This window comes from Phocoena phocoena, chromosome 10, assembly GCF_963924675.1.
Source record: "Phocoena phocoena chromosome 10, mPhoPho1.1, whole genome shotgun sequence".
Taxonomy (NCBI): Eukaryota; Metazoa; Chordata; class Mammalia; order Artiodactyla; family Phocoenidae; genus Phocoena; species Phocoena phocoena.
In genome coordinates, this window is record NC_089228.1 from 28,550,727 (window position 1) to 28,622,815 (window position 72,089).

Genomic DNA, 72,089 nt, shown 5'->3' on the forward strand with positions numbered 1-72,089 from the left:
GTAGCAAAAAGGGCACCTCTGATTAATACTGACTTTGCCCTGTAAGCCAGGTAGAGAGCAGATGAGGCCTTTGTTTCTTCAGTACTGTCTGGGGTAAGAAGAGGTTAGAGGGTCATCTACTTGCAGCTCCTGGAAGAAGGTTAAGTGGTACTGAGCCAAGGATGGAGGACTTTCTTGTGGTGGGCTTCCTTGTGGAATGAGATGGAAAGCTTATTAACTGGAATTCCAGGGGGCTGCTTCAGAAGAGAGAAAGACATTCAGGCCAGTCTCTGCCTTGCAGGAGTTATACCCTGAAGAGAGGGGATGGGTGTCATAAACACAATAAATGTAGTGGCAGGGAGGAAGCAGCATGGCACTGAAGGGAGCTGGGGTGGGGTGGGGTAGAATGAAGGAATGAGAGAGATGAGTTTTTTTGTTTTATTTTAAGCAGCTGCTTGAAGGAAGGGGAAATAGATGGATAAGGAAGCAATTTAGGCTGTTTTTCTGTGTAATGCTCTGGCAAATCCCTAGAATCATTCTTCACGGATATATTGTTGGGCAGAGGCAGGCTTCAAGGCAGCCTGCGTGGATTCAGGTTAGCTGGGCATAAAGTCTTGTATGCATAGGTACCAGGAGGAATGTAGGATATAGACAAAAGTCCTTGTGGAGTATGTATCCTATATGTATGTGTGACAGGTTTATAATTGTCCCAGGGTAAGGAAAAACCAAGCATATCGTTGTGTTTATGGAAATCCCAGGGGACTTCCATGGACACTTATCAGAGGGGGGATGTTTGAATGAGGCTTTCAGTTGTAAAAAGATGTTTTGTGGTCGGATAGCTACTTCTGTTCACCTCCTGACGTAGTATAGATATTGTTATAGAGAGGATGCATCCGAATCAGTGAATCCTCTGGCTGAGCTCCAGTAGATGGATGGTATAATTAGAGGATTCCTGCAGTTTTTCTGATAGTGTATGTTATATGGAGTCAAAGAAGGCTCAAGCCATCTACTACCATCTGGGCATATAACAGTTTATGCAAAACCCATCATCATGAAGCTGATTCTTAGTAAGCATGTACTACGTGCCAAATTTACTGGGATTGTCTCATCTTATTCTTCACAAGATCCCTTTTAGGCAGATACTAAGAGCATTCTAACTTAACAGGTGAGAATTGTTATAGTTCAGGCAGTCTCCAAGACTGTACAGCCAGTAAGTGACAGAGGCAGAATTCAAACTCCCACATCTGAGTTCTTAAACACTCCAAGGTACTCTTTCACATTATAATCTCTTCAGAAATTCTACTGCATCCTAGTTATTACTTTCTATCGAAAAATGTATACCCTCTAACCCAGTGGTCTTGAACCAGTTTTAGATCCTCTTCAGAGAAATATACACACACATATATAATGCTTTTAAAAAATTTCAGAAGTTTTGAGGATCCCAGTCGAGTCTGCTTGTTGATATCTTCCGTATAAGAGGAAACTAAGTCTTGCGTAGGTTAACAAAGCCTTCCAGATATTTCCAACATAGCTGAGTCAGACTTCCAATCTGGCTGTTTTTCTACCATGTAACAAGAATAGTAACCATTTCTTGTTAAGTACCTAACAATTAGGGTTGCTAGTCAGTGGAAACATATACTGGTGCAGTCCTACTGGTTATACAGTGGACATCCATTATGATTTGGTCAAGGGTAAATATCACAACTGCTCACAACCTTTTGAGGCAGGTGGTATTATGCCTGTTTTACAAATGAGAATCCCGAGGTTCTGAGCACTTCAGAGTTTATGTGTGGCAGAAGCTCAGTTAATCTAATTTTAAATCTGCTGTTCTGATCCACTCTCCTGTCTTGACACTGAATGTACCTCCCTTTGCAAATCCTTTTCATGTTCTGCATTATATCACATTGCTTCTCACTTTCTTGCTCTCTCTTGTTTCTCAGCCTCAGGATTATTGATATCTTGTTTTGGATAATTCTGTTGTGGGGGCCTGTCTTGTGCATTGTAGAATTTTTAGCTGTATCCCTGGAGTCTACACATTGGGTGCCAGAAGAAACCCCCAACCCCTCACCCCCAGGTTGTGACAGCCATAGATGTATCCAGACATTGCCAACTGTCCTCTGGGGAACAAAATCACTGTCTATTGAGAACTGTTTCTCTCTCTCTTCTCCCTCTACCCTATACATACAAATATTAACACTTATCCTTGAGAGCTTACAGTGTGCCAGGTAGAGTGTCAAGTACCTTCCATGCAGTATCTCAGTAAGTCCTCAAAACATCCCATCATGTTTTAAATTTTGTTTTATAGGTGAGCAAGGCCTAGATGCTTGGGTAGATGAGTAAATTGCCCAGAGTCGCACGGCTGCTAAGGGTGGAGCTGGGATTAGTCTCAGCTCTGTGTGTCTCCAGAGCCCTGGGCTTTGTGAGAAATGTTTTCACTAAAGTACTTAGTTGTTTGGAGCTCCAAATTAATCAGACTGAATATTTTTCTTGTTTGGGATTTGTTCAGCTAGCAAGCTGGAAGAAAATTTTAATGGAATTGTAGATCATATATTTCTTTATTCTTTATTATTATTTTTACATCACTGCTTTTTATTGTTAATCCTTTCTCACTAAAATATCATCAACAAAAAATTATCAAAACAAAATCTTGCTTCTGATCCTAATTTCTTATCATAAATCTCATCTTATTGAACATAAAAAATAAAATAATTTCTTTGTAGACGAACAACTACTTCTCTAAGTCATCCTTCAGAAAACGTTTTTCAGTGGGTGCTTTATGTGCCTCTTAACAGGGCAAATCATTGCTAAATAACTTGACCATAATAAAGGCAGTGAATTTTCTGGAAGTTTGAATAGGAAAGTTTTCAACAAAATAATCTTTTTCTGACAAGCAGTATATATATATATATATATATATATATATACACACACACACACATATGTATATATATGTGTGTGTATATATGTATGTATATATATATTTTAAAGGGGCATATGTACTTTAGTGCTCTGGGGCATTGTTATTTTTCTCAAAATGAGTTTCAACAACAACTTTAAAAATTAATAACATATTAAAAGAGGCTGGTGGGCTTCCCTGGTGGCGCAGTGGTTGAGAGTCCGCCTGCCGATGCAGGGGACACGGGTTCGTGCCCCGGTCCGGGAGGATCCCACATGCCGCGGAGCGGCTGGGCCCGTGAGCCATGGCCGCTGAGCCTGCGCGTCCGGAGCCTGTGCTCCGCAACGGGAGAGGCCACAACAGTGAGAGGCCCGCGTACCACCAAAAAAAAAAAAAAAAAAGAGGCTGGTAAAGAGAGAAGAGGGTGCGGCCTTAATTGAGCTTAATGTAGTAGGCTCTTGGGATGAGGTAGGCATTGGTATATGTTAGCTGCTGAGTATCTGTACCCTCCTTCTTTGGACTACAACATGTAGATTTTCCCTTGGGGAATAGCCTTCCCCCATGGTATGCAGTATTATTTTGGGACTGTCAGTCAAAGACCTTGCTCTCCTCTGGCCAAGGGGTGGTCATGTGATCAAGGCAGGTCTCCGGCTCACTCTCCAGGGATTCTGAATCTTGAGAGCATTGATCCCAGGATGTAAAATGGTTGCAGCTGATGCTACCTGATGGCAGTAGCCTGAAGACCTAACTGCCCATTAGTTCCTGGGGTCCTGGTTCCTGTTGCTTCTAACTTTAATTTAGCTTTACTTTGAATTTTAGGAGCAATCTGGTAAACATGGAGTAAATTTCTTTTCCATTTTGCTGAAGTTAGGCAGGGTAATTTGTGTTGCTTGTCAACAAAGAATCTTAACTAGTACTTTGATTTGATAATGATGGTGATGGTGAGGACTCTGAGTTAGCGGAGGAGGAGGGGAGTAGTAGTGTAACAGCAGCTAACATTTATTGGCTCTCTTATTTAATCTTATGAGGTAGATATTGACACCTGCCTCCATTTTACAGATGAGGAAAATGAGATTTAGAAAGGTTACATTGTCTTGCCAAAGGTTACAAAAGTGGCCTTATGTAAAGCCAGGATTTGAACCCAAGTGTGATTTGAGAATTCAGACTCCTAACCACTACAGTAACTGAAATCTAGAGAGAGTATACTGAAAGCATACATTCATTTTAGGTCCATTTTTGACTTAATAAGTTATTTTTTAATCTCAAGAGGGGACTACTTCTCGTCTCTGTGTTCCATGATGCAAAGCAAGCTGCAAAATATGAATGCTTTTTTCTTGCCTTCATGTGGCAAATTAGAATAATTAGTGTTATTTAAGGGATGTGAACGAAATGTGTTTATCAGGCAGCAAGTTAAATGGAGTTTCTGTTTTAAACCACGGAAGATAATGCTCTCTTGACAGATTGTGAGTGACAGAAAGAGAAGTGTTTTCAGCAGGATCCGAATGGAGGTGTTGCAGGAGAAAGCATAAACAGCAGAAACAGAAAGCTCTGGGGGTTTGGTATGGAGTGATGTCATCAATATATTTCTACTCTTTTGGTTCCTGACAATAAAATAACTTGGTACCTTTACATTGTGTTTTTCCTGCTGATTTAAAAAATGAGTGACCAAATAAACGGGAAAAAAAGAAATACTACCAGTGGTTGCTGGTGGCAGATACCAATAGTAATGGACTCCATATCTTATTTATTGTTTATCATTAAATGGTTCTTACATGTAATTATAAATATATATTATCCTCTTCCCTCTTATGATTGTTGGTGCCGGTATCCATTCATTCGTATTCCCTCCCACTTTATCTCTGTGTAACACACACTCATAGCCAAACATACATATATGTTCTCTCCTGAGCACACCTGCACAGTAAAATGCACTTATCCATTGGGAGGCCAATGGCATTCTCTGTCGTGAATTTGGATAGACATCTGATCACTTTGTCAGCTGCTAGTTTTGCCTAATAAAAGAACATGAACGAAAAAATTATCATTCACTATTCTTTTAGAAGAGACTAGTTATTTTAATACTAAAAGAGTCGAAGGCATAATGTGAGAATTAAAACGATCAAATGTATTGAGCTATATAAAAAGTCATAATTTTGTCTTTGTTTTTGTCATTTTGCCACCAATGCATGAATGCTTTGTTGTGGATTGTCATCAAAGTTCTAACCAGCTTTTAGGAGCAACTCTTTTACCCTCATCTGATGTTTGCTCCTCCGAAGATTTTTGGCAAAGGACTATTCCATTTATACTTAAATACTTCCAGTGAAGTGGAACTCATTATTTATAAAAACAATCCATTCTATCTTTGGACAGCACTGTTGAAAGTTCTTTTCATTGTCAAATTGAAATCACTCTACTTGTAGCTTCTTTTGCTCATTGGTAACGTGGGCATGATTTGGGGCTGAATAGAACAAGACTGGGCCTCTCAATGCACAATGTCTCTTTGAATTGACAATTGCTGTCATAGTCATCTTCTCATCTTTCCTTGCCCCAGAGCTAAAATGGTTTAAAATGGTCTAAGTGGAACTGTTCTTACTGTTTTTCTGATTATTTGCTTTAAAGTTAAAAAAAATTATTAAAAAGTTTTATTGTGGTAAAATATCTATCATATAAACTTAGCCATTTTAACCATTTTTAAGTGTACAGTTCTGTGGCGTTAAGTACATTCACGTTGTTGTGCAGCTTTCACCACCACCCATCTCCAGAACTTTATCTTCCTCATCTGAAACTCTGTATCCATTAAGCAATAACTTCCCTTTACCCCCTCCATGCAGCCCCTGCAACCACCATTCTGCTTTCTGCCTCTGTAAATTTTACTACTCTAGGAACCTCATGTAAGTGGAAACATACAATATTTGTCCTTTTGTGACTGGGTTATTTCACTTAGCACAGTGTCTCCATGGTTCATCCATGTTATTGCATGTGTCAGAATTTCCTTCCTTTTTTTTTTTTTTAAATAAATAAATTTATTTACTTACTTTTGGCTGTGTTGGGTCTTCGTTGCTGCGCATGGGCTTTCTCTAGTTGTGGCGAGCGGGGGCTACACTTCATTGTGGTGCGCGGGCTTCTCATTGCGGTGGCTTCTTTTGTTGCGGAGCACGGACTCTAGGTGCATGGGCTTCAGTAGTTGTGGCACATGGGCTCAGTAGCTGTGGCTCGCGGGCTCTAGAGCGCAGGCTCAGTAGTTGTGGCGCATGGGCTTAGCTGCTCCGCGGCATGTGGGATCTTCCTGGACCAGGGCTCGAACCTGTGTCCCCTGCATTGGCAGGTGGATTCTTAACCACTGTGCCACCAGGGAAGCCCCTCCTTCCTCTTTAAGGCTGAATAATATTCCACTGTATGTATATACCACATTTTATTTACCTATTCATCTGTTGATCAATTAATGAATGGATGTTGGGTTGCCTGATTATGGGCTTTTCAATATGCACATTCCTACCTATCAAAATCTATTTCACACTGCTGGGCTTAGAGCTATCCACACTGTTTCAAAAATGGTTGCTGACTCAAGGTAGCAAATCTTAATATCTGAATCATTCTACAGGCCTGAGTCTATTGCATATTATGTGAATAACCCCATTAGGTACTCAGAAAAAGAGAAGCATTAAAACATGTAGAAAGTAGGGAGTTCCCTGGTGGCCTAGTGGTTAGAATTCTGTGCTTTCACTGAAGTGGTTAGGGCCTGGGTTCAATCCCTGGTCAGATAACTGAGATCCTGCAAGCCACATGGCACGGCCGAAAAAAAAAAAGAAAGTAGGGAAGGTATTCCTGATGGAGGAAGTAGCATGAGCCAAAGAGCAGAGTATGAATGTGTTTCTCACTGTTGCCTTATTTATTGACTTTAGGCTGTCACATAGGGTGTTTACATGGCACTGACCCATTGCCAATTCATGGGACCTCTGGTATCTTCTGTCTGTAGCACAATGAATTGTCTTTTATTCTGAGATTATGTGCTTCTTCTCATTTTGTGGGGGGAGGGCATTCAAATGGCCTTTTCTTCCTTTAAAATGATGCAGATAATGATAGATTTTTTTTTCATACCATGATTGGTCGAATAAAAATCTGGTGACTCAGACTGCTGTATGTGGTTTTGTTTTTGTTTAATGTTTTATTTTACCAGATAATGGAAATTATATGACCATTTCTGTTTTTCTTTTTTAATTAATTAATTTATTTTTGCTGTGTTGGGTCTTCGTTTCTGTGCGAGGGCTTTCTCTAGTTGTGGCAGGCGGGTGCCGCTCTTCATCATGGTGCGCGGGCCTCTCACTATTGCAGCCTATCTTGTTGCGGAGCACAGGCTCCAGACGCGCAGGCTCAGTAGTTGTGGCTCACGGGCCTAGTTGCTCCGCGGCATGTGGGATCCTCCCAGACCAGGGCTCGAACCTGTGTCCCCTGCATTAGCAGGCAGATTCTCAACCCCTGCGCCACCAGGGAAGCCCCTGTATGTGTTTTTAATGTAGTTTTTCTGGAGTGTTAAAGACAAAACTCTAAAACTAATGAGCCTGGCAAATATCTATTAAAGAATGAAAGAAGAGGAAGAGCAATAAATATTCATAAAGTGCTTACTATGTGGCAGAAACCATGAGAAGCCTTTTACGGTTGTTGGCTCTGTTCTCTATGTCTGTGTCTTTATTCCTGCCCTACCACTAGGTTCATCAGTACTGTTTTTTTTAGATTCCATATATGTGCGTTAGCATACAGTATTTGTTTTTCTCTTTCTGACTTACTTCACTCTGTATGACAGATTCTAGGTCCATCCACCTCACTACAAATAACTCAATTTAATTCCTTTTTATGGCTGAGTAATATTCCACTATATGTATGTGCAATCTGTTGATGGACATTTAGGTTGCTTCCATGTCCTGGCTATTGTAAATAGTGCTGCATTGAACATTGTTTTACATATATCTTTTTGAATTATGGTTTTCTCAGGGTATATGCCCAGTAGTGGGATTGCTGGGTCATATGATAGTTCTATTTTTAGTTTTTTAAGGAACCTCCATACTGTTCTCCATAGTGACTGTATTAATTTACATTCCCACCAACAGTGCAGGAGGGTTCCCTTTTCTCCACGCCCTCTCCAGCATTTATTGTTTGTAGATTTTTTGATGATGGCCATTATGACCCGTGTGAGGTGATACCTTATTGTAGTTTTGATTTGCATTTCTCTAATGATTCATGATGTTGAGCATCCTTTCATGTGTTTGTTGGCAATCTGTATATCTTCTTTGGAGAAATGTCTATTTAGATCTTCTGCCCATTTTTGGATTGGGTTTTTGTTGTTTTGATATTGAGGTGCATGAGCTGCTGGTATATTTTGGAGATTAATCCTTTGTCTGTTTATTTGTTTGCAAATATTTTCTCCCATTCTGAGGGTTGTCTTTTGGTCTTGTTTATGGTTTCCTTTGCTGTGCAAAAGCTTTGACGTTTCATTAGGTCCCATTTGTTTATTTTTGTTTTTCTTTCCATTTCTCTAGGAGGCGGGTCAAAAAGGATCTTGCTGCGATTTATGTCACAGAGTGTTCTGCCTGTGTTTTCCTCTAAGAGTTTGATAGTGTCTGGCCTTACATTTAGATCTTTAATCCATTTTGAGTTTATTTTTGTGTATGGTGTCAGGGAGTGTTCTAATTTCATTCTTTTACATGTAGCTGTCCAGTTTTCCCAGCACCACTTATTGAAGAGGCTGTCTTTTCTACATTGTATATAGTCTTGCCTCCTTTATTAAAGATAATGTGACCATATGTGCTTGGGTTTATCTCTGGGCTTCCTATCCTGTTCCACTGACCTATATTTCTGTCCTTGTACCAGTACCATATTGTCTTGATTACTGTAGCTTTGTAGTATAGTCTGAAGTCCAGGAGCCTGATTTCTCCAGCTCCGTTTTTCTTTCTCAAGATTGCTTTGGCTATTCAGGGTCCTTTGTGTTTCCATACAAATTGTTCAATTTTTTGTTCTAGTTTTGTGAAAAATGCCATTGGTAGTTTGATAGGGATTGCATTGAATCTGTAGATTGCTTTGGGTAGTATAGTCATTTTCACAATGTTGATTCTTCCAATCCAGGAACGTGGTATATCTCTCCTCTGTTTGTATCATCTTTAATTTCTTTCATCATTGTCTTATATTTTTCTGCATACAGGTCTTTTGTCTCCTTAGGTAGGTTTATTCCTAGGTATTTTATTCTTTTTGTTGCAATGGTAAATGGGAGTGTTTCCTTAATTTCTCTTTCAGATTTTTCATCATTAGTGTATAGGAATGCAAGAGATTTCTGTGCATAAATTTTGTATCCTGCTACTTTACGAAATTCATTGATTAGCTGTAGTAGTTTTCTGGTAGCATGATGTTTGAGCTTGACACTTGGGAAAGAGATGATTGGTCTCAGAATAGGCATCTGACCTGGTTATGCCAATCAGATTCTTTTTTCTAAGAATTTGGAATTTTGAACTGAGAGCAAAAGATAGGTTTTGAAGCTATTTCAGTCACTTAAATGGAAGTGGGATGGAATCTTAGAGGGAGGCCTTTAAGTTCCTGCCTCCTATTTCTCTTGAGCTACCTTGATTTCTGTTCTTTGCAACTCTTGGTTGGTTGATTCTTCCTTCAATTTTTTGAGCTACTGCAGTATTTTTCCAAGAAGTTCTTCTTGTGCTTGAGTAGATTTTAAGGATGGTCTATTTTTCTTGCCACCAAAGTTAATGGCAATACAGAAATTAGAGAAACTAGCTCTTTACCACATTTGTGAATGCAGGTGATAAGGTCTGCATCTACTTGGTGGAAATTATTATAATATTTAATTGTGTGTGTGTTTGATGGAAAATTAGTATTTTACCAGATACTGTAGAGTCTTATTGTTTTCATCATCATTATCATCGTGAGTATCATTGTCATCATAACAGCTCTTGTTTATACAGAACTTTCTATGACCCAACCACCGTATTAAGCAGTTTGTGCACAAAATAACATTTATTATTTGATTACAGCAATACCATCAAATGGATACTGTCATTCTACCTGTTTTATAGTTTGGGAAGCTGAAGCAGAGAGCCTCGCTTGAAGTCATACTTTTGGAAAGTGATGTAGAAATGATTTGAATCTAGATTTGTCACACTTTGAAGAAAGATGATACTCTTATATTCTGCTTTGTAGTACAGAGATGTGATTCTGCCCCAGAGATATTGTATTCCCTGCTTTATTGTTTTCTTTATGTTGAATATGGAAATGGGATAAAATTATATTTTTGGAAATTTAATATTCTATTTTAGTTGGCTTAATTATATTATCACTTCTTTTATGTAGGTTATATTATTTGAGAAGGGTAGGGGTTAGGCAGTCAGGGTACCAAATTAGATCACTTGTCCTGAGAAGGCCTCTTTGAGGAGGTGACACTGGAACTGTGACAGAATGATAAAAATGAGGCAGCTATGCAAAGGTCAGAGACAGGGTGTTCCAGGAAAAGAGAAGAACAAGTACAAAAGTATCGATTTGGGAATGAACTTGGTGAGGTTAGAGGAACAGAAAATAGATTCACATGGCTGGAGAGGAGTGAACAAGGTAGTCAGTGATAAGAGATGATGGAGGGGAAGGCTAGAGCTGGATCATTTAGGATCTTCTGGGCCATAGTAAGGAATATGGATTTTATTATAAGCGCAATGAGGTAGTCATTAGGAAATTCAGAGGAGACGAATAATATGATTTAATATATAATATAAAAGTGGATTTCTCCCTCTGGGAATGGTAGAGGAGCCAACATCCCTCCTATAGAACATATAGAAAAGCTAGACAAAATAAAGAGAAAATATTTATTTAAAGGCATTGAACAGCTACCAAGGCAGCCAGGACTTCAGGAGCCAAAATACTGGAGAAAGGATGTATACTGAAGTGACTTCAACTGTCTCACTCTTTTTCTTTCTCTCTTTTTTAAAAAAATAAATTTATTTATTTATTTTTATCTGCTTTGGGTCTTTATTGCTGCATGCAAGCTTTCTCTAGTTGCGGTGAGTAGGGGGGCTACTCTTTGTTGAGGTGCACGGGCTTCTCATTTTGTAGGCTTGTCTTTGTTGAGGAGCATGGGCTTTAGGTGCACAGGCTTCAGTAGTTGTGGCACACAGGCTCAATAGTTGTGGCTTGTGGCCTCTAGAGCGCTGGCTCAGTAGTTGTGGCGCATGGGCTTAGTTGCTCCACAGCATATGGGATCTTCCTGGACCAGGGCTCAGTCCCGTGTCCCCTGCATTGGCAGGCGGATTCTTAACCACTGTGCCAGCAGGGAAATCCCTCTTTTTGTTTTTGAAGCATTTGTGGATTCGTAAATGATAAAACTCTGAGAGGCTAAAACACCCAATAAAAAGTCCCTGCTAAGAAGTAGGGAAGTTGAGCATAGATTTTGGCCGTCCTAAGGATGCAAAAATCCTAAACAACATAATAGAAAACTGAGCAGTATATAAAAAAGGTATTATGGTATGACCAAGTTGTATTTATTATAGGAATGAGAGGTTGGGTAACATTAAAAAATCAAATAATGTTAATAAAGAGAAACCATATGATCATCTTAATAGATACAGAAAAGTATTTGATAAAATTCAACATGTAATCTAGACAAAAACTTTTAGCAAACTAGGAATCTAAGTAAACGTCCTTAAGAAAGAATATTTAGAAAACCCACAGCAAACATCATCAAGCTTATGTGAAATATTGAGAGCCTTACCCTGTAATTAATGTATGAGTTCAGGATGACATCACCACTTCTGTTCAGCCTTCTGCTGGAGGTCCTAGTGAATGCAGTGAGGCTAGGAAAAGAAATAAACATGTAAGGATGGGAGACAAAGCAATAAAATTATATTATTTGCAGAAGATATAATTATGTAAATTTAACAAATGAATGTAGTAAGTTTGCTGGATACAAAGTCAATATAAAAAAAAGATTTATTTCTATATATCAGCAAAAAATAATTACAAAATGAAATTTTAATAAGTTACCATTTAGGGGACTTCCCTGATGGTCCAGTGATTAAGCATCCGCCTTCCAATGCAGGGGACGCATATTCAGTCCCTGGTCAGGGAACTAAGATCCCACATGCCGTGGGGCAACTGAGCCCACATGCTACAACTAGAGAGGTGGTGTGCCGCAACTACAGAGCCCACCCGCTCTGGAGCCTGTGCACCACAACTAGAGAGAAGCCTGCATGCCACAACAAAAGATCCCACATGCCTCAACTAAGACCCAATGCAGCCAAAAATAAAAAGAAATAAATAGATAAATATTTTCTAAAAATTTTAAAAAGGTACCATTTAAAATGAATCCAGCAACATATAAAAAGGATTATGAACTATGACCAAATTGTATTTCCCAGTTAATGAAGTAGAACAATTATATATCTGTATCCAAAAATTACTCTATGCTATTTATAAAATTAACTTGAAATGCATTACAGATAAAAATATAAGCACTAAAACTATAAAAAATCTAGAAGAAAACATAGAAGAAAGTTTTTATGAAATTAGGTTAGTCAGAGATTTCTTAAATATAACACTAAAACCAAGATCCCTAAAAGAAAAAAAAAGATAAATTGGGCATCATAAAATTTGAAACTTGAATGCTTTAAAATATACTATTAAAACAATGAAAAGATAAGCAACAGAATGGGATGAAATATTTGGAAATGATACCTGATAAAGCACTTATCCAGGCACGCAAAGAACTCTTATAAGTCAATAATAATAAGACAAACCACAGTATCTATATTAATGGCAAATAAGCACATGGGAAGATGCTCATCATCACTAGGGAAGTGCCAATTAAAACCACAAGGAGCTATTAATTCACACCCACTAGAATGGCTAAGATTAAAAAAGACAGATAATAAGAAGTGCTGGTGAGGATATGGGGAAATTGGAAACTTTATACATTGCTGGTGGGAATGTAAATGGTACATTGACTTTGGAAAACAGTTTGGTGGTTTTTGAAAAAGTTCAACATATGCTATATTTACCATATGACCCAGCAATTCCAGTTACAAGTATTGAAGTGAAAACTCATGGAGAAATGAAATGTATACCTGCGCCAAAACTTGTGAGTGAACATTCATAGCAATGCTATTAATTATGGCTCCAAACTAGAAACAATCCAGTTATCTATCAACTGGTAAGTGGATTAAAAAAAAGATGTATTCATACAAAAGAGTACTATTCTACAACATAAACTGATACATGAAACAACCTGGATATACTTCAAAAACATTATGCTAAGTAAAAGAATACAGATGCAAAAAATTCTATACTGTGTGATTCAAATTTTATGAAATTTCTGGAAAAGTCAAAACTATACAGATAGAAGGCAAACCAGTTGTTGCTGGTGTGGGGTTGGGAATTAACTGCAAATGAGCGTGAGGTAACATTTAGGGTTGATAGAAGTGCTCTAAAACTAGATTGTGATTATGGTTGGACAACTGTGTAGTTTACTAAAACTGATCAAATTGTACACTGAAATTGGGTAAATTTCATGGTGTGTAAATTTTACCTCAATAAAACTATTTAAAAGTTACCATTTAAAATAGGCTAAAATATTAAAAACAAGAATAAATCTAAAAAGGGAACCCTGGTGGTCCAGTGGTTAGGTCTCTGCGCTTCTACTGCAGGGGTCACAGGTTCAATCCTTGGTTGGGGAACTAAGATCCTCTAAGCTGTTTGGTGTGGCCAAAAAAAAACACCAATAAATCTAACAAAAGATGTGTTAGACCTTTACAGAGAAAAGTAGAGAATATTATTGAGAGAAATTAAAGATGACCTAAATAAATGGGAAGGCATAATGTATTTATGAATTGGGTAGCTCAGCCTGGTAAAGAGGTCGGTTCTCTCCAAACTGATCTCTAAATTCAATGCCATCCCAACTAAAATACCAGAATGCAAGGGGCCAAGAAAAGGCAAGATAATTGGAGAAGAATCAGAACAAAGTTGGAGGACTTTTAAAAAACTATTAGATACCCATATATTATAAAGCTACAATAATTAGGATAGTGTGGTATTGCACAAGGATAAACAAATAGATCAATGGAACAGAAAGGGGAATAAAGAAATAGAGCCATTCATAAAGGGATACTTGATTTTTGAGAAAGGTGACACTGCAGAGCAGTAACGAAAGGATGATCTTTTCACTAAGACAATTAGGAATTCATGTAGGCAAAAAATGAACCTAGACCTCTTCCACACATCATAAGGAAAAATAAATTTCAATTGGATTGTTGATCTGAAAGTGAGAGGTAAAACAATAAAGAATCTATAACATATACACACTACTGTATATAAAATAGATAACTAACAAGGATCTCCTGTATAGCACAGGGAACTATACTCAATATTTTGTAAAAACCTATAAGGGAAAAGAATCTGAAAAAATATATATATATATTTAACTTTGCTATACACCTGAAACTAACACAGCATTGTAAATCAGCTATACTTCAATCAAAAACAAACAAAACAATAAAGAATCTAGAAGATAACATGGTAGAATATTTTCATAATTTGGGGATAGCCAAATATTGCTTAGATAGGACACAAGAAATACTAAGCAAGCAGCATTATTTATAATAGCTCCAAAGTGGAAACAACCCAAATGCTCATCTACTGATGAATAGATAAAATGCAATATAGTCATACAGTGGAATATTATTCAGCAAGAAAAAGAAATGAAGTACTGATATGCACTACAACATGGATGAACCTTGAAAACATTATGCTAAGTCACGAAAGACCATAGATTGTATGATTTCATTCATGTGAAATGTCCAGAATAGGCAAATCCATTGAGACGGAAGTAAATTAATGTTTGCTTAGAGCTTGGTGAGGTTGTTGGGAGGAATGGGGAGTGGCAGCTAGAGGGTATGGAGTTTCTTTTGGGGGTGATTAGAATATTCTAAAATTAGATTATGGTGATTGTTGCACAACCCTGTGAATATACTAAAAAACTTTTAATTGTATACTTTAAATGAGTGAATTGGATGGTATGTGAATTACATCTCAATAAAAGTAATTAAAAAAACAGTAGCAAAAATTAAAAGATAAATAGATTAGATTACATTAAAATTAAGTCTTTGTACCAAAGATACCATTAAGGGAGAGAAAAGGAAATCCACAGAATACAAAATAATTGCAGTATATTTATCTAACAAAGGATTAGTATCCAGACTATATAAATATCCTCTACAAATCTATAAGAGAAAGAGATAACCCAATAGAAAAATGGGAAGTGGATTTAAAAAGTTTTTCACAGAATAGGATATACACATGGCTAGTCAGCATATGAAAAATTTCTTACCATAATTAGTCATCATGGAAATGCAAAATAAAGTGACAGTGAAATACCACTGCACACACATCAGAATGGCTAAAATGAAAAAGACTGATTATACCAAGTGTTGGTAAGGATATGAAGCAACTGGAATGCTCATACAATGCTGTGCTGTTGAAAATGAATACAGTCACTTTAGAAAACTGTTTGGCAACGTTTACTCAAGATCAACAATTATATGCCCTATGACTTTGCAGTGCTACTGGATATATGCCAAAACTGTGGGAATGTTTTTGGCTCCATTATTTTGAATAGCTCTCAAAGTGGAACTCAGTCTAAATGGTCATCAATAGTAGAATGAATATATGTATGGAATGGTAAATTCATACAAAGAAATATTTATTAAGCATGGAAAATGAATCGATTATTTCAACTTGCAACAAGGCTAAGTCTCATTAATATTAGAAGGAGCCAGAAAAAAAAAAGTTGTACCTACTGTAAAATACCATTCATTATAATCCCAACCATGTAAAACTAATCAATTTTAGAGGTCAGGATAATGGTTACCTTTGGGATGGAGCAGGGAGCAATAGATTGGGTGAGGGTATGAAGTGTGTTTCTAGGGTGCTGGTAATACCCTATTTCTTGATTTGGGTGGTGGTTACATAGGTATGTGTACTGTGTGAAAATTTATGCACATTTTTGTGTGTATGTTACATTCCATTAAATAAGTTTTTTGGAGAATGGATTGGAGCAGTGCAAAAATGAGGGCAGGTTTTAGGAAGTTCCAGATGAGATAATGGTCTGGGATTCGGGGTAGTGGTAGGGAGAGAAAGAAGTGGACAGATTTGAGAGGCAGTTCAGAGGTAGTCAGGACATGACTTGGTGGTAGGAGTGTATGGGTTGAATGGTGTCCCCCTAAAAGATATTTGAAATCCTAACCCCATTGCCTCAGAATATGACCTTAATGGAAACATGATCATTGCAGATGTAATCAGTTAATATATTCTACTAGAATAGGATGGGCCCTTATTAGAGTATAACTGGTGTTTTTATAAGAGAGGAGAAGAGACACAGCAACACAGACATGTTAGAGGAGAACGTGATGACAGAGGCCAAGGTTAGAGTGATGCAGCTACAAGCCAAGAAATGCCAAGGATTGATGGCCAGTACCAGAAGGTAGGAAGAGGCAGGAAGGATTCTACCCCGAGTCTCAGAGGGGGCTTCTCTGGTGGCGCAGTTGTTGAGAATCCGCCTGCCAATGCAGGGGACATAGCTTCAATCCCTGGTCTGGGAGGATCCCACATGCCGCGGAGCAGCTAAGCCCGTGCGCCACAAGTACTGAGCCTGCACTCTAGAGCCCATGAGCCACAACTACTGAGCCCACGTGCCACAGCTGCTGAAGCCCACGCACCGAGAGCCCGTGCTCTGCAACAAGAGAAGCCACCACGATGAGAAGCCCACGCACCGCAACGAAGAGTAGCCCCCGCTCGCCACAACCAGAGAAAAGCCCACGTGCAGCAATGAAGACCCAAGGCAGCCAGAAACAGTAAATAAGTAAAATAATAAAATAAATAAATTTACAGAGTCTCAGAGGGAGGCTGGCCTTATTGACACCTCAGTTTAGGACTTCTCACCTGTAGAACTGTGAGATATTACATGTCTTTCCTTTAATCCACCCAGTTTGTGGTATTTTGTTATAGCAGCCCTAGGAAACTAATATAGGGAGGATGGAAAGGACATGCGTAAGGATGACTACCTGTTTTCAACATCTGGGAGGATGGTGCACTGAGCTGACCAAATCAAACTTTACATGGACCATCAAAGCAGAATTTGAACATTTAATTATGGGTATGATGATGCTTTTAGCAGACAGTAGAACATAATGCATGAAGGATTGTGCACCTCAAGAAAGCATTTTGTTCCTCATTCTGCATTCAGCCAGGAGTTCACCTAAATCTCCTTGCCAGTCAGGAATATATCTTCTTCTTAAAGCATTTTGGAGAAGGGCTTACAACCTCCTGTAGAATTATTTGGAAGAATGGCAGCAGGAGGGGCAGGTTGGTGTGAGTAGTTAACACGTCCTTTCTTGTTTTTTCCAACTTGTGGAGCACAGCTGGAAGTGACACCCTGGAGACACAGCTTTTCTGTTTTATTATGCTTTGGAAATCTGAACAGGGAAGCAGGGTTACTGCAAATTAGCTGCATTTCCCTTTCTGCTTCTCAATTCCGAGAACAGGAGATTGGCTAGGGCCTGGATTCTTTTAATCTTCTCAGGGGCAGTGGGAGATGGCTCTCTGTCAGAGGCTTCTCTCCAGGCTGCCATGAAATGAAGAGGTAGCAAAGTGGAACTAAGTTTAGGTCTCTGCTCTTTCTTTTTACAGTGGCCCTTTGACAAGGCTGGCCTTCTCCCTGTTTTCTGCAGATTTTATCCAGTGGCCTGCATGTGAATTCGTACAAACTTTCTCACTGTTTTTCCTCCTGCTGTGACAGCTGGGAATGTTTGCTCATTGGTGGGAAATGCCCCACTAATCCATCACTTTCAAAGCTGTCAGGGCTTTCTGTTGGCTCCAAAAGAGAAATAATTGAGTCTAATCAAGCACCTTAAATATTCAGTATGATTAGAGGAAAACGAATGGATTCTGTAAACTTGTATTGATACTAAATTCTACTTGCAGTTACTCTTGGACATAAATTTCAGAAAATTATATGTAAATGTACTCATTAGTGTTCTGTAATATTGAACATCTATTTTGTCTCTGGGCAATTTTTCTTTTCTTACCACAAAAGCTATTACTACTGTTATTAAAAACAGTAATTGATTTTCCATTTTTTAAAAACTTGGGGTTTTTTTTCTCCAGCTCCATTTCATTTCTGCATTTTTGCCATGCGTTCCAATAATATTTTCCTAAGGCTTGTAAAATAATTACATTATGCTCTAATAATTCTGAGGGCAAAGGGGAGAAAGGGCAGTGTGATGTTATTGGAGAAGCTATTTTAAACTGGAGTGGACCCAGAAAACAGACCTTGGAATGACACATTGAATGGCTTCATGCCAAGGATTTGATTATATTGTCTATTGTTTCATTTGAGCATCATAGACCTTATTTTGTAATTAAATGTTTTGATAAAGCCCCAACTAAATAGTGCTAGAGTCAAAGGCTCTATTATTAAAAGGCTTTAAAACTTACCAATCAGCCATATAAGTTATTTGTAATATGAATGCTCCATGTGTTCTTACAAATGTTTGGTTTCAACTCTTGGTGTAAGTTCGTTTCGGGAAAAACATACTTTCAGGATTTTGATGATAATTTTAATTAAAAAGTTTATTTCAAGTAATTATTATTTTTACTGGTGTATAGAACATGTTCCATCTTCAGAAGTAAACTTTTTTGGGGGAAAGAAATAAAAATACTTTGTACATTTAAATTTGATTTTGCAGGGTGACTGTACAGTGTTGTTAATGTAAATACATTATTATGTATCCTGAAGGGGAAGTGAATGAATTTCTTTCTGCAATTATGTGAATCCATTTTTTAAATGTTTTCAGGGCTCAGCTGAAGACAAATTGAGTACAAAGGAATTCTGATAGTGTGGGTTTTGTGAGTGTGTGCCTGTGTGTATCTTTAATAATGTCTCTTTCTTACCATCAAATAAATCAGATAGGCACAGGAGATTTAGAAATCATATCCTGTAACAAAATGAGGAGGTTTTAGATTTTTTTGCATTATCCTCTTTTCACTGTTTATTGTGAACCTCAAATTGGCAGCCTTTCTGATTCATGATGTCCATCAGGCAAAGTTCTCTGTTGAGTGTCTTCCTCCTGCAAGTCCATATTCCATTCTGTGGCAGGTAAACAGGCTGGTATCTAAACTTATTTAAAGTTGCTTACAAAAAACCAGAAACATAGTAGTGTTCTCAATGTGAGGTTGATTGTGTAGTTTGGATTAATGGCTTTGGCAAACACATTTGGCTGCTTATACTATTATTTATTCAGTAAGCTCTCTATTCAGTCCCTGAGGCAGTATGTTGGTTAAGATTGAGTTGGCAGAACCTCAGCTATCAGCCTCAATTGAAATCTCAGCTCACCAGCTTTTGTAACTGCAAGCAACTTTTAAACCTGTGCGCCTTAGTTTCCTCATATATCACAGGGAGAAAATTTTGATACCATATGGAATTTGGAGGAGGGTTTAATGCATTTAGTATTGAGAACAGTGCCTGACACAGTGAGAACTCAATTATTAAACAATTTTTAAAAATTGATTGTGACCAACTTTTGAAAAACTCTCACCTGGTTTGTAGAGCCTGAGTTGACTTTCATATTTGGGGGAAAGGAGATGGAAGAAAATGTTTTTAAAATGATATGCATATATTAATATTACACTAAAAAATACCGACTTACAGAGGCTCATTTTAAAGAAATCAGATTACAAAACTTTTCCCAACTACTGCTGTACCACTTTGGACTTTTAACAAGGTATCTGTGTGTGAGTGAACTATGAATGTTGTTGAGATTATGTGAAAAGCTGTTGAGAGTATTTTCAGCTTTTATGAACATTATTATTTGTTTAAAGTCAGCTCTTCATGGAGTTTGCAACTTGGCTTCAAGACTTAGGTAATAAAAATATTACTGGAGAAGTGAGATGTATGTTATCACCTAAGCAATGATCAGTTTTTAAATTCACTAGAATGATGTCATTCTAATTTGTGTGGGGGGGATGGGAGTGGAAGATGAGGAGTAGAAGTAGAGGTGGGGGTTGATTACTTAATAAAAATAGTGACTATCAGGTTCCTGTACCACATTCTCCACTAATTCCTCATAGGGAGAAGAGGGTGCTGCCCCTTTCTTGTAGCAAAGAAAACGGAAACGCAGTGTTTTGATGGAAAATGCACCACAAAATACAGACGACTAATACCCTGTCTATTGTTTATCCCACTGAGATTTTCTGCCTCTCTAGTTACAGCGATGGGTGTATAAAAATTAATTAGAAGCTGGAATCTGATTTTAAGATGGGATGTCAGACACATATATCAAGTTGTTAGGTTAGCTGTAAAGCATAACCTGGGGTTTATATATTTAGAAGTCATAATAAATCTGTCTGTCATGAAAATCAGATTACGCAGTCTTGCATGCTAATGGCTCATCATACTGTGGAAGCGTGGTCTCCCCAGCAGCTGCCTGGTGGCTCTGCTTTTCTCTGATTTGCTGTCTCCCTTGACCAACTAGTGATTCCACTCTCCCCACTTAGCAAAGTGCCTACTTTAATAAATGCTTCTGAGCCTTTATAAAGAGGAGATGTTTCCCCCTGGACTACAGCAGCAACCTCCTGTGGCTCTCCTTGACTCAATATTCTCAGCAGTAATCAATCAGTCCATCAATTACTCAATTAACCAACCTAACAATTACTTCCAAGGTATTTATTGAGTACCTGTCATGTGCTGGGCTGTCTGCAAGGCACTGGGAATCTAACAAAGATAGTGCCTGCCCTCACAGAGGGCAGTGATGGAGGAGAGAGATAAGAAAACTCAGAATACATTTTGAGATGGACAAAGTGTAAGATATAAGGTACCCAGATTTAGGGGCATTGAGGAAGGATTCCCAGAGGCCAGTACTTCTGAGTTGAGACTTCTGAGCTAAGTAGTGGGAGTTAGCCAACCTGAAGGAGGTGAGGACTGATGGACAGTCTTCCAGGTCAAAGGAACACCTCATGCAAAGGCCAGGAGGATAACGATTAAGGTCCACTCTAGAGTTGTAATGGTGACAGTTGCTCAAAGTGATGAGGCTGGAGAGTTTCACAAGGCCTTGCAAACTGGGTTAAACAGTTAGGATTAGTCTAAAGGGCAGTGGGGAGCCACTGACTGATTTAAGTGGGGGAGATATCTTCCTACTGTTGCCCAAAGTTGACATACTACTACTTTTCCGCCTAAGGTGGCTGCCCGTGTTTCTTACCATGGGCTTATAGGCTCTGTGCGAAGTGGTATCGTATGACCCTTTCTGACCTTAGTCCTCATTCTTATTCCTCATCTTTCCTGTGCTCTAGGCATGTTTGAACTCCATTACCCAAATGTTCCATGGACTTCTATGCTTCTGTACCTGTGTTCACCCTGAGTCATCAACCTTCAGCTCCTGTCATCTCATTTCTCACCTGTCCATACCTCATCATTCTTACAGGCCCAATTCAGTGTCATCTCTCCGGGAGGCTTTCTTTGCTTTACCCCAGTCAGAGTTAATCCTGCCTTAAGTTTGTACTTTGTTAAGTGTGGCTGTCTTCATTTATTCTTCCATTAAACAAATGTTTGTTAGTTTTAGACTGTGTTCCAGGTGTGTGACAGTGAACAACAAACCAAAGTGCCTGCCTTCATGGAGTTTATTTAGATAATAAACACATTTAACCTCCTTTGTCCTGCCCAGAAGTGTGTTTAGGTATTTACACATCTGTCTCCTTGATTTACTTGTCAGATGATGAGGATAAGTACTATGTTCCTTGTATGTGCAGAATAAATTGGTTTTGAATGAATAAAGAATAAAAACAATCATGGTGAATACTTGCAGAGAGACTTGGCCTGTTACTTTGTGCTTTGGTATTAGGGAGAAAGTTTTGATTTTGGAGTTGCATTGTTCCAAGTTCAAATCATGCCTCTACTATTTACGACCTTTGTGGCTGTGGATAAATCACTTGACCTCTCTAAGCTCAGTGTTCTTTTCCATAGGGTGCTTTCACATGGTGCTGTGGGGATTAGAAACTATATACACAAGGTGCCTGTTGGTTCATCCCAGGTTCCTTTACCAGCCGTTTGTATCTCTGACATTCACACCTTGAACTAAGCCATTTTGAAAGCCAATTATATATTTTGCCTCTTGGGGCTGATGAATTCTGGAAGCTTACTCTCTGTATGGGAAAGTGCTTTGTAAATTAGGAAGCATATAAGGGCCTTCCACTGTGCTTCTCCTATCCTTGGCATATCTCTGTTGTTGCTGGTATTGGGTTGATGTGACAGATAATCTGTTGATCTAGTGTGGAAAGCAGGCAGTGTTCAAGTCTCATATTTTCCACTTGTTAGCTGTATAACCTTAGGCAAGTTACTTAGTCTCTCCATGGCTCACTTCTTCTCTGTAAAATGAAGATGATATTAGTACCTCAGTCATAGGACACTTATGAGGGATTAAATGAAAAGTAATGTAAATTGCTCAGTGCACTTCCTATCACATACTGAGCACATAATGAAAGACAGTCATTATTAACTCCTTGTGTCTTGCTATCACATTTATAACAATTATTATTTTCATCAGAGTCTATCTCCCTGTTAAATTCAAACTTGACAACAGGAAAACCATGTCTTTAATTTTCTATATCCCTAGAGGTGCCTGACACATAGAAGGAAGTGAATAAATACTTATTTAATGAATGTATGAACAACAAAAAGTATTATTTATTATCAAAATGTGTTAAAATGTTTCTACAGTGCTTGGTACATAGTAGGAAATTCATATACAGTTGTTCCTTACTCTGCTCTTTGTTTAACTTTTCCAGTTATATTCAACAGATTTCCTTGGGTTTTTTGCTGTGGGATTTGGTGAAAAAGACTGTGTGTTCTGCTCACTTCTTCTGGCACTCTGAAGAGTTTTATCTTTTTTAGTTTGTTTCTATGCAGTCGTCTTCCTAACCTTACATCATTTCGGATTTGTGGGGTCCTAACACTTTTAGTTCTTCTAGATACCAGAAAACTATTTCTCTGTGAAATCCCCAGTGGGTGTGGGATGCCATCAAATATTATTTTCTGAGTATGTGTGTGCATGTTTGTTTATTTTTTTATTAAAAACAAACATCCCTTATAGCGCTACCCTGCTCCTTGCAGGAGGCGAGAGAGATTATAAAACCACATGGGCAGTGAGGGTTAATAGTTCTAGACCAGACAGGAAGTGATGCAGCAGCTCACACCAAGAATGTCTAGATGACTTCAGAGAGTGAAGGCAGCTTCTTGTCGTGCCTAACTTACTCTGAAAGGACCTTGGTCAGGGGCTAAGACATTTTTGGTAGAACATTGGGCCCTGCTTTATCCTTCCTAGTCCTCAATACCACGCTTGCTTTTTGCTCAGTTTTTCTTACAAGTGGAGCACTTGCTTTTCCCTTCTTGGTTTGACAGCTTTTGTCTGAGACTGAACTTAGCCTGGCTTTTCCATGTGTCTGGCATCCTTTCCACAGAACTTCAAGCTTGACGCTTTTCACAAGAGGTCACCCATTCAAATGCCCTTAGAGGCCAGCTGGGGAGATTCTGTTATTAAGGAAAGGAGGTTAGGTAAGGAATTCTGTACTTCTGTAATGAACTATAGTCTCTTCATTTTTCTGGAAACACTCAGTCCTCTTAACCCATCTTTTGTTTTCCCACTTGTGATCAAGACACACCAGCATGAAATATTTGCTTAGATCTTTACCATAAGAAAACTAACACTACAAATAAGAAGAAGGGAGGTAATTGACATTTGGCCTCAGTGACAGGAGACTATAGTGGATGATGCCATTGAGACAAACTGCAGAGTGCATTCCCCACTCCAATAGAGCAACCTCAACGCAGCCCCAGAGGTTTATCGTCATATTAGGAGTGTGACGGCTGTGGGGTCAGAGCTTCCAGCCTTTTTTTTTTCCTAGAGATTTGTAAAATCTCTAGATTTTACAAATGTTGAAAAGAATTTTAAAATGTTAATACACTGTCAGCCATTACTGTATGGTTTAAGTGAAACAGAGCAATGGATTGTATTTGGCTTGTGCGTCACCAGTGTTCACCTCTGCTGTAATATGGTAGATGCACAATTAGTGATTTCAGACACTCTTTCATGCTGTTCCAGTTCTGAACAAAAACAAGATTACGGTTAGAGCTGTCTCGTTTCCAAAAATCACTAACATACCCTTTCGAAAATAGAAGACTCTGGTATGCTCTTCTGTGTTTATAGCAAATGCCTAAAGGATTCTATAGGATAAATGGGTTAGTTGTTTTTCACTCAGTTTTGAAGGCTTAAGGGGTTTTGTGTATTCTTCCTCTTGTTTTCCATTTGGTATGCACTACTTACGCTTAAAAAAAATTAAACTGACAAGCAGTGAGAAAAAGTTACTGGAGCCTGAAAGTTGGTTAATATCAATTACATTCTCATGTCTAATAACCCATGCCTGGGAAATGCAACTTGTTTGTTATAAATACCCAATGCCAAATCAAGAGTAAACAGCTGCTTTGTTTTAGTTGCTATTTACAGCATCGCTTTAACTACTTTGACCCTATTCGAGCAGGGAATGAAGAGCTGGGTGCCAGTGATGTTGATAAACTGTGGCAATTTCTGCATTGTGTCCTTAGAGGTGCCTCTGCTTCAGCCTCCATTATTTAAATTGCTAGTCATTACAGTCATGCCATTAACTGGAAATGCAGCAAGATGACACATGAGAACAGGGCCAGCAAGACACTGTTAGCCCTTCTTATTGAGTGCCATATTCTGGGCTGGGTAGCAATAGTCCTAAAAAGGAAACACACACCAACCTCCAAAGGCTTGAACACTCATGAATTCTTTGCATTGCTGGTAGGGTGATTTTGAGTTCCTAGTTGTACATACTTTTTGGACATTAGATCCAAATCACAGATAATGTTCCAGACTTTAAAAAAAATAATATTTTATTTTTCACTACAATAGAAAATATCTAAACATATCTCAGGCTGGTTTATTCTTCCTCATGAGGATCAGATGCAAAAGGATATGGGAAAAGGAGGTTGTTCTGTTTGGGATCCGGAACTAAATAGCGTAATGTCCAGTTGCTTGACTCTTAGCAATGTCATTTTTAGAAAAGTGCATATTTTGTTATTATACAGCCCCATAGGCCAAGGCGCCTGTCAGTCTTCATTACTTCATTAAGACTCACAGTTAAGGTAGCCCCTGCATATTCAAGTAGGAAGTGCTTTCTTTTGATCTAATAGCATCTACTCCATCCATCTGGATCTATCTAGGGAACCTCTTACAAAAGCATGGCCTCTGGCCAATGGTTCAAGACCTACAGGGAGCATCTACAGTTCTTACTTACCTGAACTGATTATCTGTCTAGAGTAGTGTGTGCACGTAGGTTTGACCGAAGCTTGGTTCTTCCAGCATCTGCATTTTGAAGAGGACTTTGTTCATACTTCAACATTTACCACATCACTTACTGAACATCTACCACGTGTGGGACATTGTGCTAAATTCTGGGGATACAGGGAGATTATAGTCATCTGGGTTGGTAATGATGGTAGAAAAGGATGATAGTGTTGAGTGTGGAGTTGTACTCCCCTCTATGTCAGGCCTTTTCTTTCAATCCTCAAAATCACTCCTTTAATTTGGTTGGGCGGGAATTAAAATACACAGAGCAATAGCAGGTTTTCTCACTGTCGTTAGAAACTGAGCACTCTTAGGGACTCAGGAGAACAGGGTTATCACCTACCATCTTGGTTCTTAATTATGGCTGCCCACTGGAATCACCTGGAAGACAGTCATGATGTCCATGCCATGCTCCGGACCAGTTATATCAGGATCTTTATGGTGTGTGACCTAGGCGCCTAGGTTTTTTTTTTTAAGGTCCTGAGATGATTGCAGTATGCAGCCAAAGTTGAGAAGCACCAACCTAGAAAGTGAAAGTGTATTGAGTTACCAACCTTTCACCCCAGAGCAACCTTTACCACTGCGTTTTCTAGAGAGCCCAATTCCATGATGTGTGCCATGAAGAGAATGGTCGGTGCCAGATAGTTTTGAGAAACTCTGTCCTCCTCCTTGGATGATTACAGAATATACTGGTGCTTTAAGGGCCATGAGAAGTCTTGTCATAAAGAAGCCTATTAAATTTTAGTGGAGTTGACTATTGTTTTTGATCCAGGATTAGCTTGCTTACATCCTCTCTCTTTCTCTTAATTAAGAATTTCACTGAATTTTGAGAAATGGCTAGATTATGTTAAGAGCTGATTATCTAGTCTGGATGATTTTGGTTCCTTGTTTCTCTGTTCTTGGGTCCCCTTTGTGCCCCTTTTCTCATTGCTTTTTGAGTAGGCATGAGGCCCAGTGAAGAGGTAAAACTGCAGTCAATCCATTTGTTACAAGCTTTTATTCATGCTTTCAAACAAAGTAAAATCAGCTGTGCTGTGGAAGAGACTGGTAGTTCTCCCCTTTCTTATAGTGGTGCTTCTCAAAGTGTGGTCCCAGAATTAGCAGTATCAGAATGAACTAGTGTAGAAGGCAGAGTTATCACCTCCTCAACAATGTCTACACCCTAATCTCCAGATCCCTTAGGTATGTTATCTTACACAGCAAAAGAGACTTTGCATACATAATTAAGATTATAGACTATGAGATGGGGGATCATCCTGGGCCCATTCTAATCATGTGAGCTCTTAAAGCTGGAGGACCTTTCTGGGTTGCAGTCAGAGAGAGTTGATGATAGAAGAAAAGGCAGGAGAGATTCAAAGCATGAAAAGAACCCAAATCCTCATTGCTGACTTGATGATGGAGGTGAAGATCCACATGCCAAGAAATGTGGATGGCCTCTGATGTTGAGGATGTCCATCAGCTCACAGCCAATAAGGAGATAGGAACATCAGAACTGAATTCTGTCAACAACCTGAGTGAACAAGAAAACAAGAGTCCCCCCTAGAGGCTCCAGAAAGGAAAGGAGAAAAGGAACAGAGCCTGCCCACAACTTGATTTTAGCCTGGTGAGACCTGTGTCAGACTTCTGACCTGATCTGAACAGTAAGATAGTGAATTTGTGTTGTTTTAAGCCCTAAGGTTGTGCTAATTTGTTCTGCCAGCAAGAGAAAACGAGTACATCTGAAAACTTGTTAAAATGCAAATTCTCAGTGCTCACCACTGACCTACTGAACTTGCTGGATTAGAAAGAAGCCGGGGGTGAGGTAGGGGGTGCAGCTGCAGTCTGTTTTAACGAGTTCTCCATGTGATTCTGACATGCTAAAGTTTGAGAACTGCTGTTGTACAGTAAGAGAAATCCCAAGTGTTAAGTAGACACGTGGATGCCTACAACAAAGACTGCACATCCTACTTCATTGCAGGTAGGTATGGTCATTGAACTAAGTTCTCACCAAACAAGTCGTGCAGTAAAGGGTTAACTAATTTACCTTGCAGTGTTAAAACTCTGCACATTCCAAATTAAAAACTAGCTTTAATGGATTCTGGGAGATAACCTCTGAGCCCTTGAAATATCCTGCAGGATTAGAGTGTCTTTGTGTACCACACCAAATAGTTTATACAACTAATGTGATTTATGGTGAATGCCTGTTTTTGTTCACCTGAGGCCTTGGGTCATGCTATGTCAGTTTGACCTCTGGAGGGCCTGGAGAAGTTGGTAGATAACCACCCCAGCCTCTGTCAGTTAGATGAACAGTTGTGAGATAGGTTTTACACAGTATCTCATGTGGTCCCCAGAAGCCCACAGATGTAACTTCAGTTGCCCATAGACAAAACCAACTTGATAACACAAGCTTTATTAGTGTTCTCCTTCCTTTCCAGTTTACTTCTCTCTCATTTCAGTTTCCTAGAATCACTTTCCAAATAAGTTACCTGAACATAAGCCCTTGGTCCTTGTGTTAGGCTCTGCTTTCAGGGGGAACCCAAACTACGAGCATCCTTAAAGAGACAGTGTCGAAGCTTCCTTTTTGCTGCTGACTGGGATGTAGAAATAATGGCTCATCTGCTGCTTTTGACGATGTTAAGGAAGGCCATTCTCCAGGAATGGAGAAGTGGTAAGTTAGAAGGCATCTGCGTCTGTAATTTATCTGCAGAACTGCCATACCAGCCCTGGACTGCTGACCTCCAAACTTCTTAGATGAGAGATTAAAAGCTTCTGTGTTTATGCCACTTTTAATTTAGGGGCAGGAGGGTGGGTAAAGGGGTGGCCTACATACAACTTAACCTCATTCTGACCAACATAGCAACTAATGGATAAATGGAGACTTTGGTTTGTCATCAGGTTGAAATTGAACTCTCCCTGACCATTATCACCACCATGATTAAGGGTTGATTGCATGAGGGACAAGCACATTATTTTTGGGAAAGAGCATGAGACCAGGAGTCAGGCAACTTGGGTTCTGTGTTGACTCCTAAGAAGATGTATGTTCATCTTACATTCTCTTGGATTGGACTGCTTGATCTCAGGGTTTCTCTTGATTTTTATGTACTATGATCCTATGAATTTAAAGTATTCAAAACTTCACTTGCAAAAACAAAGCATTTGGATCATTATGAAATGTAAATATGGGACATCATCTGTATTTGCATTTTGAAATTTCCTTACTAATAGAATGGTAAGTACATCTTAGCCTGAGTGTGGTTTTTTTTAAATGGCTCATAAGTTAGAAGGCCCTTGAGGCATTATTAAAGTTCATCATATCAGTCACTGTGAAAACTCAAACTTTTCCTTGAATGTTGGAAGATGTTTACAAAACTCTGTTCGCCTGACTGATTCTTCAGGCTGATAAGAACCTTCACATGTTCTTTTCCTTTGCCTGGATGGTACCCAATCAGTCTGTATAATAAGACAGGCCAAAGGACAGAGAATTATGCCACAGGACAGCCTTCACTTTGTCGTTTGGCTTTGCATGCAGAAACCACAATTTATGATGTGATCAAGAATGATATAAGTTGGCAGTATAATGAGCTTTGGATTGTTGGATAGCCCAGATGTACACCATGACCTTTGCTGGATGTAAAGTGTCAGACTTGGGCACATGCATATTAGTTGTGGAGAAAGACCCTCCTCTGGGGAGTCAAGGGTCATGAATTTTGTTTCTAGGCAGCATATATGCAGTTGCCTGGCAACCATGAGAGCAGTTAAGTTCTTGCTGTATGATACTGTATGTATTCATCCATCTTGAAAAGCTAACAGCATAATTTAAATTTTGAAGCAGAGTGTGGGTGTTCTCAAGTAGCAGAGCCTTATCTCACATCTAGTTGCAGACTCTAACTGCATAAACTTGATGTTGCTGAAGTTTTTCTGCATTAGGGATGTTGTAAACAAAAGGGTAGAACTCTGAATTGAGACTGAGACATCCTTCATTAGAATGTATTTAGTACCAACTAACAACAGAAAACCCAACTAACAGTGTCCAAAAATACAAGGACATTTAATGTTTTCTGAATAAGAAGCCTTGTTTTAGCTGCTCAACAAGGGCCCAAGCCCCTTCCATGCTTCTATTACACCATCATTGGTGTGCTAGCTTTCATCCTCAGGATTGTTGCCTCATGCTCACAAGAAGGCTGCCAGAGCTTTCAACACTGCAGTGTCCCAGATTAGCATCCAAATCAGGATAGGAGAGGAAGAGGCAAAAAAGGCCTTCTTGTGGTGGGTGTTTCTTATTTATTAATTTATTTTCAGAGGAGGAAGTTTTTTCTTAAAGACTCTTAGCAGGTATCTCTTCATTTTTCTTTACCCAGAACTGAGTCACATATGTATCCCCTCCTAGACTAGTCATTGGCAGAGGAGAATTCAGTTACCTTCACTGGCTTAGGCTAATCATGATTTAGCCTTTTGGGCTGGGGGCAGGGCCTGTCTTCACTGAGCACATTACCACCTTCCAGATTCTTGAGAAAGATCAGAGTTTGTTATGTTAGCAAGGATGAGGGCCAGATGATTGCTAGGAAAGTGTCTCATGGTGCTGCTACAACTCCTTCCATGTTATTGCTTATGTGTAGAGGTCATAGGCTTCAAACTCACCCTTAAAATGTTTTTAAAATGTTCAAATTAGAATTTAGAAATAGAAACATTTTGCATTAAAAATTGGATTTTTCCCTTCTCTTGAAATAATTTGGTGATCTGGCAACACTGCTGTCTTCAGATGGGGTATGTGCACCACGCTCTTTACCATTCCCTTTGTCATACAGTTGGCCCTCTTTACTCATGCATGTTACTTTTCTGGCCCCTATGGACATTTGTGCCTGTGAACTTTAATCTACATTTTTTTTAGTTACATGCAGACATTTTGAAATGAGACTTACAGTCACACCAGTCCATTTTGCTTAAGAGACTAGCTGCCATTATTCTCTTTCAGTCTTGCTGTATTTGGGATTCTTTTGCTCTTCTGCTGTGTTTCTTTATTTTATGACTGTGGAAGGGAGTATAGTGTAATGGTCAAGAGATTGGCTTTTGACATAATACAGAAGTGGTTGAAGTCCTGGTAATAGCACTTATTAACTCGTGACTTCGTATTCACATCTGTAAAATTGTATAATAATGATATCTACCGCACGGGGTTGATTAGAGAATTTGCACAGTGCATGGTTCACGTAATGCTAATCTTGATGAAGATGGTGATAAAGATGATGATGTCTCTATAAGCCTGTCTTTATTATATCAGTTAGTCCTTTGAGGTGCCATTTGAGAATGCAAAACACAGCATCTTCAGTGAGTGGAGCTGATGAATGGCAACTATATATCTTGTGGAGCTAGAAAAGGATACTTTGAGTGACTATGCTTGAGGGGCACAGACCATGTGGAATAATTTTTTCTATTCCTTTCAAGATAGAATCAGATTCACCTAATTCATGCCTCCAGGTAACCTTCAGAGCTCCCAGGAATTTAGTTCTGCACTCAAGATTCGCTCATTTCTATTCAAACTGGGACACATGCTATGTTTATACTGTCAAAAAGCAGTGGATATTTTAGTTTATGCCTGGGGGCATGGGAGACAATTCTGGATGCCTCTAATGACCTTTAAGAGTCACTTCCCTTACCAAAATATCTTTTTATTTTATTGTTAAATTTTAGTCTAGGTTCCATGAGATTCATCCATCTGTAGCTCAGTCTGGAAAAAGTTGGAGGTCGCCATGTAAATGAGGTCAGATTAGAATTGTTATTTGGGAAAGGCAGGCATGATATTTTGAGTTTGGGTAGTTGCTTTATTTCATTCTTAAGGCTGGTTGAGTAGGTCCTAGTAAATTTGGAAGGGAACCTTAGGAAACTCATTATAACCCAATTTTCATAATTAAATTAAAAGATTATTTGGTTGGGATAATAATCACTGAGTAAAAATCAATATAGTAAACTTTGGAATGGATAGTTTGCAACTATCAACTATAGTTTGAAATGTTTTGACCTAGAAATTATTTGAAATTTCTAACAACATATGCTATAGATATTCTTGATCAAGTATACAAAGAACTTCATTGCAGCATTGATAGTAGTAGTGAGAAATTGAAAGTGGATAAAATATTCATCAAGGGGGACTCTAAATAAGGTATTATGTGTCTGTACATCGAAATTACTCTGCAGCCATTAAAAAGCATGGAGTAGATTCCTATGAATTGACATAAAAAGATGCCAAGCATGAGGCAGAACAGTATGTATTATATAAACATGTGTAAAAATATATGTCTGTATTCAAAAACAGAAATACATGCCAAGGTGTTAATATTGACTCCCTCGAGGAATGAATTTATAAGGATGTGAAGATAGAGGGAGGAGAGGAAGGAGAGGAGGCCAAGTTTAATTCTTAATTTATGTACTTTCATACATGTTTTGCAAAGTCATGTGCTCTATTTATAATTAGTATTTTACACTTGAGGGTTTGGAGTGGAAATCCAGGGAGTTGTAATGCTCCTTCTGAGGAACAGTGTCACATAGAGGTTAAGCACACTAGTTCTAGACCCAGGCTGCCTGAACTGGAATCTTGGCTGTATCATTGGTGAACTAAATGTCCTCAAGCAAGTCTATGGATTTCTCTAGGCCTTGGTTCATTTGTGAAAGAGGGTAGTGCTACCTCCCCTATAAGGCTGTCGTGAAGATTAAATGAGTTACTATAGGTACAGCATTTAGAAAAACATAGCTATGATTGTTATTCTGATTGCAAGTTTATACCAAAAAGGCAGAAATAGCTGAAATGAATTAAAAAGTCACCATAGGCATCTGGAGGAATGCCTATGAATTTATGAAATGCAAAGAAATTCCTTTGATATGAAATCACACATACGTATTTTTAAAAATTGAGGCTAGAGAGGAGAAAAGTGACTGGATGGATTAGGCCTGGAAATGCAGAGGCCCTTCCCTATAACCGAGGAGCAAAGTCAACAGCTTTGAACTAAACATCTATTGCAATGGGAACATAAAACAAACTGGCTGAAACTGGCAGATCCAGAGAAGCAGAGGGCGGGGGGGAAAGGGACGGTGTTCAATAGCCTCCTAAATGTTTCATAAACTTCAATCATCTCTCTCATCTTCCGATCTTTTACTAATTCTTCACCTTATCTTTTCTCCTCTGACAGCAAGTCCTGTATTTGATCCAGATTTTATCTCTTTATGGGACAGCTGATATGACAGTAATGTATAGTTCATAGAGCTAGAGCTAGAATATTCTGCAGAATAGTGAAACAGTCACTCGGAAAGACACACTCAAGGATGAATGCTATCTAAAGAAGCTACTATAAATGAGTGGGCAGCAGCAGGCAAAAAGCAAGTATTTGGTGGAGAATGCTTAGGAAACGGGGAAAACTTGACTTCCAATCCTCAGACTTAATTGAGCTTAGAAAGTGAGTGTCAAAATCATTCTCTGTTGTTGCTTAGTTGAAAAGCCAGCGGGGCTGTAGGAACAGTGACCGACTGACATTGACAGTCTTCCATCTGGAGCTTAATCTGTGTCCAAACGTCTGTGACACTGGTGTGTCTTTCACAACAGGTTCACGTGATTCTGAAGGCCAGGCATCAAGCAAGAAGCCAGAGTTCTAGTCATTAGTCACACATCCGGTCCACAGGGCAATTCCTTTGCTTGCAGCTGGAGAGGATACGATGTTCCATAATGTGGCTTGTAATGAGGGGTACACAGAGATGATGGGGTTGGATTGCAGCAGTGAGGCACTGCTAGCAAACAGCTCCAGCTTAAGGGAGCTTCCCGTCCGCTGCTGGCTTTCTCTTCTGAGCCGTAGATTTGACTCCTGATTGACTCTCTCTGCTGGAGCTAGCTCATTAAGGGGTTGGGCTGCAGCCTGTCCAGCTATGGTAAGGGACAGAGCTGCACAGTTGCTCCCTGCCTTCAATGCCCTGATGGTCATTGTCTTGACGCTTCAAAGGGACAGTCATCAGCTGTTTTATTTGAAGCAGGTTTGTGGGATCCAACGGTTCCTTGAAACATTTAAAGCCTGTTTCCTCTTACTTTGAAGAGAATCTGTTTACAAATGAAAATATTATTTGGATAGGGTAATGATGAGAAAAGGATACATTATGATACAGGGTCTCATAAAAAAGCACAGGAATAGGTGTAATGAGGCACCCCAAATTAACAGATTTTCTTCAGTTTGTGAGTATTGTTTGTTTTGGTGCTTTCTGGCCAAAAAAAAAAAAAAAAACCCACATTGAATTAAATAGTTTTCATTATCTGACAAAAACAAAGCAACCCCCCTTGCCTTTTTTTTTTTGAACTAAATTCAAGGGTGAATTAAGTTAGCTGTGGTCATTGGGACGTTATGTAAAATGTTGGACAGTGTTTTCAAATTAAGTTTCATTCATGAAAGTCACTTTAACACAGTTCAAGTAGATTTCTTTGTTATTGACTCTGTATTAGCTTAATAGCATAACAATAAATTGTAATTTAGTGAAAAGTCTAGTTAGGGAATGATGCTCCTTAGTTTTCTGTGCCTAGAAGCTGGAGGATCTATAGGAATAAACAATTATGTGTGTTTGACCAGCAGTTCCCAGTGTTTCTCTTTTCTGGACTCAGAGGAAGGATGTATACCTAGAGGAACAGTGTTGTGTGGTGATTCAGAAGACAGATTCTGTACCCAGACTTGGATTCAAATCCTGGCTGCATTGTTTATGTCCTTGAGCAAGTCCATCCTCTTCTCTGGACCTTGCTTATCTGTAAAGTAGGAATAATAATGGTAGCTACCCTATAAGGTTGTTGAGTTATTTGAATGAGAAGGATGTTATTTTAAGGATAATCTTAAATGTGCTTTACTTGTGTATGCATGATTAATCATCTGGAATCATCGTGGAGTATGTAAAATATGGAGACATTGTTCTGGGGCTGTAGAGTTGAGTTAAAGCATTTTGTTGAGTCATCTGTGGAGATTTGTGCTTATATAATGATAAAGCTGTAGCATCATAAAAATCATCGTGCATATTTATGGAGCCCTTACTGCATGACAGGCAGTGTTCTAAAAGGTCTGTGTGGATTATCTCACTGAACCCTTTCAACAACCTTATAACAAAGGTACTATTTTATCTTTATTTTTTCTGTGATATTAAAGAACTTGCTCAGGTCTCAGAGCTGATCTCTGTTGGAGGTGATTCTTAAACTCCGGTCAGTTTGAGTCCAGATGCCAGTTCTCACCTACTACAGTTTTAAGGTCCTATGACCCAAGGAGCCTTCTCCACCAACTGCCTGAGCTTTCCAGACAATTGTCTTGGCTCTTGTTCACTTTTCTTGACAAAGAAAGCCTTGTGTTGTGAGAAAAACTTTTCCTTGCAGGTGAAATATGTTTAGTGGAATTTATTTTGCATTTTTAGTGATGCTTGACTCTTCACCTGGCTCTGTGATTAATCTGCCACGGGAGTGCAGTGAACCTTTAATTATAGCTTCTTCACCCTCTCTCTTTCCCCTGTGTGCTTTTCCACTGTTTAAGGTTCCAATGGGCTGGTTGTTCTGAAGGAGGTTTAACCTATATGTTACATAAATTATGGCCTTTGTGTACAGAGAAGAAAGATTACAGTTTCTGATTTGTGATATTTTTCCTACCAAAGATACTCACCTCCTTTCTTTTCTGTACTTACTGTGCGGTTCGTTGAAAACCACCCTATTACCTGGTGGTGGTTCTGGAAAACAGACTGATCCCTCTCTTTCACTGTGGCCAAACTTGAGTAACATATGGATGCCATTTAAAGGGAAAAATTTTTACGAACTCCCCATGTTGACTTAATTTTTTTATTTGGTTAGTAAACATGTAAAAATATAAAACTAGCTATAAGCTTCTACGTGTGTAGTTCTTAAACAAATATGAAACCAAAACACATTTACAAATTAAATGCAATCAGAATGACAAAACCAAATTCAAGTTAGCAACATTAGTTTAACATGATGGATGATGTTGTTTAAACAGAATCATCTCTGGAAATATCAATATGGGATGTCTGTTATGTCAGAGGTTCTATACAGCTTGTCAAACCTGTATTATTCTGGACTGTGTGGTGACTCCGTTTCCCCCAACACTTTGAGCTGTATCTACTGGGACAATTCATTTGTACCCTAGCCCTACTCTGAGGTCTTGGGGCACAAACACATTATTGAAATAGTAATTCTGCCTCTTTTGTCTTTGGCTTGTGACAATTAACATAGCACTACCTGACATCACTGCAATTGTAAATGCAAATCCAGGCACAGAAATTTTGTGCTGGTTCCCGTATTTTAGGTGCCATGTAGCTGATCCAGAATGCATCTGGAACATTTTAAATGAGTGTTATCTAAACAAAAACAAAAGTTAGAAAAATCTCATCAAGAATTTCTAGATCCCCAAGAACATGCCCCAAGACCCCAGTTTGAAAAAGAAGTTATCAGCACTTTTTCATCTGTGGACAAGACTGCTGTTTTCTTTGCTGGGAATGCTCTTCCCGTGGAGTGTTGTGTGGCTCACTCCCTCACTTCATTTAGGCCATTGTTTAGTGTCATTGCCATGGGAAACCCTCCCCTGACCACCTTGTCTCGGGTAGCGCTCAGCATCCTCTTGGCCCCTTAACTCTGTCCTGTTTTACTTCAGAGCACTCGTGCCCACCTGGCACTTTTGCTTGTTTGCTTTTATCTGTCTCTCGCATTAGAATGCAAGCCCCACTGAGAACGGAGTTAGGTTTACTTAACCACTGTATTCCCCAAGCCTCACATAGGAGGTGATAAAGATCTGTTGAACCAAGGAATGAGTGGCCTTGCTCTCCACCTCTGTACCTTTTCGCTGCATCCCCAATCCCACTCTCCACCTGGGTAAGACTCATTTATAAACCATCCCCACTTGAGCCTGTATCCCCTCTGTGCCTCATTGGAACATCAAGAGTCTTTATTGAGACCCATTTTATGTTACTCCTGAGGTTTACATCCTGATCTTTTTTCTTCATTTTTTCTCTTCTACTAGACTCTGAGCTCCTCAAGGATAGCGTCTGTGTTTGATTAACCTCTAAAATTCCCCCAGTATCTGGCATGAATGCAGAAATGTCATAAATGGGAATCTGAAACTGTAGAGTACTAAATATCATTTACTTCTGTTCTACAATGTCCTACAGAGTGATTGGCAATGATAGGAGCTTGATGAGAATCAATGGTTAGCAGGTGGTATAAAACATGGTAAGTTGTAGGGGTTAAATTCTCTATGGCCAACCTGATGCTACTACTACAATAGAAGAACTTCAATTTAATTCAACTGAGTTTTGTTCAGCTCCATTATGTGCAAAGCCCGAGTTAGATGTTATGGTGGCTACAATGAGGAGTGTGTTGCTTTTGAGTTCACAATCTGATGGAGAAGACCAATAGCGGGGGAGAGAGAAAGAAAGATACTGTTTGTTCATTCATCCACTCACTTTTTCATTCTTTCATCAGATATGGAGTGTTGTGTGCTTGCTACTAAGTTTAAGAAAAACCCAACAAACCTGGGCTATAACCTAATCCTAATGGAAGAGAGAGACAAAATTATACTAATGACAACTTTGGTTAGTGCAAGAAAGGAAAGGAATGCAGTGGTATGAAAATGCATGTGTAATATTCCCTAATCTGAGGTAGGGAAGGTTTTCCTTCAGGCAGTACATTGAACCGAAACCCCAAGGATGAATGGGCCTTAACCAAAGGCAGCAGTAGGGGAATAGTATGTGCATGGGGATCTGAATTGTAACATGGTGATAGGAATATGGGGCGAAAGAGAAAGTAATTCTGACTGTAGGTCTGGAGAGATTCATCAAGAAGGAGGGTTTTGACTGGGACTTAAGAGACACAGGTCATTAACAGGTACATGGAAGAGGAGGAGAAGGTGGTCAAGACAAGAAGAGCAGCCTTATCATAAGCTCACAGGTGGCACCTTGTAGAACTGGCTTGAGAACTGTTGCAGGGTTTATGAAGAACCTCTCCAGTAGAATAATCAGGATGAGGAAATATATATATATATATCTGTGGACCATGAGTCATAAATTCAAAACATTTGCTGGTTGAAAAGTAAAGCTTGTTATGCTTAAAAGGTTAATAGTGTATAAAAAATCAGCTAAGATCATTCTTAGCCAAAGCTACTATTAATATTTCCATAAATTAAAGATCTTTATCATTAGCCCTGTATGTCAGTCTTCTAAAGCAACTTATCACATGGAATCACAGATACCTCTTTTCAGAAAAAAATGAGATAATTTGTTAGAAAAACATTAGAAATTTTACTGAGTTGACCACTCAATTACAGCTACATTACTGAATTACACCTGTTCAGCCCAGTGCTGGAGAATTTATTAGTACAGCCTCCTCTAGAGCTAATGGGAAATATAGTTCCAAAGCTCTTAGAATCTATTGCATATTCTGTAAGAAGTGCTTTTCCTGTTGGGACTACATTCCCGGCTTGACAAGGTGAGCTGTGAGGTCTTTATTTCTTACAGGATTTGGGAAAATCATACCAGTACTGTTTGTTCACATGGGCTGTGACATCAGGGACCAGCTGGGCTGTGAAAGCCTGTTCTGATGTGTCTTTTCCACCCTCTGGATAGATGACCCTCTCCTTAGCCAGAGAGACATTGAAGAGCTGTTCTGTTCCCAGCGCTGAACTACCTGCATTTAAGTTTTCCTTACCCAGCCAGTATGCTCACTGCCCACAGCCATCTCCTCTTATTGATTTGGGACCTGTGCCAGTTTCTAATTGTTTCCTTCACATTGAGTTTGTTCCAGGTTGCTGACTCCTATCTACTAATTTTTCTCCTCCATATTGTCCCCTTCCATGCCCTCCCTCACTAATTTTTCGAGTAGCCTCAGAAGTCATGGGTTTGACCCATCAACTCATATCAGTGCCACAAGAACAATGGTGACATTTTTTTCTTATTACCTTGGAACTTTAGGGCACATAAAAAAAAAAAAAAAAAGTATTCCGAGAGGTTCTGGCTTCTTCCTCCACCCCACTCTCCCTCCCAGAACATGTTTTTGTGTGGGAAGGTATTGTGGACGTGATTGCAGTTATTTAACTGAGAACTTCTCAAGGGGCGTGGCAGGTTGACTGATTCCATGTGTCACCATGTATTTGAGATCTCTTAAGTACTTGTTTTTTAGTTTCCCAACAGCCACTCACTTCTCAGAAAGAATTTTTCCCTGCGGAGGGTGGGTAGGGGGCCCTTGCTGTCCTGATCCTCTTTTCTCTGTCTGCCTTCACTCTTACTCAGTGTTCTGTTGGCAGGGTAATGTATTTCGTGTTTTCCTATTTTCCTCTTAACATTTTTCAAAATACCATAGCAGTTGTATAATAAAGCAGCACAAAATTCAGAAAGTTCTTTATTTTTGTTTACTTTGCAACTGATATTGAGTATGTGGAAAAATATTTTTATGATAGAAAAAGCTAACAATCATCTTACTTAAAAAAAAAATAGATTGGGCTTCCTTGGTGGTGCAGTGGTTGAGAGTCTGCCTGCCGATGCAGGGGACACGGGTTCGTGTCCCGGTTCGGGAAGATCCCACATGCCGCGGAGCGGATGGGCCCGTGAGCCGTGGCCGCTGAGCCTGTGCGTCTGGATCCTGTGCTCCGCAACGGGAGAGGCCACAACAGTGAGAGGCCCGACGTACCGCAAAAAAAAAAAAAAAAAAAAAAGCCAAAACAACAACAAAAAATAGATTAACTAGCATCAGTAGATGGAGGAACTTTGGTACCTTATTATAAGCAGTGTTCATTCTAAGCATGCATAGAATAGTATACCGGCAATCTCAGAGATATTGCAGGTTCAGTTCTGGACCACCACATAAAGTGAAAAAAAAATCACAATTAAGCAAGTCACACAATTTTTTTGGTCTCCCACTGCATACAAAAGTTATGTTTACACTATACTATAGTCTATTTAAAGTGTGCAATAATTGTCTATTAAGTGTGCAATAATAGCATTATGCCTAAAAATGTACATGCCTTAATTAGAAAATTCCTTATTGCTAAAAAATTCTAACCATTATCTGAGGCTTCATTGAGTTGTAATCTTTTTGCATTAGTAACAACAAAGATCACTGATCACAGATCACCATAACAAATATAATAATAGTGAAGAAGTTTGAATATTGTGAGAATTACCAAAATGTGACAGAGACACAAAGTGAGCAAATGCTGTTGGAAAAATGGCGTCGACAGACTAGCTCTATGCAGGGTTGCCATAAACCTTCCATTTGTAAAAAACCACAGTATCTGCGAAGCACAGTAAAGCAAGGTATGCCTGTAGTGAAGTGCAGTACTCAAAGGGTGGTCCTTGCACTGGTGACAGTGTGTGACAAAATAATCACAGAACTTGAGTAAGAATTTAGAAACTCATGTGCAACTAAGCATAAATTTGTTGAATCTAATAGCAACAAATTTTAATTTGAAAGCCTCTATCTTTTTTCACTTTGGTAGTAATTAATTTTTATTGTGTTTTGTAAAAGTGTTTATCTGTGGTGAATTGGGACACCCTTCTGCCCCCTCTATCATTCATTACAGTTTACTGGAAAAACACTGATGTGTTTAGGTTAAAAACACAAGCCCGAGCATTGATCTTTCATTGCCCTTGGGTATGAGTCCTAGATATGCTATTTACTGGCTGTTTGCCTGAGCCAGTTACCAAGTTTCTCTAAGCCTCATACTCTTTATCTCGAAAATGTGGAAAAGATAATACTATATTTACCTTGCAGAGTTTTTGCTAGGATTAATTATGATGTTGTAGGTAAAGCTACAGGGCACTGTTCAGCCAAATTTGGCAGCTCTGGAAAGAACTTCAGTGAGATGCTTGGTACGTGATAAAACTCAATATATGTTTCTTATGATTTGTTACTAAGTAGAATTTATATATGCCATATATCCTATCTCAGGGATATTAGGAAACAGAATATAATAATATCCTCATTTAGGTGCACATATATAAAGTTCTCTCAGGACATGGACTTGAAGGAAAAAGTTATATTTAGTCTCTTCTACGTCCCCTCTGCTCCTCATTGGAACACCAGAGTCTTTGTTGAGACCAGTTGTATGTTACTCCTGGGTTTTACCTCTGATATTTTTTCTTCATTTTTACCTCCTCTACTAGACTCTTCTCAAAGATTGTATTCTTACTGTTTTTCTCAATCTTATGTGTTCTGATGTGTATGGAAATTACTAGAACTTGTATATAGAGAGCATCTTCAAAGAGCAGATGTGTATTGTTAGTCATCATTATAGGCAGTGTAATTTTGATTCTGTCTCATGAATTTTGACTCTACTTGGGTAAAATGGTCACACAGAACTCCTTGATAGGTGTTCTCAAATTAGCTTCCAGAACTTTGTACAGAAGAGTGCTAGGCTCCCCCACCTTTTTGCATGTGTGTATTTCTTTTCTGGCTTAAAATTTGCATATTCGTTATTCATGCAACGAATATCCATCAAAAACCTTTTTTTTTTTTTTTTTTTTTTTTTTTTGTGGTACGCGGGCCTCTCACTGTTGTGGCCTCTCCCATTGCGGAGCACAGGCTCCGGATGCGCAGGCTCAACGGCCATGGCTCAGGGGCCCAGCTGCTACGCGGCATGTGGCATCTTCCCGGACCAGGGCACGAACCCGTGTCCCCTGCATTGGCAGGCGGACTCTCAACCACTGCGCCACCAGGGAAGCCCCATCAAAAACCTTTTGATACCCTGTCATTTGCCAAGGCAGTGGCAAAAATGATGGTATGTATAAGCTAAAAATGACCCAGGAATTATAGGAGATAAAGATACTTGTTGAGCTAAAGTAGGAGATGCCTTGTAGGTACTTAGATGATCTCATTGTCTTCTACATTTTAATCATAGCCTCTCTCTGTCCCTTTTTTCATAGACTCTTAAATGTAAATTTTTTCACAATTTTAAACTCTTTTAAGTTGGGATGTATCTCATAATTGATGGTCACTTATATTCACTCTAGGTAGGTAGCATTTGGGACATAGTTGTTTAGGCCTGCAAATGTGTGAACTTTGAAAGGGTCAGCCTCAAAACCCACAGAATGGATATTGGAGGTTTGGAAGAAAATCTCAGAAACAATATTGGCATACTCTTAGAAGAAATGCCTGTTCACTTGATGACACAGAGGGTGGCAATGTGCAGGCTGTAATGTTCTCTCCAGTTTGGTAGTCAACCACAGTCAGACTACAAGCTTGTGCCTTTAAAAAATTTTTATTATGGAAAATTTCAAATATACACAAAAGTAGAACTAATAGCATAGACACCTATGTGTGTATTACCAGCTTCAATAATTATTAACATTTTGTCAATATTATTTCATCTATCCCCATTTTCTTTCTTCCTTTTTTTTGCTTGAGTATGTTGTTTTATTTTTTTACTGAAGTGTAGTTGTTTTACAATGTTGTATTGTTTCTGGTGTACAGCAGAGTGATTCAGTTATACATATATGTGTATATTCTTTTTTGTATTCTTTTTCATTATAGGTTATTACAAGATACTGAATATAGGTTCCTGTGCTATACAGTAGGACCTTGTTTTTTATCTGTTTTATATATAGTAGTGTGTATCTGCTGGTCCCAAACTCCTAATTTATCTCTTCCCCGCCTTTTCCTCTTTGGTAACCATAAGTTTATTTTCTATGTCTGTGAGTCTGTTTCTGTTTTGTAAATAAGTCCATTTGTATCATATTTTAGATTCCACATATAAGTGTTATCATATGATCTTTGTCTGTCTGTCTTACTTCAGTTAGTATGGTAATCTCTAGGGCCATCCATGTTGCTGCAAATGGCATTATTTTATTTCTTTTAATGGCCGAGTAATATTCCACTGTATATATACACCACATCTTCTTTATCCATTCATCTGTTGATGGACATTTAGGTTGCTTCCATCTCTTGGCTATTGTAAATAGTGCTGCAGTGAACATTGGGTTCATGTATCTTTTCAAATTAGAGTTTTCTCCAGATATATACCCAGGAGTGGGATTGCTGGATCGTATGGTAACTCTATTTTTAGTTTTCTAAGAAACTTCCATACTGTTTTCCATAGTGGCTGCACCAATTTACATTCCCGTGTAGAAGGGTTCCCTTTTCTCCAAACCATCTCCAGCATGTATTATTCATAGATTTTTTAGTGATGGCCATTCTGATTGGTGTGAGGTGATACCTCACTGTAGTTTTGATTTGCATTTCTCTGATAATTAGCGATGTTGAGCATCTTTTCATGTGCCTGTTGGTGTTTGATTGAGGTGTTTGTTTTTTGTTATTGTGTTGTATGATTGCTTGAGTATTTTAAAACACATTCTGGATAGCACATCATTTCACGTGAAAATTCTTCAGCGTGTATCTCTAATTGATAAGGGCATTCTTCCTTTACTTAAATATCATGCCATCATCACACTTAATGAAATTAACAGTAATTCTTTAATATGTCCTTTTGTAGTTGGATTTCTTAGAGGAGAATCCAAATGAGGCCCCCACACTGTATTGAGTTGTTATTTTTTTTAGGTCTCCTTTACTCCACAACAGTTCTTTTACCCTCTCCTCTCGATGTCCTTGATTTGTGGGAAAAACTGGACTGTTTGCTCTGTAGTATGAACTTGGTTGTTTGTGTCCTTGTGGTTGTGTTTAACTTATCCCTCAATAGCTTGGCATTTAGTCTAGAGTTTTTATTAGATTTTGTATGTTTTTTTTAGGCAAAAATACTTCCTAGGTGGTGCTCTGTTATGTCCTGTTGCATTGCAGCATGAAGCACATAGTGAAGGATTATCCTTCTCTTAGTGAAGCCAAGATTAATCAGTAGGTTCAGGTTGTCACCCTGTTCTTCTGTTACTAAAATGGCTTTAATGTCCGCTGATGATAGTTGACTGAATCTGGATTTAGGCCTTATTTCATTGGGGTTGCAAAATGGCAGTTTTCTAGTTCTGTCATTCTTCCTGCATTTATTACATGAAATTCTTCTGTAAAGAACTTTTTGTTTGTTTGTTTGTTTTGCGGTACGCGGGCCTCTCAGTGTCACGGCCTCTCCCGTTGCGGAGCATAGGCTCCGGACACGCAGGCTCAGTGGCCATGGCTCACGGGCCCAGCCGCTCCGCAGCATGTGGGATCTTCCCGGACTGGGGCACAAACCCATGTCCCCTGCATCGGCAGGTGGACTCTCAACCACTGCGCCACCAGGGAAGCCCTGTAAAGATCTTTTTATCGTCAATCATTTGACTACCCTGAAATACAGTTCATATAGACAGGAAAATATTTCAATTTTCAGATTAATGAATGAATACCTAGTAACCTCCAATTAGTAACCAACTAGGTTTTTGAAGTATCTTATGAACTTTAAAAAATATTTTATATGTTTCAATTCATCTCAGTTATTAATCTTTTCAGTGCTCAAATTTACTCATCTTAGGTCTGTAGGGACTCCTTCAAGTATCCTTTCTGTTTATTTCAAGTGTCCTTTGTATTGTTTTTTTTAATTGCTTAAATTTTTATTGTATGAAATATATGTAAAACTAGACAAAATACTGGAATTAATCCCCATGTACCCATATCCTGTTTCAAAAGTAACCAATTCATGGCCAGTTTTATTTCTTGTATGCTTCAACTCACCTCTCTCCTCTCATATTTCTTATGGCTTCATTCTTAAATATTTCCGTTTAATCCATTAGCTTTTAACTTCCATCTTTCTACCACAACAAGATGTCCCAGGTAGAAATATGCTTTTAACGACTTAACGCAGTGATTAATTAGGGTGACACCAGCTGCTTTGGCAGATAAACTTGAAAATGTAATATGGCTTAAACAAAATGGAAGTTTTTCACTCACATCGTAGTCTGGTATTGGTGTTCCTGGTGAAGGAGTTTTTCTGTTGGGATAATTCAGGAATCTAGGCTTCTCCTATCTTGTGTTTCTGTCACCCCCTAGGTCCATGATGCTATCTGCATCCAGCCAGTGGAAGGGGAAGAAAGAAAAAGAAATAACCACCCGTTTCTTAAAAGTCTGAATCCAGAATTGGCACATATTCCACTGGCTAGAACTCAGTCACGTAGCCTCACAGGCAGGTCTCATCAATGAGAATGAATGTCTGGAAAGAAGAATATATGAATTTTTGATGAATAGCTTTTAGTTTCTCCCATATTACACTATACATTGAAGAAATCCACAGATCTGAAATTCTCACTTTTGTCGTCATCTTCATAGTTACCTGTATTATGTCTGTAAGGTGTCATTCTAGTTCATTACATGTGTTTTACTGGCTTAAAAGAACTGATGCGTTCCAAACAAGGGCAATGAAGGAAATCAGTGATGACTAACTCTTGAATTGAGTAGTTGCTTTTTGTTTTCTTTCTTTTTTTAAATAGGATCATACCTTTCTATAAATTACAGATGGATATTTCCATCTTTGTTAGGAGGGAAGAGTGGATGTCAGCAATTGTGAGTTTGTCTGGTTTCTGGAAAAACTAGGAATTATATCAAGAACAAGAAGGGCTGATTAATATCTATGCTTATACACTGGTAGAAGAAGGGCCAACAGTATTGATAATTGACAGATAAGTCAAGAGACCCAAGAGCAATGGGTGACTGCACAGACTTGATGTCCACCTCTTAGGAGGTGAAAATTTTGGGTAGTCCTGCTAATTTTAATATGAAGGTATTGAGCCTTATTTTAGTAAATTCTAAACTGACTTGTGACATCCATTGCCCAGGATGCACACCAAGCCAGAGAGAGGAAGCCCAAGGGGAGAAGGGAAGGCAGGGACAGGCTGCCAAGGAGAGGAAGCCCTATCTCTGAACTATATCACTGGCTTAAGTGCTCACTCCCTTCCCACTGGGTCACCAGACTGGGCCATGCCACAGCTGATTATGGGCTCTCTGGAGAAACCAAGCTTTTCCTTCTGAATAGGGATGACTACTATGGAACAGATAGCAGATACCCATATTTCATGTATAGATATTTAATAGATGGAACAAATACCACCCTTGGCCACTGGGCCACAATTCTAGGTACACCCCTTAATCTAATTAAAGATTAACAGTTAGAAAATTGCCTCTGTGTTGCTTCATCTCAAACATGCCAAGGTATTAGCATTACAGTGTTAAAAAAAAAAAAAGCAGCGACAATTTTCTCATTGATGTACTTTTTTTAAACAAAGTAGATAGTCTAACTTGTTAAGAATATAGCTTTCCCTATGGGACTCTATAAAACTAGTATCATTTTGGGTGGACAAGTAAATTGGTGATCCATAAATTTAAACATGTTAACTAAATTTCTCTTTGTGCAAAATAAGGTTTTCAGTAATCCTGTTGATCCTCCAGAGTACTTCCAGTCCAACATTTAAAAAACAAAAAAGACCAAGGAATTCTCTGGGTCCATGAAACTTGTTAGGTAATGGATTACTGTAAACGCTGGTAAAATCACTGTGCCTCTCAGTTTTGTGAGGGGATGAACGTTTTTATTGTAATTCAGCAGACATTTTATATACACAATAATCTAACTTTTACATTTTATTTCTTTTGGGGCGATTTTAATCTAAAGTAGGAAACTACCTTTCCCATAGCATCACACTTTATAGACCTTCTTGCACTGATTCTTTATACTATAAACCTAGATGAAATATTGTCATCGAAAAAGGGCTTAATTTGGACATTTCAAGGGGAAAATGAGGTTCTAGTATACTCCTTTGAAGTTTGCAAATGACTTTCTCATCCAAAAAACCTAAAGTATTATTCACAAAGACTCCAACCTACAAGAACTTATTTCACTCTGATGTACCTTCCTCTCTGCCATAAGTAATGCTACTTGGCTTGTGAAGATGAGCCTGGCTTTCCAAAGAACCTTCAGTTTGGTAACAATATTCTCTTCTAAGTGCTGCAGTAGCCCACAGTCAAAAATCCCTCACAACAGGGCCTTCCCCGGTTGCGCAGTGGTTGAGAGTCCGCCTGCCGATGCAGGGGACGCGGGTTCGTACCCCGGTCCAGGAGGATCCCACGTGCCGCGGAGCGGCTGGGCCCGTGGGCCGTGGCCACTGAGCCTGCGCGTCCGGAGCCTGTGCTCCGCAACGGGAGAGGCCACAGCGGTGAGAGGCCCGTGTACCAAAAAAAAAAAAAAAAATCCCTCACAACAAATTTTAGAGAGGCTAGGGTACAGGGGAGCAAAATATAATTAGAACAACTGTAAGACAAGTTTAAGACTTGATTGGTTTCCATGTTTAGGTAGGTCTCCCAGTAAGGACTTCAAGTGTCTAAAATAATCTTTCCCTAAAATGTTGGAAATTGTGGTGTTTCTTACCAGCTACAAGTATAGACTTTGTAAAGTAGTAGTGCTAGCAGGAGCAAAGCTGGGCATTTGATTTGTGCTAGATACCACTCTGACTGCATTTCATGATTACCTCAGTGTTTTAGAATTGCAGCCCCATATCTACATCCTTTATGATTTTTGCCATTTTCTTGTATCTTTACTATAACTTGTTTAATTTTTTATTTAACTGAACCCCTTTAAAGTTATTATGAACAATTTGAAAGTACACAGAAGTAGAGAGAACAGTACAATGAATTTCCATATACCCAGCACGTGGACAAGACAGGTTTCACGGGCATCCAACCGGTGGAGTCATTCAGCACCCATGGTTTATTAGGGCCCCATGTTTGGTTTAAAACTCTACTGTCACTGTTTTGAATTCTCAATAATTTATGAGTAAGGGGCCCTGCATTTTTTTTTTTTTTTTTTTTTCGGTACGCGGGCCTCTCACTGTTGGGGCCTCTCCCGTTGCGGAGCACAGGCTCCGGACGCGCAGGCTCAGCGGCCATGGCTCATGGGCCCAGCCGCTCCACGGCATGTGGGATCTTCCCGGACCAGGACACGAACCCGTGTCCCCTGCTTCTGCAGGCGGACTCTCAACCACTGCGCCACCAGGGAAGCCCAGCCCTGCATTTTTATTTTGCATTGAGCTCTGCTAATTATGCAGTCGTCCTATACCTAAACTCAGTAATTATCAAGATTTCTGCTCCATTTTCTTCATCTATTCTCCTGTGATTTTTCCTCCCCCACCCCTTTCTTTATCTCTCTTGCTCTCTTTTTTCTGAAGTATTTTAAAGCAAATCCCAAACATCAGTTCACTTTACTCTGATGTGCTTCAGAGTGCATCTCTAAAAAAATATGGATATTTTGGTACTTAACTACAATGCTATTATCACATCTAGCAAAATAAACAGCAATTGGTATTACATAATCCCGCTTCACAGACATCCTCAACTGACTTGAAAATGTCATTTACTGCTTTTCTATTCACTTTTTTCTTTTTATCAAATCCAAAGTCTGTATATTACATATGTCCCTTAAGTCTCCCCTAATGTACAAGTCCTGCCTCTGTTCCTGCCAGAGCCTTGTTACAGAAACAGGGTCCCTTGTCCTACAGAAGGTCTCACATTTTGGTTTCTTATGATGTTTTCTAACTTGTTCCTCTATCCCTCATATTTCTTATACTGAAGTTATCTCTAGACTTGTTTTAATGTAAGTGTTCTTGGCAAGAATGCTTCATCAATGGTAATTGTGCTCCTTACTGCTTCATCAGGAGGCATCCATAGTTTGCAACCACTTTTAGTGATGCTAAGATTCATAAATGGGTTTGGCAGGTGACAGCCTTACCATTCTGTAGTAAAGTTCCCCATTAATTTTTCATACAGTGATCACTTCTATTGATGGATATTATCTGAAGCAATTATTTCATTACATGATTACAAAAAATCATGATTTTCTAATTCTGTTATTTCTTTATATTTATTAACTAGACTTTTTCAGTGAAATACTTTCCCTCATAAACTAGGATTATTTGGAGCCCAGTTTTTCTTTTCCTTAACTTAGTTTTGTCCGAAGCAATTATGTTAGATAGCTTGATGTACTAGTTATATATATATTTTTAATATGCTTAGAATCAAGCACATAGTTAATAAAACAAGAAGTCACGCATATACCATCTAATATCGTCTGTTATACTCCCAGTGGTACATGTGTTAGATTTTGCAAAACACTATTATTTCCCCTGCTTTACAGATGAGGAAACCAAGGCGTTGTGAGGCCAAGCAACATTCCCTGGGTGGATCTTGGGCTAGAACCCTGTGCTCTGACATTAGAGCCAAGCTATAACCACTCTGCTGTCATAGCACTCTATTCTTGGTGGCCAAAGTGTTGTATATAAAAAAGGCACCCTGATGTTTGAGATGGAACCAAGAAAATGATTTTATAATAGCAAGCCAGTGAGAAAGCCCAAAACTCTCAGATAATTAATTGATCTGTGTTCTCATTTTCATCTGGTGCCGCCTCCATGACCAGTGTGATTTATTGCACCTACAAGTTTAAATCAATTATCTGAGTATATTAGAGCCTAGATTGACCTAATAAACTTCTCAAACTTCCCCAACATAATGCTTTTGTAGCTTTTGTATGAAATACTTAAAATTTTTTTGTCTTTTCATTATTATTCTTAATAATTTAAAACATATCTCCGTAAGACAACAAATGGAAACCACGATTGTTGTTTTTTAGAAAGGAGAGGCTGTTGCACAAACCAGTCTAGTCAAGGCAGAAGGCTAAGTTTTCTTTAGGCAAATTATTGCCCAGACCTTTGAATCACAAGAGGAACTTTTGAAGTGCCCTTGAGAAGTCCCTATACCACAATCCAAATATTTAGTTGTGAAGCTTAAATGCAAAAATTTTGAGCCTTGTCTCTGACCATTTCTTTTGATGTGCTTTTTCATAAGCAGTGAGACTAAAAAAGTCACACTGAAGACCTTGGAGGGATTTTGTCTGTTGGAACATACATGTTAAACATTATCAAGGAGCCAAAGAAGTGAGGTGGAGGAATAGCTAGAGCAAACGCAGAACCTACCTTGCAAATTTAATTCTTCCTGGGAAAATATCAAACCACCACTGTCTGACAGTGATCTCTTTTTGGTTCATGTTGAGAAATAAGATAGAAACATGTTTGTTATTTTATGTCATTCATGTTATTTTATAAACTTTTAGGAATAATTTAGTCTAATCTTTTCAATTTGCTTGTAAGAAAACTGAAGTTCAGCTACTTTAAACAATTTCTCCTGAGATTAACAGAAAATTAGTTGCAGACCTAAAATTAGAGGTTTCCTCAGCTTTCCTGAATGACACACTAAGGTACTATTTCAACTGAAGTATTTAATTGCAAACAACAGAAACTGATTCTGACTAACTTGAGCAGAAGTATAATTTATATAGGGTAGATTTGGGGTATCTTACAAAATCTAATGTCAATTTTACTGTAATTTTTTTTGGTGAGGAGTTGAGGAGTAGAAATGGTTAAGTGAGGAGTGTATTTTAAATTTTAAAATCACAGTTATCATGGATAGAATGCAAAAAATACATTGTTTTAAAAATTGTATTGAGGGGCCAATTTGCCCCTTTGTTCACCTTAGTGTCTTAATGTGTCCAGTCTCTGGAAATAGCTTTTCTCTGCTCTTTCTGGTTTTTCTGTACCAGAAAGGGGGTGAGGTGAGGAGTGGTGCTTCACGTCTTGGGGGTGACTCCTTTGGTTGGATGAGGGAAGCAAAAGAGGCTCAGGTGCTCTGGCTTCAGGGTGGAGTATATAAAAGTTACCGTGTAGATTTGCCTGTGAAGGGCCACCTTCTGCTAGTATGTCTCCCTTACCTTTTTTCTCCAAAATGATCTCTGAATCCTTCTCATCCATAGAAGACCTCTTCAGGTTTTCTCTTTCAGGTTGAAAGGTTCCTGGCTCCAAAAGGGAGCCATAAGAAGGTCAAAATTGAAACTGTAACTTAATGTGGATAAGGTGCTGTAGCATGTGAACTGCTGCATTTCCAAAAGTTGGAATAGTCCTTGCCCATAGTGGGTCCTAACAGGTAGTTATTTAATGAATGAAATAATAAAACAGCTCCACTTCTGGACTCCCATAACTCACACTGGTAATAATTTAGTTGCTAAAATCTCCTCTTATGTTCTGTTGTTCAAAGATGTTATGCGCAGATGCATAAAAATGATGCTCCTTGATCCACTCACTTGTCATGAGCATCTGAACAGTTAGTTCCCAATGACCTGACATGCTTTGATTTATTGTTCATTTGATTTAATTTACTGAAGGTGACCTTACTCTATTTTTTGCCAGAACTCAGGCTGGATCACGGTTGTTGGTGATCCCCAGGGAATAAATCATAAGTGATGACTTTTAGTCATATTAGGCCTGCCTCTCTAGTATAACTTCCGTGTAGTGAACCTAGGTCTTGAGGCTGATGATGGCATTTTGTAGACAGGCTACAGTGACCTCTAGTTCTTAGAACTGTCGTTGGATTTACCTGCAAGACAACAGCATTCTCAACTGTGGGTAGAATGTGCCATTGTTTCTGGGAACTCTGGAAAAGACAACTTAAAGAAAACCCCATACCTTGATTTCCAGAGCTTTGGCATTTAACTGGGATGGGGTCAGGGTGGGGAAAAAAAAAGGAATCACTGGATGGATTTCTCTATCTTCAAGAAATATATGTAAATTAGTAATAAAGTAACCAAGAAATTTTGAGGAGGATACACTTAGGCAGAGTTCCACCTTTTAGGCAGTTGGGTGAGTCTGATTTGCATTCCTTAGGATTTGCTCAAACTGTTTATAGCAAGTATGGCTCCAGATTCTGGGTGGGAACCTGTAAGACCTTGTGACTGCATATTAATTGAGCCTCTGAAAAAGTGTCTGAATTTCACAGTGATAAATTTTAATGACTTCTGTTTGTGTATCATTAACAAGCTTCTGGTGGTTACCAAAACTTGTAAACAAAGTCATTTCGCCAGTGCAGATAGTGCGTTTTTACCCTTGAATATGACCTTGAATTAAAACAAACAAGTAACTTTTGTTTATAGTCCTTTTCTGCTGAACTAGAATAACTTTGAGATGGTGTTGAAGCATCTCACTCCTTGGCTCAGAACCTTTCAAGTCTCCTCATTTCACTCCAAGTAAAAGCCAGGTCCTTTACAATGGACAAGGAGGCCCTTCTCCCTACCAGGGAACCTTAGCCCTCTGATCTTCTACCCTTTTACTCAGCCTTCCTTCTCACTCTCCTCCAACCCACGTGGGCTCCCTTGCTGTTCCTCAAACACCTGCCATAGGGCCTTTGGACAGATTTTCCCTTTGTCTGGAACACTCCCCCTGCTGGCTAGCAACCTGCCTCTCCTTTAATGTGACCTCTTTGTTGAAACCCACTAGACCTGCCATATTTAAAATCTAACTGTCCCTCCATCTTCCTGATCCTTCTAAGGCTGCTCTAGGTTTTTTTTTTTTTTTTTAGCCGCACTGTGTACTTGTGGGATCTCAATTCCCTGACCAGGGATTGATCCCGGGCCACGGCAGTGAAAGCCTGGAATCCTAACCAGTAGGCCACCAGGGAACTCCCAAGGCTGCTCTATTTTTAATATTTGTCTTTAGCATTTAACCATCCAACGTACCTTTAATTTAGTCACTTAAGTTGTTTACTGTTTATTATCTGCTTCCCTGCTGCTAGAATCTAAGCTTCATGAGCATAAGGATCTTTCTCTTCTTTCTTCAGTGGTGTGTCCCAAGTGTCTAAATCAACTCTATCCAATAGAAGTTTCTGTGATGATGGAAATATATCTGGTAGACACTAGCTACCTGTGCCAATTGAACACTTAAATTGTGGTTAGTTCCAATGAACCCCTGAAATTAAATTAAATTTTAATTTGATTTAATTTTAATTAATTGAAATTTAAATATCCACGTGTGGCTAGTGGCTACCTATCATATTAGCAGTACAGATCTTGAAAGTTTATTTAATGAATGAATGAACGTCTAGCTGTCTAGATCAGTGCTTTTTTCTTTTAATTTTTAAATTTATTTTTGGCTGCATTGGGTCTTTGTTGCTGCGCACAGGCTTTCTCTAGTTGTGACGAGTAGGGGCTACTCTTCGTTGTGGTGCGTGGGCTTCTCATTGCAGTGTCTTCTGTTGTTGCAGAGCCTGGGCTCTAGACGTGCAGGCTTCAGTAGTTATGGTTCATGGGCCCCAGTAGTTGTGGCTCACAGGCTCTAGAGCGCAGGCTCAGTAGTTGTGGCACACGGGCTTAGTTGCTCCATGGCATGTGGGATCTTCCCAGACCAGGGATCGAACCCGTGTCCCTTGCATTGGCAGGTGGCTTCTTAACCACTGTGCCACCAGGGAAGTCCTAGATCAGTGCTTCTTAAACTTCAGTGTGCAAAGAGGTCACCTAGATTCCTGGGGATTATTGTTAGAAGTGCAGATTCTGATTCAGGAGATCTAGGGTGGGGCCCAAGATTTTGTGTTTCTAACAAGGTCCCAGCTGATATCTTCTTATACTTTAAGTAGCTGTAATCTGTAAAGCTAATGTTGCCTTGCTTTTAGTTTGTATGTTTACTGAGGCCAGGTGATTCTTCATTTCCTGGACAGGAGAGATTACTAAAAATTACCTGTTAGACCCATATAGCAGCCTACAGGCCGAAAACCTACAAAAAGAGAATGATTTATTCCCTTCTCCATGATAAGATGATTCTCCTTTTCCCTTTTCTCTCTAATTTGGTTGAATTCAGTTGTGGTTAATTTAGAAAAATTTTTTTTTCTTCAATTCTGGTTGCTTTTATGCCAGTTTGCAGCTTCTATGCCAGTTTGTGCCCACTTGACTTATAATCTGTTTTTCCAGGTCACTGAGGATATGTGCTATTTACCCTTTACAAAGAATTTTCAAGTGGTGCTGGACTACTCAGTCCTGCATCCTACTATTACCTGAGATAGCTGGCTAAATCAAACTCCCACAGGGGAAAAAAAAATCTCATCAATCTCTTCCATTGTTCATCTACAGAATAAACATCACCTAGTTATTCCCTCAGGGAGGAGTTTAAATCTTGTTCATAGTCCTTACATTGCTGCAAATCTGTGGTCATTCTTCTTAATTATCATGTATTCTTTTCCAGGTGGATTTCCGTCAGAGCAGTAAATCTTGGTGCAGATCAATTTTAGGTGTTGTTAGTATTTAATAACAATTAATATACTGAATATATGTAACATCACCTGATTTATCATGCCCCTATAGGCTCTTCAGAAGTATATCAGAGGCACAATTTACAGTACCTGTCAAGAGAAAAATGATAAGGCCATCTTAAAAACTCAGCTTTGTATTTTCTCAGAAGAGGGGGAGGAATGGCTGTGTATCTGACATCTTCTGGCTGACTGCTGGTCTAGTCTTCCAGCCTTATCTGCTGTGGCGGTGCATGGCCTTGGCCCGCATGAATGTTCTCGTGCCTCCGGGCTAACTAACTGGTCCCCAACATGTCTTCTGTGTTTTTTGCTTATTCTCTTCCCTCTGATTGCAATGTTCTACCCAATTCCCGCAGCCTCCCCCGCAACACCTAAAGATAACCTTTTCAACACTTGAGTCTGACAACAATAATCACGGTAGTAGTTACATTTATTGGCCAATTGTGTGTACCAGGCACTGTTCTAAGCACTTTACGTATGTTATCTCATTTGATTCTCACTACAGTGGTCTGAGCAAGAAGTTACCATCCTCCTTTTGCAGATAGAAACAGAGGCTTAGAGAGGCCGTGTAACTTGCCCAAGTTTACATAGTGAGTAGGGGAGCCTGGGTTTGAACCCAGGCTGTCTGATTCTAGAATCCTTCCTCCTAACTGTTCAGCTATATTGCTCAGATTTTTCCTTCTACCTGGGACGTTCCTCCTTTCTCTCATTTGCTTTGAGGCAGACGACATAGTTGCCATTGACCAGGACCTGGGGTCCAAACTCATGGCTCTCTCCCCAGTCTTCTCCTAGCATTTTGTACCTACCCGTACCACTTCTCCTGCGTTATAGGATAATGTGGTTTTTCTCCCTGCTCTTGGAGGCAGAGAGGGGCATATTTTACTTACCTTTTAGTGCTTTCATGAGTTGTAGAAAGCTATCCTGACTTTACCAAATTTGGGTTTCTAGATAGTAAATTTTCCATAATTATGGCGGAACTTGAAGCTATATGCTTGCTTTATCATCATGCAGGAGGGGGATATTCAGTGTACCGTATTTAAATATAATAATCCAGTTGGGTAGACTCAACTGAAGCTAAAACCTTTTAAACCCCACCTTTAGTGCTTTGAAGATGGGCCTGTGGCTCTGCTGAGAGCTTATAGGTTCCTTGTAGGTTAAAGCAATGGTTAGCTTAGTGGTGTGCTGGTAAGTTTTTAACCACTGGCTCTCCAGGAAAAGAATGTGTGTGTGTGCACGTGTGCATTTATTATAAATTTTACTGATGTAAAGGATATGTAGCTATAATTTATAAATAATAATGAAATAATCACTACTCTTTATTGTAAGTTCCAGAAGCCAATAGATTCTCATATAACACTATTGTTGATTTTGTCAAACTCTTGAATCCATAGCCACTCTATGTTTGCAATTGATGAACAAGTGTAGTTCTGTGAAAAATATTGTATAATAGTTTTAAATGCTGGAAGAATACATCAATAATTTTTTTTTTGTTCTTCTCAGAGTTAACAGCTACAGATGTGGCACACTTTTAAGTCTGATATGCATATTCTCCATCTCTGTCAAATGAACAAAACAATATCAAGTCTTGATTCGTAGCATTTGCCAATTTGGCCTCTTTTTTTTTTTTTTTTTTTTGCGGTACGCAGGCCCCTCACCGCCACGGCCTCTCCCGTTGCGGAGCACAGGCTCCAGACGCGCAGGCTTAGTGGCCATGGCTCACGGGCCCAGCCGCTCTGCGGCACGTGGGATCCTCCCGGACCGGGGTGCGAACCCGCGTCTCCTGCACCGGCAGGCGGACCCCCAACCACCGCGCCACCACGGAAGCCTAATTTGGCCATTTTTAAACTACCGATTTGACTTGACTGAAAGTGGACTTGGGCAGAGATGCAGAATAGCACTACGTTAAACAGCATTTCCACCATACAGCTATAATAGATGCAAGTAACCTTAAGAGTAAAGATGATAGTAAAAGAATTGGAAAGTGATGAGTTTTGTGTATTTATTACCCTTTTAAAATATTTTTACTTAATTGTGAATTACATATTATAGTTTATAAAATTATATAACTTAATTTTTAATAATGGCTTTCCATATATATGGAATCTAAAAAAAATGGTTCTGAAGAACGTAGGGGCATGATAGGAATAAAGACGCAGACATAGAGAATGGACTTGAGGACATGGGGAGGGGGAAAGGTAAGCTGGGATGAAGTGAGAGAGTGGCATGGACATATATACACTACCAAATGTAAAATAGATAGCTAGTGGGAAGCAGCCGCATAGCACAGGGAGATCAGCTCAGTGCTCTGTGACCACCTAGAAGGGTGGGATAGGGAGGGTAGCAGGGAGATACAAGAGGGAGGAGTTATGGGGATATATGTATATGTATAGCTGATTCAGTTCGTTATAATGTAGAAACTAGCACACCATTGTAAAGCAATCAGACTCCAATAAAGATGTTAAAAAAAAAAAAAGAGAAGCTACTGGTCAGAAATTTAAAAAATAAATAAATTAATTAAATAATGGCTGTGTTTAACAACTGGCTAGCAAAATTCTTGAAATTTAACAATGGGCTCTTAAAAGTCTAGAGGTGGCTTCAGCACACCACTGGGTCAGTCCAGTTCAAAAGTGCTGTTTGGTTGTCAAACTCAGGTATGGGGAGGATAAGGCTTGAATTTCAGCTCTGAATTTTACTTTCAGTTTATAGATTAATTTACTTACTGTTTGTTTAAGCATATTGTATGTCATAAAGTATTTTGTAAGTCTAAAGATTTCCCAGATCCGGCAAGACTGGTGAAGAAATGTGCATTTAACATTGTTGAGTCCTCCCTTTGAGCCAGGCCCTGTGCTAAGAACTGTACTTGCATTATCTTGCCTGGACTTCTTAGGAGATAAGTACTATTGTTATCTCCATTCTGTAGAAGGGAAAACCAAGGCTTGGTGAGAATCAGAGGCACACTGGTCAGTGCTGGAGGAGGGAGTCAGCCCATACCCCAGAAGAACTCATGGCTTCTGCCGAGGAAAGCAGAGAAGAGAGGAAGAGGAAAAATGGCAGATGAAGAGGATAAAGCAGGCTCTTTTATCATATTTCTGTCCCCTCTTCTTACTCATGCTTCTTCTTCTTGACGTGGGTGTGGTGCTAGGAGAAGAATGTCCCCTTCTTCCCCTGAGTATAAAATCATTCCATCTTCATTGTAGAGCAACAGAAAATGCATAAAAGTATAGAGGTAAAAATAAAAATGACTTCTGATGTTATTACCCAGTGGCAACCAAGATTTTAACTTTTAGGAGTATATATCAATAAAATTTTATGCACATAACATATAAAATGTAAATAATATGGCAAAATATATGTTTACTTTTATTTATTTAACAATTATTTCTTTCCATTATTATTCCCTTAATTTGGGAATTATTTCCCTTAAGTTATCTTTTTGATAACTGCAGTCCTTGGCTATTTGGAAAATAAAACTTAGGGGCTGGAACTGCAGAAACAGAAGCTACATATAATCACCACATCTTTTCCTATTTATTGTAATCTTTTCCCACAGAAGATAGTCAACAGGTATATTAAGAAGCACCACATGAGTAATTTGAGCTTCTGTTATTTCTGTTTCTTACTTTTCTCCACGCTTTGGTAGATGGCATATAGGAGAGCCAACATTTGGATGTTCCAGAAATTTATTATTTACTTCCTGGATAATTTCATATTTGATCTAACACTGAGAACATTTGCCATATTTCTTGATCTGTAAATCTGAATTCTTCTGAATTCTGTTTGTTAGTGCTTTTGTTGATAAGAAAGAAAGGTGATATTTTCATGCACAAAGTGCTTATCCACTCAAAAGGGAAAAGCAAAACAAAACTCATACCTGGGTTCAGGCTAGATTTTTACAAATCTAGCCCTTTGGAGACATTGCCCATGAAGAACAAAATCATATGGAGTGACATCTGGTCCCCAACCTAACTAAGAGTACTTCTGGGACCTTTAATCTACTGCGGCAACTATCATGTTTGACCAAAGTCAGTGAAACGTTTCCCCTTTTATATTCAGTTATGTGACTAGTGGAATCATTTAATAAGCTTTGTCTTGCAGCTTATTATATATAAGTCCTGTGTGGTTTGACCTAATAAATCATTATCCCTGTCTTGATCTTCAGATGTCGAACAGGTCATATTACTCTGAAAGAAATGTTGTCAAATTTTGTGTGTAAGATTATGTTGGTTATTTTCCTGTTTAGGAAGACCAACCTATATAGAGATGGAAAAATAATGTCTAACTAGGCAATAGAGGGTGGAGAGAAAGTAAAATAAGAGATATTTTGTATTGACAATTGCTAAATATAGGCAAGGTGACGTTTAAAACATTATCATCTTTATAGCTTTTATAAACACTGTCTTGGAAACAATGGCATATGGTTAGGGCTCAAAGAAGAAAAGCTGTCTCTTGTACATTAATCAGACTTACTCTGTAAAGATTGTTTCCTGAGAAACTGTAGTAGTTATTAACAGAAGCTATGTCTAGTATATTTATTTTATAGCATATTGTTAATAGCAATGATCGTATTTCATTTTAAAAATCATAAAATTTGTTCTCTTTTGAAATATTTTGATAGCTTGGTTTAAATTACAGTGTTGTTACAGTATGTATTTCGTTGGCGTTGTTAGACTATTACACCTTTCTGTACTTAGTGATAACTAGCTTCTTGATGGTCCATTTTTCTTCCTTTATCCATACTTTGTTCCACACATGTAAACATAGACGTATATTTATACAGATTTCTTTTCCTTAAAAAGAAAAAGAAAAAGCAGACAGAAGCTCTTCCCTCCAGAAATAAAACTCAGTTTTACTAGATAATTTAAAGCTTAGTAGAAGTCTTAGCTGGGCCTCTTTCAAGACCTAGTGTATTCATTTTCAAGTGCTAAGTGGAATAAAATTAGTATTTAGAGTTTGCTTCTCTGTTGTTTGATTAGGTTTTCTTTTAGGCAGAACAGGGTTGAATTTCAGATGAAAATGCTAAGTATTATATATGTTTGTAAAAGTGAGCCCTTTAGAGTTTAGCCTTCTCCCTCCTTTTTCTTCCTTAGAAAGAGATTTATGTGTAGGTCATGTGCAAAGACACTTGTCGATGACAGGAATATAACCCTCGTGTGCAGCAGTATCTCTTCTGTTTGGATCATAAATTTCATTTTATAATATGTGTCACATTATCCCATTATTTTCCCAATTTATGATTGGCTTTTATAATACTGTCCAAGATGAAAATCATATGAATAAATGAAGGTGTTATCTTAGACATTCCTTTTACTCTTGGTGTCTGGAGACGAGGTAGTCTGACTTGAATAGAACAAGAAATGACAGCTTTTCTCTGAGAGTTCTGAGTAGGAATGTGAAAGGCGTCCATGGGAGCCAGCTCCCGGATAATGTTTAAAGCTATAGAGCAAAGAATTTCCTTTTACATTAAAACACCAAGGCATGAAGAGCATTAAATGTGCTATATAGTATCACACTATGCAGAGTATAAGTGTGAAAGGACCTACAAGTCACTAAATTTTTGGAATATCATTAGATGAGATTCTGTTTCTGTTCCCATACGTGGTAATCTATTAGACCTCCTAGGCAATATGTTGAAGAGACTCAAAATATACTTACTGATTGGTCTTATTTTCAAAATGTACTATAGGTCTATTCATTCCTTCCTCCCTCCTGCCTCCTGCATGCCCCTACCAGACACAGAATAGTACCTTATAACATTTGAAAGAATAAAAAAGAAAATAACATGACTGAACCGTTTTATGTTGGGGACTTGCCAAAATAGTTTTAAGTCCAACTAATGAAGAAAAATTCTTTATAACCAATCTTAACTGTTCAAACTGATCTAAAATATATTGTGTTGATATAATATAAAGGCAATACATACTTAAAGTTAATTATGAGGTAGATAAGGGTGCATTGTAGCTGATATATCAGATATTTTATATGTAAAAAATAAGCACACAGATCCCTTCTAAGGAAAGTTCCTCCTAAGGAAGGCCAGTACAGCCTAATTTTTCTACTGAGTAAAAACAGGAAAACCAGACTTCAAATCAGAAATTGTCATTTAATTTAATTGTTCATGCTTTATTTATTCCATTACTGTGAGGATGACTGCTGGTCTGTCTAATTTAGAATCTCACTGCTACTCTGTCCAGTTTATTATCTTTAAGGTTTATCAGCTGTGCAATCAAGCTGAACTATTTGTGTTTTACTGAAGATAGACACATTGAAAGAGAATGAGGAACCTGGGGACAATGGGAATAGTTACAACAGAGTATTTAAATGAGAATACATATTTGTTCCCTGCAAGAGAGAAGGACCAAAAAAAAATTTTAAAAAGGTAAATATGTGATTAAATTAGACACACTGTGATATATAATTTAGTTTTTGCTAACTTGGTTCTGTAGCAAAGGAAAGAATATTGGAAAGATTCATTTTACCTTATCTCAGTAGCCTTAAAAAATCTTTGCTTTGAACTTCCATTGCTGGAATGATATATCAGGTTGATAGACTGTCTGTTATGGATATCTGACTGACCAACAATCTCATGGGCCTTAGGAAAGGTTTCACAGTCAAATCCCCTTTGTGGTTAAACTTGGGAAACCCAGAATTAAATAACTCTTTAGAGAAACTGAAAATTGGACATTTACTTCTTTAAACTAAGGTAGGTGATAAACGTACATGGCGTTTAAATTATTTAAGAGCTAGTTGGTTTACCACTTGATCACAAGTAAAGGTTCTAGAATTGTCCTGCATCGTTTCTAAATTGGGAAAACAAAACCCAAGCCTTTCTTTCCATGGTTAGTCACTTGTACTAGTGCTGTATTGATTAGGGCCTCTTTTGGAGTCAGACAGACAAATGTGTATTTAAGTTCTGGTTCTATCACTTACTAGCTGGGGGGACTTTGGGAAAATTCCTTACCATTTCTCAGCCTCAGGTTCAGTATGTAAAATGAAGATGATAAAAGTACTTACCTAAAGATATTTTATGAAAATTAATTTAGGTTATGCCTATATACTGCCTGACACATAGTGACTAATAAGTAATTGGTGTTGTTTTTATTATTGTTATTGATTTGTCTTAGTGCTCTAGTCCTCTCCTTGAATTCCAGTAAAGCTGTTGCTATTGTCTCCTCCTTTTCTTTTTCTTAACATCTTTATTGGAGTATAATTGCTTTACAGTGTTGTGTTAGTTTCTGCTATATAACAAAGTGAATGAGCTATACGCATACGTATGTCCCCATAAACCCTCGCTCTTGCATCTTCCTCCCACCCTCCATATCCCATCCCTTCAGGTGGTCACAAACCATCCAGCTGATCTCCCTGTGCTCTGCGGCTGCTTCCCACAGGCTGTTTTACATTTGGTAGTGTATATATGTCCATGCTACTCTCTCACTTTGTCTCAGCTTCCCTTTCCCCTCCCCATGTCCTCGAGTCCATTCTCTACATCTGTGTCTTTATTCCTTTCGGGCCCCTAGGTTCATCAGAACCATTTTTTTTTTTAGATTCCATATATTTGTGTTAGCATACGGCATTGGTTTTTCCCTTTCTGACTTACTTCACTCTGTATGACACACTCTAGGTCCATCCACCTCACAACTAATAACTCAATTTCGTTTCTTTTTATGGCTGAGTAATATTCCATTGTATATATGTGCCACATCTTCTTTATCCATTCATCTGTAGATGAACACGTAGGTTGCTACCATGTCCTGGCTATTGTAAATGCTACCATGTCCTGACTATTGTAAATAGTGCTGCAATGAACATTGTGGTACATGACTCTTTTTGAATTATGGTTTTCTCAGGGTATATGCCCAGTAGTGGGATTGCTGGGTCATATGGCAGTTCAAGTTTTAGTTTTTTAAGGAACCTCCATACTGTTCTCCATAGTGGCTGTATCAATATACATTCCCACCAACAGTGCAAGAGGGTTCCCTTTTCTCCACACCCTCTCCAGCATTTATTGTTTGTAGATTTTTTGATGATGGCCATTCTGACTGGTGTGAGGTGATACCTCATTGTGGTTTTGATTTACATTTCTCTAATGATTAGTGAGGTTGAGCATCCTTTCATGTATTTGTTGGCAATCTGTATATCTTCTTTGGAGAAATGTCTCTAGGTCTTCTGCCCATTTTTGGATTGGGTTGTTTGTTCTTTTGAAATTGAGCTGTATGAATGGCTTGTACATTTTGGAGATTAATCCTTTGTTAGTTGCTTCATTTGCAAATATTTTCTTCCATTCTGAGGGTTGTCTTTTCATCTTTTTTATGGTTTCATTTGCTGTGCAAAAGCTTTTAAGTTTCATTAGGTCCCATTTGTTTATTTTTGTTTTTATTTCCATTTCTCTAGGAGGTGGGTCAAAGAGGATCTTGCTGTGATTTATGTCACAGAGTGTTCTGCCTATGTTTTCCTCTAAGAGTTTGATACTGTCTGGCCTTACATTTAGTTCTTTAATCCATTTTGAGTTTATTTTTGTGTATGGTGTTAGAAAGTATTCGAATTTCATTCTTTTACATGTAGCTGTTCAGTTTTCCCAGCACCACTTATTGAAGAGGCTGTCTTTCTCCATTGTATAATCTTGCCTTCTTTATCAAAGTTTAGGTGACCATATGTGCTTGGGTTTATCTCTGGGCTTTCTGTCCTGTTCCATTGATCTATATATTTTTTTTGTGCCAGTACCATACTGTCTGGATTACTGTAGCTGTGTAGTATAGTCCAAAGTCCAGAAGCCTGCTTCCTCCAGCTCTGCTTTTCTTTCTCAAGATTGCTTTGGCTATTCAGGGTCTTTTGTGTTTCCATACAAATTGTGAAATTTTTTGTTCTAGTTCTGTGAAAAATGACATTGGTAGTTTGATTGCACTGAATCTGTAGATTGCTTTGGGTAGTATAGTCATTTTCACAATATTTATTCTTCCAATCCAAGAACCTGGTATATCTCTCCATCTGCTTGTATCATCTTTAATTTTTTTTTTTTAACATCTTTATTGGGGTATAATTGCTTTACAATGGTGTGTTAGTTTCTGCTTTATAACAAAGTGAATCAGCTATACATATACGTATGCTCCCATGTGTCTTCCCTCTTGCGTCTCCCTCCCTCCCACTCTCCCCATCCCACCCCTCCAGGCTGTCCCAAAGCCCCGAGCTAATGTCCCTGTGCCTTGCGGCTGCTTCCCCCTAGCTATCTACCTTACTAAGTTTGTTAGTGTGTGTATGTCCATGACTCTCTCTCGCCCTGTCAAAACTCACCCTTCCCCCTCCCCATATCCTCAAGTCCGTTCTCCAGTAGGTCTGCGCCTCTATTCCTGTCTTATCCCTAGGTTCTTCATGACATTTTTTTCCCTTAAATTCCATATATATGTGTTAGCATACGGTATTTGTCTTTTTCTTTCTGACTTACTTCACTCTGTATGACAGACTCTAGGTCTATCCATCTCATTACAAATAACTCAGTTTCATTTCTTTTTAAGGCTGAGTAATATTCCATTGTGTATATGTGCCACATCTTCTTTATCCATTCATCCGATGATGGGCGCTTAGGTTCTTTCCATCTCTGGGCTATTGTAAATAGAGCTGCAATGAACATTTTGGTACATGACTCTTTTTGAATTTTGGTTTTCTCAGGGTATATGCCCAGTAGTGGGATTGCTGGGTCATATGGTAATTCTATTTGTAGTTTTTTAAGGAACCTCCATACTGTTCTCCATAGTGGCTGAACCAATTCACATTCCCACCAGCAGTGCAAGAGTGTCCCCTTTTCTCCACACCCTCTCCAGCATTTATTGTTTCTAGATTTTTTGATGATGGCCATTCTGACTGGTGTGAGATGATATCTCATTGTAGTTTTGATTTGCATTTCCCTAATGATTAATGATGTTGAGCATTCTTTCATGTGTTTGTTGGCATTCTTTATATCTTCTTTGGAGAAATGTCTGTTTAGGTCTTCTGCCCATTTTTGGATGGGGTTGTTTGATTTTTTGTTATTGAGCTGCATGAGCTGCTTGTAAATTTTGGAGATTAATCCTTTGTCAGTTGCTTCATTTGCAAATGTTTTCTCCCATTCTGAGGGTTGTCTTTTGGTCTTGATTATGGTTTCCTTTGCTGTGCAAAAGCTTTGAAGTTTCATTAGGTCCCATTTGTTTATTTTTGTTTTTATTTCCTTTACTCTAGGAGGTGGGTCAGAAAGGATCTTGCTGTGATTTATGTCATAGAGTGTTCTTCCTATGTTTTCCTCTAAGAGTTTGATAGTTTCTGGCCTTACATTTAGGTCTTTAATCCATTTTGAGCTTATTTTTGTGTATGGTGTTAGGGAGTGATCTAATCTCATACTTTTACATGTACCTGTCCAGTTTTCCCAGCACCATTTATTGAAGAGGCTGTCCTTTCTCCACTGTACATTCCTACCTCCTTTATCAAAGATAAGGTGTCCATATGTGCGTGGGTTTATCTCGGGGCTTTCTATCCTGTTCCACTGATCTATCTTTCTGTTTTTGTGCCAGTACCATACTGTCTTGATTACTGTTGCTTTGTAATATAGTCTGAAGTCAGGGAGCCTGATTCCTCCAGCTCCTTTTTTCGTTCTCAAGATTGCTTTGGCTATTCGGGGTCTTTTGTATTTCCATACAAATTGCGAAATTTTTTGTTCTAGTTCTGTGAAAAATGCCAGTGGTTCATCTTTAATTTCTTTCATCACTGTCTTATAGTATTCTGCATACAGGTCTTTTGTCTCCTTAGGTAGGTTTATTCCTAGGCATTTTATTCTTTTTGTTGCAATGGTAAATGGGAGTGTTTCCTTAATTTCTCTTTCAGATTTTTCATCATTAGTATATAGGAATGCAAGAGATTTCTGTGCATTAATTTTGTACCCTGCTACTTTACCTAGTTCATTGGTTAGCTCTAGTAGTTTTCTGGTAGCATCTTTAGGATTTTCTATGTATAGTATCATGTCATCTGCAAACAGTGACAGTTTTACTTCTTTTCTGATTTGGATTCCTTTTATTTGTTTTTCTTCTCTGACTGCTGTGGCTAAAACTTACAAAACTATGTTGAATAATAGTGGTGACAGTGGGCAATCTTGTTTTGTTCCTGATCTTAGAGGAAATGGTTTCAGTTTTTCACTATTGAGAACGATGTTGGCTGTGGCTTTGTCATATATGGCCTTTATTATGTTGAGGTATGTTCCCTCTATGCCTACTCTCTGGGGAGTTTTTATCATCAATGGGTGTTGAATTTTGTCAAAAGCTTTTTCTGCATCTATTGAGATGATCATATGGTTTTTAGCCTTCAATTTGTTAATATGGTGTATCACAATGATTGATTTGCATATATTGAAGAATCCTTGCATTCCTAGAATAAACCCCACTTGATCATGCTGTATGATCCTTTTAATGTGCTGTTGGATTCTGTTTATAGTATTTTGTTGAGTATTTTTGCATCTCTGTTCATCAGAGATATTGGCCTGTAGTTTCATTTGTTTATGACATCTTTGTCTGGTTTTGATATTAGGGTGATGGTGGCCTCAGAGAGTGAGTTTTAGAGTGTTCCTCCCTCTGCTCCATTTTGGAAGAGTTTGAGAAGGACAGATGTTAGCTCTTCTCTAAATGTTTAATAGAATTTGCCTGTGAAGCCATCTGGTCCTGGGCTTTTATTTGTTGGAAGACTTTTAATCACAGTCTCAATTTCAGTGCTTGTGATTGGTCTGTTTATATTTTCTATTTCTTCCTGGTTCAGTCTTGGAAGGTTGTGCTTTTCTAAGAATTTGTCCATTTCTTCCAGCTTGTCCATTTTATTGGCATATAGTGGCTTATAGTAACCTCTCATGATCCTTTGTATTTCTGCAGTGTCAGTTGTTACTTCTTCTTTTTCATTTCTAATTCTATTGATTTGAGTCTTCTCCCTTGTTTTCTTGATGACTTGGCTAATGGTTTAAAAATCTTATTTATCTTCTCAGTGAACCAGCTTTTAGATTTATTGATCTTTGTCATTGTTTCCTTCCTTTCTTTTTCATTTATTTCTGATCTGATCTTTATGATTTCTTTCCTTCCGCTAACTGTTATTTTTTGTTGTTGTTGTTCATCTTTCTCTAATTGCTTTAGGTTTAAGGTTAGGTTCTGTAGAGATGTTTCTTGTTTCTTGAGGTACAATTGTATTGCTATAAACTTTCCTCTTAGAACTGCTTTTGCTGTATCGCATAGGTTTTGGGTCATCGGGTTTTCATTGTCATTTGTTTCTAGGTATTTTTTGATTTCCTCTTGGATTTCTTCAGTGATCTCTTGGTTATTTAGTACTGTACTGTTTAGCCTTCATGTGTTTGTATTTTTTAGATTTTTTTCCTGTAATTGATATCTAGTCTCATAGCGTTGTGGTTGGAAAAGAACGTGATACAATTTCAAATCTTAAATTTACCAAGGCTTGTTTTGTGACCCATGATATGGTCTATCCTGCAGAATGTTCCATGAGCACTTGAGAAGAAAGTGTATTCTGTTGTTTTTGGATGGAATGGCCTATAAATATCAATTAAGTCCATCTTGTGTAGTGTGTCATTTAAAGCTTTTATTTCCTTATTTATTTTCGCTTTGGATGATCTGTCCATTGGTGAAAGTGGGGTGTTAAAGTCCCCTACTATGATTGTGTTACTGTCAATTTCCCCTTTTATGGCTGTTAGCATTTGCCTTATGTATTGAGGTTCTCCTATGTTGGGTGCATAAATATTTACAATTGTTATATCTTCTTCTTGGATTGATCCCTTGATCATTATGTAGTGTCCTTCTTTGTCTTTTGTAATAGTCTTTAATTTAAAGTCTATTTTGTCTGATATGAGAATTGCTATTCCAGCTTTCTTTTGATTTCCATTTGCATGGAATATGTTTTTCCATCCCCTCACTTTCAGTATGTATGTGTCCCAGATCTGAAGTGGGTCTCTTGTATACTGCATATATATGGGTCTTGTTTTTGTATCCATTCAGCCAGTCTGTGTCTTTTGGTTGGAGCATTTAATCTGTTAACATTTAAGGTAATTATCGATATGTATGTTCCTATTACCATTTTCTTAATTGTTTTAGGTTTGTTTTTGTAGGTCTTTTCCTTCTCGTGTTTCCTGTGTAGAGACATTCCTTTAGTATTTTTGTAAAGCTGGTTTGGTGGTGCTGAATTCTCTTAACTTTTGCTTGTCTGTAAAAGTTTTAATTTCTACTTTGAATCTGAATGAGATCCTTGCTGGGTAGAGTAATCTTGGTTGTAGGTTTTTCCCTTTCATCAGTTTAAATATGTCCTGCCACTCCCTTCTGGCTTGCAGAGTTTCTGCTGAAAGATCAACTGGTAACCTTATGGGGATTCCCTTGTATGTTATTTGTTGCTTTTCCTTTGCTGCTTTTAATATTTTTTCTTTGTATTTAATTTTTGATAGTTTGAATAATATGTGTCTCGGCATGCTTCTCTTTGGGTTTATCCTGTATGGTACTCTCTGTGCTTCCTGGGCTAGATTGACTATTTCCTTTCCCATGTTATGGAAGTTTTCAACTATAATCTCTTCAAATATTTTCTCAGACCCTTTCTTTTCCTCTTCTTCTTCTGGGACCCCTAAAATTCAAATGTTGGTGCATTTAATGTTGCCCCAGAGGTCTCTGAGACTGTCCTCAATTCTTTTCATTCTTTTTTCTTTATTCTGCTCTCTGGCAGTTATTTCCACCATTTAATCTTCCAGGTCACTTATCCGTTCTTCTGCCTCAGTTATTCTGGTATTGATTCCTTCTAGAGTTTTTTTAATTTCAGTAATTTTGTTGTTCATCACTGTTTGTTTGCTCTTTAGTTCTTCTAGATCCTTGTTAAATGTTTCTTGCATGTTCTCCATTCTGTTTCCGAAATTTTGGATCATCTTTACTATCATTACTGTGAATTCTTTTTCAGGTAGGTTGCCTATTTCATCTTCATTTATTTGGTCTTGTAGGTTTTTACCTTGCTCCTTTGTCTCTAACATTTTTTTTTGTCGTTTCATTTATTTATTTATTTTTTTGTTGGGTTGGGCTGTATTCCTGTCTTACTTGTTGTTTAGCCTGAGTCGGCCAGCACTGGACTTTGCAGGCGGTTGGATACAGCTGGGTCTTGGTGCTGAGATGAAGACCTCCAGGAGGCCTCACTCCGATTGGTATTCCCTGGGGTCTGAGGTTCTCTGTTGTCCAGCGGTTTGGACTTGGGAGCTCCCACCACAGGAGCTTGGGCCTGACCTTCAGCCTGGGAACCAAGATCCCGCAAGCCGGTCACTGGGTTTTCCTCCCATCCCCTTAGGTGTCTGTGGTCCTTCACGGGTGTGTGGTTGGTGCCCTAATAATTGTGAGGAGACGTGAATTCCACGTCCTCCTAGTACGCTATCTTGATTCCGCCAGGGCTAAGTCTTTACCTCCTCCCGTATCTTCTTTTTCCCTTTTTGGTAGACTGCCCAACTTTGAAATATGCTTTGTTACCATCGTTTTCAATGTTTTGTGGCAGGACTGTTTTTTTAAAGTCACTTCTGCCTGAGGCAGGTGTTCCTTTTCAATATCTGCTGATTAGTCTTGTGATTCTGAGAGATATTATAGAATAAATCAATGCCTTTGTAGAAGATGATGCCCCTCTGTTACAAAATTCTTCACAATATTATTTCAGCAAATCATTCATTTGTTCATTTACTCATTCATTTGATCAGTTCATAGAAAGCTGTGGAGCATATTGGATACCAAAGTGACAAATGAATCTTGGAACCTTGTCTTCAGGGAATCTTATGTGAGCCCAGCTCTGTCCCTAATCACGGGAGATGGGAGTGCAAGTTGTACGAGTGATACACCTGATTCAGAGAAAAGTAGAAAACAAAACTGTCATGCGAAACAAGGCCTAGTTTTTTCAAAACATGTGTTGCCATCCTTCATGGTTCTTGCATGTGTCCAGAAGTTCTCTGAATAATCTCCATAACTGTTTTTATGAGCTCAGCTCTTCTTCCAGTTAAACTTGTTTTCCTTCAACTAACATTCAAAATAAGTAAATCACACACACATTATTATTTTCAGTTGTTCTCATTGCTTGTCTTGCCATAGGGCTTGTTTTGTGGTATCTTGCCCTTGCATGTGTACAGGTCAGCTTTTGGGAAAAACCTGGGTGTCTACACCCCTTCGTGGTATGTTTCTGCATTCCTATCAATGTGCAGCTTGTGTTTATAAATTTCATCTGTACCTCATATGAGTTTTCCCTTAGGTTTTGCACACACATAGGTAATTCATACACAGTGCTCCTCTGGGAGCCCAGTGTATACTCTATGGTTGCTCTGAAAAGCCAGGAGCTCATTTCATTAGTGATGGAGCCATGCAACTGAGGGTTCTCCTGCACTCTAATGCTGTGAATCAGATTTCGCAGAGAACGAAAAGTTGAACAGACACAAAGTCTGGCTTCCGTATATACCTGGGTGGCTGCAGGCTCTTATCCATAAATGGCCCATTATCAGTAAGTAACTTTTAGGAAATCAGGCAACATAAATTTATTTTTGTTTAAGCAAATAACTCGTAAATGCTAAGTTCCCAAATCCCCTGTGTCCTTTCAACAATGCTTATACTGAAATGGGAATTTCTTTGTTCTACTCTGTTTGTTTGTTCTACTCTCTTATTTTACTGGTTTGGCAATTTAGTACTCATTTTTGTTTTGTCCTGTTTTGTCCTGTTTTCCACCCTAGGGATGAATGCTTTATTACTTTTTAACATCTTTGTTCCATTAATCACTAGATTTTCATTAATCATTCATCACCTTTCCTTTTCCTCCACTTCTCATCCCTCTGTCTTTATTCTACCCACGTGCTCCCGTCTTAAATCATGGTTAAGGTAATAAGAGGCTCTGCCTAGGAAATCAGGTAGCTGATGAGCTTTCACAGAATTTTTTAAATGCGTTTACAGCTTTTTTGAGAGCACATTCTCTTTGGACCTCCTTCCTTTTGTTTGGAAGAGGCCTGCACGCATGTTGCCGATGTTCACAGGAGCCTTTGAGAGTAGACAAGTGAAGGAGCAGTCTCAGCATCATTATGTCTTTGGAAAGCTTAGCAAATAGTCTTCAACACTTATTAGACTGACAACAGTTTTTAAAAAGAAAGAAAAAGAAAAAAAATGTCCCTTTGAAGATCCGTATTGTTTCTCTGTGCTTTGACCAGTGCCAGTCCTTGGAAAGTTCTGTCTTCCTGTTCTGCTTTTCACCCCACTTGAAACAGGTAAACAAGTAAACGTTTGCCAATAGTTTCTATGCTCCCAACTCAAACCCAGAGGCCTCAAATCACTATACTGAAGTAGAATACAAAGGAGAGAGAGACAGAGAGAAAGACAGAGAGAGAGAAGGGGAGATTGAACCACATTACTGTATGTCTTTCTCCTGCTTTCTTATTCTAGCAACCAGGAGTAGAACCATTGCACTGTATCTAACTGAAAGCACAAAATTGCTAATCTGAACTAAGTTCCAGAGTGCCGGTTTGCTTTAAAGCAAACAAACAGAAAGCCATAGTGACATTTCTGAAGGCATGCCTCCAAGTTCTTAATGTAATTACTTCTTGGTTCCTGAGATGTAATTAATTAGATGAAAAGAGATCAAGCATAAGCCTTCCCTGGTAGCGCAGTGGTTAATAGTCCGCCTGCCAATGTAGGGGACATGGGTTCGAGCCCTGGTCCGGGAAGATCCCACATGCTGCGGAGCAGCTAAGCCCGTGTGCCACAACTACTGAAGCCCGTGTGCCTAGAGCCTGTGCTTACAACAAGAGAAACCACTGCAATGAGAAGACCCAACACAGCCCAAAATAAACAAATAAATAACTAAATTTATTTTTTAAAAAAAGAAATCAAGCATAATCTAAAAGGATATAAGAGCTTTTCTAAATAGGAGTGACTCTGGGCTTCAGAGCCATGACAATAATCACTAGATTCAGGGACACAAACGTCTTCACCAGCCCATCATTATAGCTGGAAAACCTCCTGAAATCAAGAACCTCTGAACTTTACATAGAGTAAGGTGAGTTGGGAGGATAAAAAAGAATTTTTTTTCTCAAGTCTGTGGGATGTTTTCTTAATTTATTTTCAGCAGAGTCATTCTTTACCTGGGGTTTCTGCTTTAACTGACATCAAGGCTGTTTTATTGAAAAATTTTCAGTTTCTTGATCAAGCACTTAGTCTGACATACTTTGTCTATTGTTACTGCTAAATTAAATTTCACTCTGACAGCTGACCACCAAGTCAGGCCCCACTTTGTCTGGGAGCTCCTTTGATTTAGAAAAAGTACCTTATCTGGCAACCTCTTCTTTTGTACCTCCTTTTTACAAATATCTTTTAACAGGCTTCAAGATGAGAGAAAAGGGGATCTTTTAAAATTCCTAATAATTTTTTTTTTTTTTTAAGCTGGGAGAGTTGTAAAGTCATGAAAGCATAGAACTACAGATTAATGTAGCTCTTGAGCCTCATGGCGGCTGAAAACATGTCCCCACCTACATGTTTTATCCCCCTTCTCCTCCTAGGCACACACTTCATCCTCTTCTAGGCTACAAGGAGTAAATATTGATCCTTGCCAGAAACAAAGGACATAGGAGAAGAGAAACAAATGAATATCACTGTTTTCTAGTCATAGTTGAAGAATATGGAATCTCTTTACTGCAGGGACCTTAAAATTATACACTGTGATGGCAGCCTTTTGTTCATTTTGAAGGAAAGAACACAAATCCCCATAGCAGGAGTTCTCGATGTTGACAGGGGTGTAGGGTAGTGATGCAGCTTGAGTCAGAATCTGGTTGGGTTAGATGTGGGTATTCTGTCAAAAAATTTCGTCCCTTGAAACATGGACCTTCTCGTCTGCCCTCCTTACCCCCTTTCCTTCCCCTCCTCAAATTATTGGTTGAGCGCTACCTTCTCATTTTATAAATAAGAAAATGGAGTTCCATAGAGAGGTCAAGGGGCTTGTAAGGATCATCAGACCTCAAGAAATACTTATCTCCTGTTTCATTAGGAGTTTCTTGTCTCAGAGAGAAAACCAGGAAAGAAATTTGGTTATAGGGACAAGAACTATATGAAACCAATACTTATCTTTGTTCTCAGATAAAAAATGATTTGTGTTTTAATCCTATTATGAATTAGTGATAAAATTTGGCGATGCCATGTTTGAAAAGGCCTGATTGCTTAAAGTTGCCCACCTCCTTCTGTGATATCATCATATCATTTTCACCTCCTCTTTTTTCTTTCTCCCTTCTCTTCTGTTTTCTTTTTGTTGCCATGCTGAACTCAATAACATATTTGTGAAGATACTTAATAAGGGATTATTCTTGAAAATCTGCTACAGGATCAAAGCATCACATTTGTATTTTGGACTTAAAAAGTGAAGAGCCTGTAAATAGAATTCAGTGATGAATTTTTATAATCATGGAGCCATATTTCAGAAGTGCTAGAGGAGATTGTTATTTAAAAGAAGCTTGTGATGAGTTGTATGGTAAAGCAAATAATTAGCATCATATTTGTTTGGGCAATTCATCATGTCCACAGTTCTATGACTCGGAGACCTCAATTTCTAAGGGAACAGTGGATCAAAGAGCAAATGTTAAAGTAGGGCCAGGAAAGCACACTTCCTAATTCCAGAAATAAGAAGGCAGAAGAAATAAAGCAGAAAGCTCCAATTTCTTTGTTCCCTACACATTGAAAGATTT